At 38.9% G+C, this 72089-nt stretch overlaps 1 non-coding gene across 1 annotated transcript; it reads left to right on the forward strand.

Moving 5' to 3' along the window:
- Positions 1 to 24326: 24326 nt before the first annotated feature.
- TRNAE-UUC (transfer RNA glutamic acid (anticodon UUC)) lies at positions 24327 to 24398 on the forward strand. The gene has a single exon. It is a non-coding gene; the product is annotated as a tRNA-Glu (tRNA).
- The last annotated feature ends 47691 nt before the right edge of the window (positions 24399 to 72089 follow it).

Below are 72089 nucleotides of genomic sequence, written 5' to 3' on the forward strand. Positions count from 1 at the left end.
AATGTTACTGATTTTCCTTTCTTACATATATCTTGTTTATGTATAACTGTGTTGATAAGTTAATCATGTGTTGGAAATCATCAGAAGTAGAGCTATCAAATGGTAAAGATCTTTTACAGATATTTTCCATTCTCTATTTTCCTTAAGAAGAACATTTTGATATGCATGTAATATATGTAAATATTTCAGAATTAATGAGTCAAAGTTCAGATGGCTCTGCTGTGTGTTTTCATGCAATCTTTCAAAAATAATGATTGCGTTTATCCTGTACTTCAGGCTTGGTGTCTTTGGCTATACTTTTTATTTTCTTGTTTTGACTTTTAGGCGTCTGCCTTCAGAAAATATGACACAATGCAATACATCTGCAAGAAGCTATTTTCTCCAGAGATGCTTTGATGCCTGGGCATACCCTTTTCTCTTGCACATTTCTCTTTCCCTTCCTCTTTCCTTCTTTCTCGTGCTTCTAGCTGTTTAGTTCCTTTCACCCTGCTCCTGCAGGCCCTTCTTCTGGCAGTGACAGCATTAGCCAGTGAGGTTTCCTCATAGCTGCCCATTTTGATAGTGCCCAGTGAGTTTGGTAATCTCCATTTTTGTACAGATGTTTTCAGGTAGAGTTATATGAAGCCATACTTTACACTGCTGCCTAGAGAAGCTGTTGACTTTGCTTTGAAGATCTGTTACAGAGGAGCTCGTAGTGGAGTGCTTCATAATTATCAGTGTTTTCTGTTGCTATGGCTAGCCAGCTCTAGGACTTACTGAAGTGGCTGCTGGATCTGTAGCTCCTTGGGTCTGGGCATGAAGAAACAGAAAGGAGGGGTAACTTAAGAGGAATCTCCCCTGTGTGAGGGGAAACAGACTTGCCACCAAAAACAGGAGAAAGATTGGAAGATTGCTCAGGTTGAAATATGGAATCTCAGGAAAGTGAGTTTGGGCTGGTATCTCTCTGGTCATTTGAGATGTGTAGCTATCTTCTGTTGGAGACTATATGAAAACTGGTAGGACTTGTAGCTAGCAAGGTTGCTAGCCATAGAATTAAAATTAATTAAAATTAATAAAAACTCTGTGTGTGTGTGTAGATCTTAGGTGGAGAAATCCTCCCCTTTATCTGAGATAACAGGTAAGATGCAGGTCCTCTTTCCCTTCTTACCTCTCTGACTTGCTGCTGTTTTTCCTCAGTCCATGCTGGGCCAATTCTGGCACCATTCTTCCTATATCCTATGCAGCAGAAGAGCAAAAGGAGACCCGGTGAGGTCTTCATCTCCCACTAGCACATCTCTGCTTTCCCTTCCCCAGCCTCCCAACAAAGTGCTGTCTCTGTGCCTGAAACACCAGCAATGTCACAATCTGCTGTTTTAATTGAGCCAGAAATGACATGTAAGGAACTGCCAATGCCTGGTTCAGAACCATGGGGAAGCCCTGCAGGGTTTATTGCTTGCCTGTGGAGAGCAGAAGCTCTTGGTGCCAAAGGCTTGACAGGTTCCTCGCCTGTCTCTTGCAGTGCGCCCCCATCTGTTGCACGCAGCTATTAGAACTGGGCAGTCAAGCAGCAAGCGGTGAATTAAAGGATTTGGTTGCCAAAAAGGAAAAAGCTGAGTTTTCCTATTGCTTTGAAGCAATAAGGAAAGAAGATGCAGCAGGTGCTAAAGCTACTACTGCCTTGGGGCCTCTTGTCCTGTTTCTGTTAGTGCCGCTGCCATCTCTTGCTGTTGCCTTGTTCCTGCTGCTTATACTGCAGATCTTGTGCTCTGCTAGGAAATTATCTAGCATATTTCTAGGGGTGGAGAACTGACAACATTTTGGAGCTGACTGAAAGGCAGGAAGGGTAGTAACCCTGTCCTCTTGTCTCTTTGGTTTGCTTTCCTGCTCCCCCCCCCCCCCCCAAATCCCCATATGCCTCCTCTGGTTGTTCGTGTTGTCCCTAGACTGTCTCATACTGTCCTCAGCCAATTTTGTGTTCTCTTTAAGACTTCTCCCTCCAGACACAACAATGTGACTGAGAAAGGCTTCCTTATAATTATGCTTTCCATCTGAAGCACTTCTAAAGAACAGTATCAATCCTGATGTTAATTTAACCATTTAAATGTGGTATTTTTCACTCCTTTTGGTGTAAGTTTCTGAAATTTTCCCCTGACATTCTCCCTCTTTTTCTCTTCTTCCTCTCTGTTTAGGTCAGTGGTCAAATCTGTGAATTCCATCTTATCAGAGTATCTCCACTCAAGCTAATTTTTTTAAAAAAAAAATACTGTCCAATTTTTCTGGCTGGTGATAGCTATAATTATATTCTGTGGTCACAAATAGAAGCAAATGTAATCAGATTTGCAGTTTTGTGGTATAAGTTCATCACCATAGAAATGAATAAAAACTTCCTATGTATAGGATGTTGGGATATTGATTATTTTACTAAGTATTTAGATGTGGTAATTCTCCTGCTGTAATAACTGGTGTGCATATTCATCTTCCTGAGTCAGATGCTATGCATGTTGGTGGTGCATATTCTCCAGCACTCTTCTGAAATCTGTTTAACTGCTAGTTTAGACTTGGATTTTAAGCTTTGCATGAATTGATGCCTTCTAGCATCTTCTTTCATAGGAAATTAGCTCCCCATTAAGCTGACTTAAGTCCATAGAAGAAAAGTAAATACTAGGGAAGCTGGGGTATGGGGGTGGAAAATTACACACAGGAACTAACGTTTCCTTTGTATTGTACAAGTGTAGTTTTCCCCACGTGCAGTTAATCTGGCCTGGATACAGACTTGTTGACCCCAAAAGCATAATGCAGAATTGAATCAAAACCTTCCAAAAATCCAGGCTAGAGGTTCTGAAATCTTTGATCTGTGTTTGAATACCAAAACTCCAAGGATATTCTAATGAAATTTTCAGCATAGGATCAAACAATCAAAAATATTTGATTCAGTTTTTTAAAACCAAAGGTAACAATGTTATAATGACACTTAATTTTTTCTGTAACTCTATTTTAAACATGCCATTACAGAATTCTATTGTCAGCCTTTGCGTATTTTCTAATACTCTGCTAAATTAATTTGAGACTAAAATTTCTTTTAAAACAGTACGGAAGCTTTCCCAGTCTTACACTGATGAGAAGACTGACAATGTATTTCTGGGCATTCTGACTTAAAACCAAGGCAGCTTGAAAAGCAGTTATATACACAGACATACACATATATACATATACACACACATGCACACACACATGTGTATACATACACAATATGTGTTTTAGTGCAGATTTGTGTATGTTCTAGTGCTTAAAGTGTTCAGAGTCTTATGATTGGGTAAAATGAGCTGTGAAAAAAGTAAGAGCTTTATTTCTCTGTCTGGATGAAATTCTATGCTTTTTAGATTGTTTTTTATCAAGGTAATAGTCCTTTACATTGCTATTTGACTGCAAAGTGAGGAACCTACAACTCTTGTACTCCAAGGCCTTTTGGCTGATCTCCAGTGCTGCACCACTGCACTGCTCCAAGCAGGGGGATGCTGGGGATCGCCTCTTCTGCTTGACACTTTGGTTTCCTCCTGTTGCAGTCACTTTTTTTTTTAATGTATTCCTAGTGGGAATCTTTGGAGTTTTGCCAGGCTGGGGGTAGTGAAATTAATGGTTAATGATAAATGACGTGCCTGCAGCTTTTGTAAAAACCCTAGAGCATAATTGTCCAGATTGTTAATTCTAGGAGTACAGTGTCATCTCTTGACACGAGCATACCTTCCACTGAGGGTATCAATGAAAGTAAAATCCCTTTGGGCTCAACTGTAATCAATTACACCTGGGGGGGAAGAAGGGTGGGAATTGGCAGTACGGAAGTTTCTGTGGATGTGTATCTGAATCTGCCAAGGAATTACTTCCGTATGAATTGTTAGATGCTAAGGTGTAGAAAAGATGACAAGAATGGTTTGTACTTTGCCTTGCCCAAAGCTGTCCTGGCTGGTTTCTGCTTTAGCTGGCTTCATGTAGTGAGTTTGAGGCCTGCGAATAAAATCCGCTCTCTGGGAGCAGGGAACGTGGTCTGAAGTTTCGGTTAACAGCTCTGCTCTTCGGCTGATGAGTGTTTATACATCTACTGTCTCTAGTGCGTAAAGGAAAACATCCATCCTCAGCTTCCCGCCAACCTTTGCAATGTACAAGCAGTGTCACACTGTTAGCAGTTGGAGAGCTGTTGCTATGGAGACTGTCTAGAAAAAAGGTCACCTTGAGGAAATTCCTTCTGTGTGCAGAATACTGGCATGACAAAACTTCCTGTAGGAGGGGGTAAAGGACAGACACTATTATACAGAGCTATAATGATCCAGATGACTTTTTAGGGGTGTTTTTTGCAATTAGCACCATATACATCTCCATTTACAAGCTCACCACTTAGATGCTGTCTAGTAAAGATAAATGTACTGAATGGAAAAACAGGACCTACTAACATAAATTTTACTGTAAGTTCCTTTAACAGTGGTGTCTAATTTTGCTTTGTAAATCATAGGTAACTGTAGCGTCATTTAATATATATAAAGAAATTTTCATTGCAAAAATGCATGAAGGCTTCCTTTCTCTCTCTCTTTTGTAAAAGTGCTGTATAAAGCATTGAGACTACTTCATTCTGCAGAGGTCCCCAGGGGATGGCTCCCAGCTGCTACTGTGCTTTATATGTTTACCAAGATCCATGTTAATCCTGCCCTACCTGTTTTATTGAACAGAAGAATGTGGACTATCCTTTCTTCTCTTCTACTTTTTTGTTGGCCTGTGTCAACTGTGCCATGTGGACTTGTACTTTTGCTTAATTGGCCTAGTCATTCTCATCAAACCTGCTGCATTTGCTCTGCTACTGCTTCTGTGGAAATATGGCTTTATGTCCATGCTTTTTAATGACAAGGTTGTAGTTGTAGCCTTGGTCTCGCAAGCCCGGCGAGGTGACTTGGTCTCATTATGAGCAGCGGGGTTCCTCAGGCCTAGAAGTGACTTGCAATTTAGTACTCCATCCTATGTCACTCAGTGCTATCAGTAATATGGTAAGTGAAATCTGTGTGTGGCAAGTATGTGCTTAGGTCTATCAGATTTGCTGTCCCTAATCAGGGAAAGATCGTGCTCTGAGGATTGTTATGCCTGTGCTTGGAAGACGGAAATTAGCATGCATTATTCTCTAAAGATAGCAACAGCTGAGCACAGAAAGGATACTCTTTTACCAAAAATGTGCTGCTTAAGCATTGAAATAATCACAACTAATATCTGCACCAAACATTTAGGATTGTCTTTCTATTCTGATGTCATTATTTTGCCCTTTCTCAGGGTCTTCTCACATATTTGCCCAGAGTTGCATGAGAATGTCTTCTTTCATTGCTGTTCTTTACAGCAGAGATATTAAGTTGGAAGCTGACACCAAGTGTTGGGTCCCCAGATGGGAAGGGTGCTGTCTGGTGCTTTACTTGACCACTCTGCTGCAGTTCACATGTCAGAGTGTGTTTAGGCATCTTTCTTCAGCCCCCGCTCTGCTAGCTAAGAAGGATTATCTGCACATGCTTGTAGTTGCTTGTCAGTGTCTACAGTTGAAGATTATTACTCCCTCAGGCTTACTGACAGATACACTTACATTAATATTCTTCTATTTACTTTTGTCAGAATTAAACTGCTTTTTGGTCCATCTTTGACAGGGTAGGTAAGTGAAGTTGTGCTGGTGTGGAAGATGCGAGGAGTAACAGCGAGCAGGGACAATCTCTCCTGCCACCACACTATCACTAAGCAAGTAGCACAGGCTCTCAGAGCTTCATGGCCACCTCACTACACCAGGACATCTTGTTTAGATGCAGAGGGCCAAAAGCCAAGGCTGGAATAATGCAGTTCAAATCCATGAATTTACCTTGGGCGTGAGGCTGCTCTGGAGGCCTCGGACACATTGCCACTCTCCTAACCTGGATGCTCAGAGGATTAGGTATTTCTGTTGCAGCAGTGGCTTGTGGGCAGTGGTTGGCTATATCAAGGACCTTCCTGCCAACCAAGGAGATCTCAGCCAGCGTAGTTTCTGGCATAGCCCTAGAAGAGTAATTCCTTAGTTAGCTGTGATAAGTGAAGGATGGCCATCCTTCAGTAGTTGTACATTTTGTAAAGCAGGAGAGCCCAGCACAGCATAGATGTACCTGAGCTAGTTCCAGAGGGGCTGCCAGAGTGTGAGCAAGGCACTCTCAGCACTACTGTCAGAGGTTGAGGGCAGATGAATTCCTTTTGTTGGCAGTAAAGGTAATCGTGTCTCCACTGCACCTCCAAAAAGGAGATCTGCTTTGCTTTAATCCTGTTGCCATTGCTGTTTTTATCCTGTCAGATCATGGCAACAGGTACTTTTCTCTAGTCTCTGCCATCACATCCATGACTGTTACCTGTTGCAGTATGAGCAGTTTCCCCATGTTTTCTGGTATCAAATGTACTGGGTTCATAAAACCTGTCTTTATTACCTCTTGGAATGTATGTCAAGCACTAACTGCGAAGAAGTGATTTCCTGTTCTTATGAGGCTTGAATTTGGTTTTACTTAAGACTAATTAGAAATTGGAAAAGTGTTACTGACATTACTATCTGAGGTGAAAAGTAGGCTTTCAGAGTAGTTTGAAATTTTAAGGAAAAATGGAAATTTCTCTTTTCCTAGGGAGCACAGAGCTCTAGAATAAGCAACATGAAAATTACTTAACTGGAAAACAGGGTTTTTGTTCAAGAGTGTGCAATGGCCTGCAATAAAGAACGACAACACTGAGCCCGTGCTGATGTGCTGAGGATAGCATTTATCCGCACGGGGACAAAAAGTTTGGTAACGCCTAAGATGTACGTGAGACATGGCAGACCAAGAAAAGGACCTCAATCTATTACAAGTTCCAGGAAAAAATACCATATGCTATTCCCTCAACAGACAAACTTTTTGAACAGCTTCTTTGAATACTTTCATTCTAGTGTGAGAGTGGGGGGAAAAAAGTCTTCGAGGCTTGTCAACTGCAGACCTGTGACCAAGGGATATCCATGAAAGCTCACTCGATCAAAAAAGGGAGGGAAGGAATCAACAAAAGAATTGTCCCACTGCAAGGAAGACTAGATATGTTTTGTCATAAATATTCAGTATTTTGTGCTGATTAAACATGATTCTTCCTAATGTTTGTGTAGAAATAAGATGCATGAGTCAGCCCTCTAGTAAAGAAATTCAACTTCATAGGACAAATGAAATTAAATTTTGTGCAATTGTTTTATCAAATGTAAATGGTATAAGATGTGTTCATGAACAAAAAGGGCTTTAAACCATTTTCTTCAGTGTTGGTAAGATCATCATAAAGGAATATAACTCTTCGATCACTTGTATCAAAGTCATTTTTGATACAGGACACTAATTTAATATGCTGGTGTAGCAGATTTGAAGAGCACAATAGATTGCAAAGAACAGGTTGTTCATTTTGTTGGAAGTTCTGAAAAACAGGAGAAAACAGTTCAAAAATTAACCTTTTAAGTGCACAAAATTCTTTGTTTCAGGTCAATCAGTACTACTTTTGATCTGAATTTTCAGACTGATCTTTTTGTTTTTAAAATTACACAAATTGAATCATCTGTGGAGAAATACTGCAATTTCTGACTGCTTTAACATTTTTGTTTTCTATGTGAATGATTGAACAAAATGTTTTCAGTATTCAGCTTGCTTGTTAAAGTGTATTCTCTAATCACTTGCTTCTGTGAAGGGAAAGAACAAAGTCAAAGGGAAGGGGATATAGCAGTGATTAATAGCAAATGTTCACGGAGGATTAGGTTGTTCTGTGCTGGTTATATCAAAAAACAAGAAAAACAGGAAAAAATCCCACTGTTTGCATTCCCTATATGAAATCCATTAGTAATTGTCGTGTTAGAATACATGGAAAGGATCAAAGCAAGAGAAGATGGAAAGAGATGACTTGAAATAAGATGAAGGGTACTGAGAAGGCCAGAGGAGAATCCTCTTACTGGAGCTGTGGTCACATTAAGAGAAAGGATTTTGGTCAGGTGAAGAATGAAATGTTAGATTTGGAAATCAACCCAGTGTTTAGGATTTGGAAAGTTTTATCTGGCTCCAAAAACGATATGGGTATCATTATGATATGGATATCTCCTCTCTTCTGTCAGAGAGGAGAAATACAATGATAATTTCTGTGTGTGTGTATCAAATTGACTTGTTTAAATAGTTCATTTTTAGTTATGCTTTATTTATGATGCTTAATTTGCCTGACCTAAAAAACCGTTTACTTGCAGATGTGCTGCTTCTCAGGTAGACCGCCAGAGTTAACTGTTCTAGAACTAGGGGTGCCGCATATTTACTTAGGGCATACACAGAAGTAGAAAAGAACGCAATATAATGCCCGTAAGGTTTATTTCCCTAAATGCATATAGCATTTTGGAAATGAATTTTTATATAACTTGTAGCACACAGAATGCGTTCCTACATGGCACGATGAGAAGGATGTGATAAAAACTGCTTTCTGTGGCCTGCTTATTTTACTGAAGGCTGCACCACTGTGACTCATTAAGAGATGGTGATTCATTCTGTCCTACATGAACATTAATTAAATCTTCGGAGTGCTGCCTTCTGTTGCATGACTCAGCTTAAATGTGAACAGCTGTATGACTCTTTCATTGAACCCTACTATAGAAGCAAAAATAGCTGCACTAACCACAATTTAGCACCAGTCATATAAAATATGTTAAATTTGATTGAAGCTTATTTATGTCTTTAAGAGGTCTTAATTTCACTTCATTCATCAGTCTGGATAGGCTGAAATCTCAGTCATAGCTTTCATGACATCTCTCTGTATCACTTCAGCTTTTCAAAGACTTGTGGCAAGAGGGGAACGCCAGCATCAGAGTATCTGGTCATCAGATGAAGATGAATTGGTGAGTTTGTGAAGGTCCTCTCCTAAAAGTCTGCTCATACTGTACCAACAAGGCTGCATATACACTTTCATTATATATTTTTCTCTCTCTCTCCAAACTGATACAAATATGCATGCACACACATACATAGCTATACATTTAAAACATACTTAAATTTGTTTATGCCTAATAAAAATATTTTTTATAACAATTTCAGATAGGCAAATTAAAACTATTTCATGGTACATAAACTCAGTGTGAAATGGAAAATAATGAAAAATCCTCTGATAGGCTAACATTCTCTATAATACACCATTTCTTCAAAGGGTCTAGGCTTTCAGGAGGAGCTTGGCTTGGGGTGGGGAGAATCTCAGATTGGGATTTTAAGAACAATCATATTCAACTATTTTTAAGAAAGGGAATAAAAATTTTCCCACTGAGTTTCACCCACCATACCTTCTTTAAATGTACCACTGTTACTTATTGTTTTAAAACAATATGCAATTTCTCTGCTGAAGGCTGTTTTTTCTCAACCGTGTTCTGTGACATTTAATTTAAAAACAATTTGAGTGTAATTATTACAGATGTTTAAAGTATACCTTTTGTAAAATTGGCAACAGATACAAGAAAATGAAGTTAAGTGCTGCTATTGCATTTTTTGATTTGGTTGGAACTTTACTGTGTGCATTACTCCTGAGGGAATGCAATAAATGGAATGGAATTTTCATTTCATTTGTTATGATAGACAGCTAGTTCCTAAGATACTTCTTGGTCTACAATATACTTTGTTTTACCAGTTGAAGTTACTGCATTGCTTGAAATAGTGTTTTTCATTTGAACTGTACAACAGAAAAATGATACTTGAGGTGTCAAAAGCACTGCTGATGAAATGCTACTTCTCTTAAAACCCACTGTCAATAACAGACCTTCTTTTTCTCAATTTTAAACAAAGGCTCAAAAAAACTCCAAGCTTCAGAAACTGAGGAATTTTAACATTTGGCTTCTGAAGAGATGACCTCAACCAAAGGTACTTCATAGTAAGATTATCATATGTCCTCCTTTGTCAGCTATTAAGAAAACTACCAAAATGTACAGTTGCAGGCAGATTTCTAAAATTCTCTTTTCAAGTAAATGAATATCCTGTTTTATTTGGAAGAAATGCTGGTAGTTACAGTAACATCTTTATTCTTTTGAAGTGATGCACATCATCTGTAAAATGGATTCCCTTTCTAACTGCCTTTGTGTGTGATAATAGTGTAGCTGAAGAGATATTGTATAGATGCTGTACCATAACAAATGAACAAAGCAGACAATTGGAGACAATAGTATCATTCTGTATTAATGGAAAAATTCTTAAAAATTCAACAGGAAACCTTTATGACAAACCATAACCACCCCTCTAACTGAACAGAGGATATTTATCTTTTGTGGAGTGGTTTCCACAAAATCCAGAGATTTTGTCAAAGAAAGTTATTTTGCCTTGAATCTTGATTAATACGTTTATCTCAGTGGAACTGTATTGTCTTCAGTGGAGTTATCCATATTTATATTGTGCTGATATGCATTGCTTTTTTCAGAAATCTCTCTCATTTTTATAGAGGGCAGTTAGTTCCCTCCTTGTTAAATCGTGCAGGACTTCTCGCTGAGACTTCTGAAGATGGGAAGGACATAGTATTAGTAACTCTGTCTCACGCTCGCGGCATTAATACTATGCTATGGTGCTCTGGAGAATGAGAGACATATTCTGCATGCTTTTACTGCCTGAGAAGTAGATAGCCTCTTCTCTACCTGGCCAGTCACGACCTGCAAGATAGCTCATTGAGTAACAAAACAGCTAGTGGGCTTGGTTTAGACATACAGACTGTCCAGCTGATCAAGGTTTGAATACCTTGAAATGTAGCCATCTTCCAATCTGAATATAGACTCACTGGATACAGTGTGAAAACAATTTAGCTGATGCCTCCTTGGCTTACTGGCACATTAAATGCATAATCAATGCTTTTAATTTAGTTTTTAATATGAAAGAAAGAAAAACTAGACAAGTATGGAAACTGAATGAATCTCTCACCTTGAAGATTTCAACATTGTATTGAGTTGATAGGACAGCACAGATAAGTTCATTTTATTTCTGTGTACTTTTCTGATTTATGCTTGATTCTGATCAGTCTCTGCCATCTTCTGTGTGTATGAACGTCCCTGTGGGTGGTGGCCTTGAGAAAGGGAGTCTCTGTTGATGACCTGAAAGCAGGTGTCTGCAGGGAAAACTCCTTTGCCTTACTCTGAGAACTCAGCTTAAAACTCAGAACAGTGGTTTCTGGTTGCTCCAGACGGGTCCGTATAAGTACTGAAGGGTTTTTTCATAGTGCAAACAACAGGAAATGGAGCAGTTGTATGCTTGGTCTGACCTGAAATGGTGATGGAACAGCAAGATGACATGATGGCAGACTGGAAGGCAATAGTAGTAAGATGATAATATGATTATGCAGTAATGGGGCATTTCCTTGTGGAAGGCTGCCATTCCTTTTTCCCTCTTTGTTTATCATTAAGTATTGGCAAGGATCCTTCAGGTGCATTCCTCTGTCTGCTGAATATTAATAACCTTGGTATGAGGTACAGTTTATGGGTGGGAAGGGAAAGACATGCTAAAAAGACATTTTTTTTCAGGACACTTGCACTGGTAACTGAAGAAACCAAAGGAAGGACAAATGGCAAAAGTACTGTGCAGTAGGTATTGTGCTCACTGACTGTGGTGGATATACTGCTGTTGCTCCCAAATTAATCCCCAAATTAGTATGTTCCTCACTCTCTGAGAAACTTGAGATGGAGACTGTTGAGCTTGGAGGCATTGCTTAAAAGGAATAAAGGGATGCCTTGGGCAAGATGACCTTTTGGAGGGACTCCTCAAGCCTGAACCCAGACCCTTGCTACTGTAAACATCTAGGTAGGATATTCAAGCACAGTTTTAAAAGTAGATAGCTGAAACGGGAACAGAAAACCAACATTAGTTCTTCCCAGATGCATTTTTGCTGTCAAGACTAGTGAGAGGTTTACTTGCTGTGTCAGAGGTATATTTGTTAAAGTCTCTAACCTGAGCAGAAGATGTGCAGCTGAGTTCAGTGCTTTTCCATTACACCGTGTGTGAGACTCCTTATGCCTTCCTCCAGTGCTCTTTTGCAGGGATTGATCACAGCATAATACCACACTATAATTGCAAAGTTTTTGAAATCATTCAAAAATAAAAACTTCTGGTATAATGTGAGAACCTAGAAAAAAAATAAGAATAATAGGAGGTTTAGAAGCCATGACCTGACAGGAAAGGTAAAGATAGGTGAGGCTTGCCTAGCTTATTAGCTAGCAAACTCTTTAACTGTTTCTGATATAGACTGTCCAGTATATAAAAGGATATTAAGGCACAATGATCAATCCTCCTCTCTACTTATGAGTGTCTGGAACAGGAAGAAATTAATTTTTTTGACAGTAGAAAATCTGATTTGATTTAGTTCTAGTAGTGGGGAAAAAAATCTTTCTACCCCTTAGTCTAGTGAAACAATGAGAAAAGCTACTTAGAGTTTGCTTCACTAAAAGTTTTCGGGATCAGATCAGAGGGGTATTTCCTGTGTGTACTAGATACTCCCTCAGAGTAGGAGGGAGGGATTGGGTCACACTTGAGGGTTTTTGCATTTCACTGAGTCTTTGTCTGCAATCTTCTGTACTAGCTGAAGTGGTTAAATCACACTTATTTGAGAGCTGTTTTTTTTTTTTTTTTTTTTTTTTTTTCCCATAGCACTTTCTTGAAGACAGAAGAGGTCTGTGTAGAAAGTCTTTTAACTAAGATATATCATGAAATCTGTTCAAATCTGAATGACCAGAAAGTCAAGCTCAAATGTCTCCATCTGAACTGCTGTTTGGTTCGAGATAGACTACTAATAGATGAAACCCTATTCATGAAAGGCTGAAGGGCTGACCCTATGAAAAATGTTACCCTGACATTTTTCTTTCTCCCTAAATCAAAAACCCAGTCTGAACAGTATTCATTTTTTCCTCCTTTCACCAAAGTTTAGATGAAATCTGGATCATTATCTTTGCTAGGGCCTGTCTCTGTAACTAGCTAACTAGGTTGTCAGACTTGTTTTCTGGATGGCAAAAAAAGGCAGATTGTATGCTTAGACTTATCCATTAAAAGAAGGGTAGAAAGAAGGAGAAGGGGATGTTGTCTGGGCTCTCAAGAAGTAGAGAAAATAATGAAAAAAAAGTATCAGTTGCCTGTTAATTTTAAAAGGTGAGTACTTCACACATTCCCAGCAGCTAAAGCTTGATAATGAGCTGTGCTTAATGTGTGTTTGGCAAGGCTTGCTTGCAAAGATTTTCACTTTGTATCAGCTGCTCAGCACTTTAAATATTGCACAGAACTTTGGAGCACAGTCGCGCATCGAGGAGCATATGTCAATATGTGTATTGCTAACAGTGTTGGAGGAAGAGGTACAGGGAGGAATGGTGCAAATAAGGGCATAATAGGTTCGTATCAAGCCTTCAGATAATTCAGGAGAGTTTGGATTAAAACTAAACAGGGAAAATTGCCAGTTCTCTGAAAGCAAAATAACGTTTTGAAGAGACAGACTATCTGCTGCTGGGTTACAGCCTGGCATGAGTAAATTGCAAGCTGAGATAAATATGTCTAGAACAAACAAAGAGATGTACAGCATGCACAAGGTATGATTAACTGTCGGGCAGAACTTATGCCAGTTTTGGTAGCAAGCACCACACTGGTGAGACTCACATACTGCTTTTGCTGTCAGTCTGGTTATGGGGAGCAAAACATGAGTGAATGTTTGGTTAGTAATTTAGCTTCTGTATACATTAAAAATACAGTGATTCCCTAGAGAGATAGCAGTAAGGCTATACAGTTTGAGGAGTATGTCTGTGGTATCTAGCCTGTCTTTGGTATTGATACCAACAGCCAGAGAAAATAACTTACACCTTGATTCAAAATGCCTGTGTCCTGACAGGGCCATCTTAAGGATATAAACCTTTAGAGTTGCACAATATAATGCTTGCACTATTTAAATAAAACCAGACAATTTAGTGTTATGTACATATTTTAGCATAAGTATCTGGGAAATGTGTAAGTGATGATTTCCGAAACTTTGTAATCAAAGCAAATAGACTCACAAAAATAATCCTGCAGAAAAGACTCTTATGAGCATATGTACCGCAAAACATCATGGCTTATGATTCTTTTCATTGCAGCACAGGCTGTGGTAGAAGAAATATCTTGGGATCTAATCGCTCAAGAAAGAATGTTGAAAAAAAAAATGAATGGGGCAGATAAGGCAGAAACTGCTTTTTCAGGAAAGCTGAGCAGTTGTTTTAACCTAAAATACATTTTTGCCCAGAGAATGCAATTAGACTGAATGGCCAATTGAAATATTTTATTTAAACAAGCAGAGCAAAACCCAAATTCATGGCAGTAGAAAAAACCCAAACCCCTCAATGCTACTAAGATAGTAATATTGGGAGAAAATCTTGCATCTCTTTGAAGGGGGTAGTAAGATTTTTTTTTTTGAAAAAAAATCTGTTTATGTTTAACTACTTCAGATACCCAAATCTATGCATTGAACGGGAGCTTCAGTTGCTATGAGCATTCAGATGAAATAATATTCTTTGCTGGGAATACCAGCAGCTCTGATAATAGACAACAGGGGAAATCCAGCCATCAAGGTGAGGATCAAAGGCTTTGGATTCTAACTGGAAGTTCAAAGACTATGGAGCAGGAATTATATGACTTCAAGAAAATGGAGCAGAATAAAAAGAGGGGTGCAGATTGCCAAATTGTTACTGAAAGCATTACATGGAAGTTCAAACATTGGGCAAGTAAAGCTCTGTCTAGACAATTCGATTATTGCATAACCTTGTTTGCAGAGAATGAAAGGAATCTGAAATAATCTAGATCCATTGCCTTACATGGGGTATAAATTTGCTACTGTCAGTCAAAGGAAAGGTTTCCTAGGCTGCTTCCTCCTTGGACATGTCAGTCTCTAGACAGAACTTCATTTTGGAACTAACAGCTTGAGGGTGAATTTTGTACTAGGTGCAATAGTTAGAGTTGAAGTAAACAAAAATGATAAAGTGTGTAGGAAGATCCTTTTAAATTATTTTTCTGTTAATTTGTGGCAAAACAGTTTCCTCAGTCTTGTTATCCCCATGCCTACAAAATAGCTTGCATATTGTTTTTGGTGCAATCTCTTTTCTTTCATTGTCCCTCTGTATTTTTAAACATACTGCCTGGGGTAGACATGAACTGAAATTTCTCTTATACTAGAAGAATGGTATCTTGGCAACAATGCAGGAAAAAAGCACCTGGTTTCTGGCTTAATGGATTTTCAAGGGTTTGGAGTCACTCCAGTAATGGTAGGGTTAACCATTAATGCAGGAGCAATAATTTCATTTTATGCAGGTGTGGATGAGGTGCATATATCTGCCTCAGAAGCTGATATAAGGGGCTGTCAATGTCAGCAGTAATTTGACAGCAGTAATTTTAAATTATTCAAGATGTCAGTGAGTGTCTTATGTTTGTCTTATGTTTTAAATGTCCAGTGTTTTACAGATCTCCTTCACATGCAGCTCATGAGCTGAGACTGGAATAGCAGGAGAAGTGAAATCCAAATATAGCTTCCTATTTGCCTTACCAGTGTGTTTGCATTTAGTGCTGTAATGATAATCAGGACTACACACAGTTTCTTTTTTTTTTTTGGTCATATGGCTGTCCTGAGTTATGTTAGCAATCAAGGTAAGTGCTATTGTAATGTATTAATTTTCTAATCATGAAATAAGAATTGCCATATGTTGTGTTTCCTTTAAATATCAAGCATTCATAAATGTGATGCATATTTTCTGAGTATTTGATTGCCCACAAAGTCCACTGCGTACTTATAAGTATGAAATTCAAGTCTTTTTCTGTCACTATAATTGTAACTAGGTGTCAGGGCTGGGCCTGTGTGCACACCTCCATTTAAGTTATTAATGCTGTCAGTTGTCCAGGCACTTACCAGCTTGTCATTGGCATAGATGAGATAATAGACTGCTTGGAGACAGTGGACTGATTTGAAACTAGGTGATCAGCTGAACTCCTAACCACCTTCACAACAAAGTGTATGGATGGTATTTGGTCCAGCATCTGAAGTATTTAGTGCAGGCCCTTACCAGGTGAGTATTTTGGACCATCCTGAAGGTTTTCTCCAGGCTGCTCTGCCTATGCTTAGATCAATTCTTTTAGTTACATCTGGTGATTAACATGCTGACTGGAGAAGCTGGATGTCCCATGGACACTCAGGTGGTTTCTGGTACAAAATTAATCAAATTGTACATGGATGCTTGTAAATACTGTGTAGAAATTGTTCCTGCAGATGCAGAAATAGTTGTGTAGGATAGTATTTTGTGTACAGGTAAGATAGGTGATGTTTTGTATGTGGTTTGAGGTAATCAGTAGTGATGAATTATGCATGTGTTGGAGTTTTCCCCTAGGACTATGGGCCAACTGGGAAGGAGGACTCTGCAGAACGGCAGTTTGTGGAGTCCATCCTGATCCAGCTGAAAATACCACTGCAAGAACATGTGCAATGGAGACTCCCACTGACCATCCTGTTTGAGAGATTTAATTTCCCATGTGAGAGAATTGCTCTGTCAAGATTCCAAGAACCCAAAGAATCTTTCTTTTTTTAAACAAACACTGGGAGTGTCTGTGCAACAGTTTCTTTGTATCAGTCTCATTAAACTTCTCAAATTCAGATCAAAACCACAATTAACCTAGTTTGTTTTTTTCCTTGTATTGAAGGGAATTATCGCTATAGGTTGAAGAGTGGTTGTTTTTAAATTTCTTACAGGAGACAATAACCTGCTTCCCTTTAGCTTCATAGTAGTAAATCATTTTAAACTCCAGGTGTAATTTTGTGGTGGTGGGTAAATAAATGAGCAACACTACATATTTAAAAACAGACTCATATTTGAGAGAAGTACTCATCTAATATGTTCACTTATACAAATGCCTATTTAAATATTCATATCTATGGTAGCCTGAGGAAAAGCATGAAGGACATGAAGCCGCTTTGTGAATTGTGTTACTGTGTTTGCCTTTGAGAAGACAGACATGACTATGGTTACAGATAAAAGTGGAATTCCTGCATCTCCAATGAATTTTGCAGCTGGACTCTATGGTGTGAATTTTACTGTTTTTTATGAAAGGCCTGGTCTGTTTAATTTATTGCAACAGTATTATTTTCAGTTAATACTGAATTCAGTTAATAAATACACCCCTTCTGGTATCCTCCATATCTTCCTTGTAACCTGAAGTTTTTAACAAAAGACAGATGCATCATTTTAACTAAAGGTCTGGCATTTAAATGAGTGCAGTTCAGTGTATATTCTTATGTTAGTTTAAATCTGGTTTATATCTGTCCCAGATAACACCTTTTAAAATCAGAACTACTAAACATTAATTATTTCAAAAAGTTCTAAACATGACAGAATTAGTCATTATAATGGAGCTTGGCAAAGTGATTACAAGCAATAGTGTAGGAAGTTAGGCATCCAAGTTTTAGATAACCAAAGCCTGGAGCATATGTAATCCCACAGTACTATCCTTCCCATGAGATTTGCTGTTCTTGCATGAAAAAAAGGGACCTTTATTTTCTGCTTTTGCTTACCTGAGGTGAACTCATGAACTCATGGCTATAGGAGGACAGATTTTCAAAGAAGTGTTGGACTGTGTTTTAATTTTTGAAGCTATAAGCTCCCTAGGAAAGCTACAGCATCTTCAGCCACAGTAAGGACTTTTGTAGGAGCAGGCAAGGGCAGGACCAGGCTGGTCTCTGTAAAAGCCTGTTTCTTAGTCTTTCCTTCAAATAGTTATTGAAGCACTTTCAGTAGCATTCAGATAATAATACTTGTCTCCAAATGGATATGGATATATTGTTTCATTTCTATATTTGTTGTATAGATATGTTAACAAGACACTCATGCTTTCATCCAGAATAATTTTTGACAGAGAAATATTATCTTCACAGAAATAAACATTTTCATGAGAAATTCTGTATTTGGATATCTACCAACACTGATAAAACTACAAGACAAAAATCCTATTTTATTTGTCAAGAATGTCATCTTCCATAAGGAAACTATAGACACATGTTCTTGACATTCTTTCATCATGAATTGGGGATCAAAAACCTTTTGGAAGTGTTAATTTTTTCATTAGAAGGAATTTCCATTTTCTGTCTTTCTCTACTGAACATTCATTGGTAGTATAAACTGCACCATTCAGTCTTCAGACTAGCTAGCCATTGACTTGAGGATGAGCCAAAAATGATCAAATCTATAAAACCAATTTCCCGCAGGGCATTCATTAGCTGCAACTTTTCGGATACAGAAATTTTTATTGAGCACTTATCTTTTTTGAATAATTCCTTAAAGATTTGGTTTCTGTGGTATAACCTTATCAGCGTGCAATGAAGTTGTCCAACCATGTATGAAATACAAGGACAAAGAAAAAGAAATGCTGTAATTCTTCTTGAGTATAGTTGTGCCACTTCTAAAATCTTTTTCATCCCTGTAATGGGGAATTTTAAACCTCTCCCTTTCAGCCATCTACAAAGAGCTTATGAATAGAATAGAAGAATAGAAAAGAATATAGAAAAGAAGAATAAGGGTATTGCTTAGACCAAATGTCTAGCTAACCTACTATCCTGTTTCCAATAGAGACTAATGCTTGGAAAAAACTGACCAGTATGTAACAAGAATACATTTGTATATTCTCACAGTCCCATGATGGCTGAGATTTCAGATTTATTTCTCTTCAAGTTTTCTATCAACTCTGCTCTGATATCTGGAAAAGAAACCCACCCCCAAAACAGCTAATGCTGTTTGGCATAGTCCGTTATGGCTTTAAGTTCAATATTTCTTTATCTTATTTCACTTGAAGTGATATTTTTTTTTCTTTTGAAACTGTCTGTTTTAAAGTGCATCTGTTTTCTTTACTCTCTAGCAATTTGTTTCATAAATACTGTACTGTCCCTGGAGATGTATGTGTTTTATGCAAAATGTTGTGTGACCTGGCTTACACTTAATACAGTCGTCTTTACTATGTGATCTCAAGGGACTATTTTCCTTCCAGAGATGCTCAGTAGGAATAGGCATTCAATGGGTATAAGTGTGTGTGTGTGCATGTGTGTCAGACTTTCCAGACTGCCTTGATATTTGAGACAGCTCATGTAGGAAATGAAATGGAGGCCTGCAGAGAATTGCTAAAACGAGACAGCTGTTTATTATGGTATCTCTTGGTGGGAATAAGGGATCAGCGCGAGTGATCAGCACAGCAGTCTGATGAAGTCTGAGGAAGAATTTTAGTTGATTAGTGACAGTTCACATTTTGAAATGTGGGATCCAGTGCAGACGTGCCCTCAAATGTAACAGTGGCTTCTAATGGATTCACTGTGTTCTCTCTACGGTACTGTCCTAGATACTGAGGTGCTTTTTTATGTCTCTAATCTGGCTCTATGTTGTTCTTCTAGCATTACTGCCTGCCGCCCTGGGCAAAACAATCCTCTAGACTTTCTTTGTTATGCTATGCCAGTTTATTTATCCCACTTATCTTTTTTTAAATGCTCGTTAATGTGTTGCAGAGTGCTTGGAAGTTGACAGAAACGCTGAACAAAGTGCGATGAACAGAAAGCTGAGAGGCAAGCAACAGCACTTTTGAAGGTGTGTAAATGCTGAGTACTATGTTGTTCTCATTGCTTCATGTGATAGGAGCCCTACTTTAAGTGTGAAATAGTGTAGTTTAGTAATGGCGCTATTAGTTTAGCAGTTGTATTCTGAATTACCTCTGCACATTTTTTGTGTAGTGCAACAAAACTACTTGGGAGAGGTGGAAGCCCACACCCTTTGAGCTCCCTCAGGGAAGGACTCAACAATGCTGATCTGTCCTTCTGGGACATTGTCTGACGTATAAAGCTGTCACTGTCATCAGGACAGCAGGAATTGCACAGATGTGCTTTTCCAAGGGAGGACTTGCATATTTCTTCCTTTATGATAACGCTCTGTGGCACATTGGGTTTTGATGGCAGCTGGAAACACCATAACACGTGCTTTGTGGTTTGGCTTGATGTACTGTCTAGTGAAATGTGGATTTCCTCCTAAGGCTGTAGACATGCCATCTTCCAGTCATGTTGGCTGAAGAGGCTGTTGTTGCCAGATGTGAGTTATGATTGTTTTCTATATGCTACCTGTCCTTCCCATTTGCCAACTTGATGGCTGTGCTTAGCCCTTGATAACCCTATCGCAATCCAAACAAGCCAAATTAGCAGAAATTTCAACAGTTTCAGTAAACTTGTCTGAAACAAGGTAAGAAACATGTTAGCCAGGTAATCTCCATGTCTGGAAAACCCCCAGTGTAGATAAGCACTGGTCCCAAGACAGCCAGGGCAGTGCTCTTGTGTGCTTCTTGCTCAAAGAGGGGACAGTAGCAGCCTCTCTGTCTAGAGGAGCAGCTCTGGGTTGCTGCAATGCTGGGCACAGGCATAGTGATGCAAGGTCTCCAGCACCTCAAAGGAGGCATCACTGATCTTCAGTGGACATCCTTCTGCAAGCCTCACACTGACTTCAGGTCTAATTTAGCACCTCTTTATTCCTTTTCCCTTTGCATACTTATTCTGCTCTATTTCTTCTATTTCTTCTCTGCTCCTGAATGCATTTTCTGTTGAAAATAAGCAAGCTTTATAAGAAAGAAGGTTCATCTTAATCTTTCACATTGTGAGAGGAGTTTTTGATCTTTTGAATGAGGGAAACTGCTGCTTTTTCCTCCCTTATTTATTTCTTTGATGTCCACATCAAAAGTTTTGAAAGCAATATTACAGCTGTTGAAGTGCATCAACATGACAGTGTTTTTTCCATTTATTTGATGCAACGGTTACTTTTTTCATTACTTTTTATGAAGGATTTTGGTAACTAACAATTATAAACTCAGTTTCATTATTTTAAATAGAGCAGATAAATGGATATTATTTTTCACAAAGATGCGTGTAGTAAATGACTGCTGGATGGAGTTTAGAAGAGGTTTTGGTTGAGATTATTTCATAGTAATTAGGCTACTTGAGAAAATAATTTACTCAATCTTACTGATGGGAAATTGGTAGAATTCCATTCTACTAATCTATTACGTAATACTCAGACATATTGATTGTGAGATTCTGCTTTGAGTGTTTTTTTGTAAGCATTTATGATTAAAATGTGCAGTAATGAGCTTAATGACAGCCATCGAAAGAGATGTTCCTAGCGACAGTGGGGCAGAAAAGTAAGCAGAGTGGGTTAACATTCAGGGTTTTTTGACTCCTATAAAATTAGCAGAACCTGGCTCATGCAACTAGCAGTAATAAAAAGGATATATAAAAAATAAGGGAAAAAAGATTCACTGTGAAATGTGAATCTCTCCTTCCTTAAGTTTTGCTGAATTTTAATGCTTTTAGATAGGCCCTAAGGAGATCCTTCTCCTATTTCGATATTTCTTCATCCTTTTAAAACATACTGCAACAACACCTTTGTGAAGTGCTAAATCATGTCTCTTCACAGAGTAGATGCTCAGTAAACAGAAGCCATAAAGAATTCTGCAAAATATCTGGTGAGGACAGTTGTTGACATGGAGGGAAAATGTTATGAGGAGAAAATAGCAGAGAGACTATTTGAATAAACAAGTAATGATGGTGGCTACTGGTGGATTTAACCAAGTAAGCTAACCGAGGATGTAGTCTCTTTAGTATTGTTATTGTCCTGTAGAGTATATAAATTCCTATACCATATGTTGCAGACATGGCTCTGGAGGTCTTGTATCCAGATGTATTGATCCTGCCTCCTAACGGTGAGCCCTCTGACGATTCAATCAATATAAAATTGAACTATTTATATCGGCTATGCAGGGACCAAATATTTAGCTTTCAAAACTAGAAATAGATTTTCCTCAACTTACATACAGAGCTTGGAATTCATGACTTCAGAGGTCTGTACTTCAATAAGTATAGAAAGATTGCCATAGATTAGCAGGAATATATTATTGAAAATGATTTATCCTGGGAATGAAGAACAGAAAACTGAGACCAAATTGCATATTTACACTGAAGCAAAGAGTTCTCTGATCTGTTAGCTTTCTTTCATGGATAAGAGGCAGAAGTCTCAGATTTTACTTCCCATATTTGGACTCTGGTACAGGTTAAGCCATGAAGTTCTCAATATGCAGTATAGGAAGGGGGATCTTAACATTTGTAGCACTTGTGTAGCATCTGAAAATTAGGATGCTTTTCTTTTTTCCTCTCAAACTTAGAATAGTATGTCATATCACATCCTCTTCCATTCCAACATGGCCAGAAGATCTATAGACATGGTCTTAATTATGTGCAGCTATCTAAGAAAAATCCAGGCAACCTCAGTCTAGTTGTATCCACTAATATTGGTGAATTATATGGAAGATCTCAAGACAATCTTTCTGCTTCCTTTGGTGAGGCCATTGTCCATCAGGGTAGAACCAAGGCTGTGCAATGGTATATTATGTATTGTGTTTGCAAGGTGATTTAAATGTAGAAGTGTAGATAGATTTTGAAATCTGAGGAAAATGGGTATTAATGGTTGTATCCAAAATAAAGGATTGGTTTTATTCCTGTCAGATTGCTGTGTCCTGAGGGACTGTATGACTTCAGCATTCTTTTTTTCCTTAAAATAAATGTAAAAACGTGTGGAATTTACTAAATGTTGGAGAGATTTGGGAAAAAAAAACAGTGGATAATTCATAAACTTGTTTATGAAACAAGGAATTGCCAAGAGAGAAGTTGAAGTTACGTGCGAGATGGTAGCAGATATAACAAATTACAGTTTGTTCATGGGGGATGTTGATGACTGCACAGATCACCTATTCTGTCACTAGCTCTGTTTTCTCTGTGTCATGTTTGCTTATGGCAAAGCCATGCGCTATAAAGTATGGCAACCAAAGTGGATTTCCTACATAAACCTTGTGCTGAAAATCACATATTTTCCCATTTCCATTAGATAGAAACTGGTATTTAATAGCCTGGTAATTGTCATGGCAAGTGAAAGTTTGAAATGTTTCCTAACCCTGTAAAGCTGAGACATTGTTTTTTGTGAGGCTCAGTTTTCAGCCTTACTGTCCTAGGTAGAGTCAGAAAAAAGAAGTTATTGCTGGATAAACTGATAAAATAATAAGGGCCTTGAATACTCTGCCCTGAGGGCTTAACTGCTTCCCTCCCCACCCAGCTGTGTTTAGTTCTCATATCTGAAGCCTCAAATATGCTTAAATCATAGGTTTGGGGCTGATTTTCCCTGTCCTGATGGTTGCTTTAACCAGAGCTCAGGTAGTGATCTTCCCTGCCTGTGTGTAGCCCTCTCCGAGCCACTTTTGGTGGGTCTATGTTTGTGGGACAGAGCTCAAGCGCGACGTTGAGGCCTCCTAGGAGTAGCATGAGGAACAAAGGGACACAAAATATGCTGGCTGTGTTCCTCTTCTCCACTGTGTTACCTGAGCTGTACAGCTGGCCAAGATATTGTCCAAGAGACTTGCTTGAGAGATGGAAAGAAACTCATGGAGTGAAACAGTGCATGCAACCAGATGGCATTAAGCAGTTGAGTCTTCACCCCAAGTAGCTGTTCCTTTGAGGGATGCCATTCCTCAAGTCTGTAGGTTTATGAACTCAGCAAATTTGCAGTCTTGCCTTCTTTTGACAGAACTGCCAGCTCATTCACCCCTGCCCCTGCCAGCTGCAGCTATACAGAATGACTTCTCACCACCACACCACTGTGGTGGGAGCCCTCTCACCTGTGTGAGCAGCAAGCCTGGGGAGCAGAGACCTGCCAGTTAAACTATTTAAACTAACTTAGCTCATCCTCGTGGAAGCAGGCCAGGAAGCTCTCTTGTGATCTGACTGCACAGGCTGGGTAACCTCCCTGGGGAAAGGAGCAAGGGAGGATGGCAGGGACTGGGCACCAGGGAGCCCCGACCTCGGGGGGCAATTATGAGCAAGCATGGAGGAAGGGTTCCAAATTTACCCACTGTGTGCAGGGGGCATGGTGGGAATTGGATACATGTGTTCTCTGAGCAGATTTGGAGGTTTAAAGCTCTAATAGCTGAATAATGGAGCCAAGCTTATGCTGAAAGTGACCTTTCTGATCAGGGAGAGCACTCAAATGAAATGAATGGGTAAATGCTACCCGGAAGAGATGCTGTGCTATACTTAGGCCAACTCTTGCATTCTTGGGGCATGTATGCTAGTTGCATTGCAAGGTACATATTACTTGGAAACTTGGAAACTTACTCTCCCCACCTTCTAACCTGAAAAAGATGTTTGATTCATGAAATGGGAAGGCAGTGTAAAAAATGACATGTATAGCTGTATGCAGTTTATTAATTCAGGGCTCCCATATGGTCTAGTGGTCAGGATTCCTGGTTTTCACCCAGGCGGCCCGGGTTCGACTCCCGGTGTGGGAATCCAGGTACCTCAGTACCAATTTTCAATTACTTGTTTGATAGACCAGGATCAGTCCTGGACTTTCCTCCATCTCCTAGCAAATTTACTGCTGGAAAATCAAGATATTTATGCTGCTGGAGTTGAAAAGCTTTAATTAAAGTTGAGTTTCAATAAGTCAGGGAGAACCAAAGAGTACTTCACTCCCTAAGGAGAGTGGAGTGAAGGATGTGCCAGGCAAGAACGGGTCACAGAGACCCTCATGGGGCAGCACACCAAGGGAGCCTGTGGTCCTGGGTAGTGGTGGTGGCTTTGGTGTGTGCCCGGAAAACACAGTTAACAGTTGCCTTTTCCTTGCTGTGTTCAAGTGGCTTGACAGCTATCCAGGCTCACCCCTAGATAAAAGTGAATATATCTCATATTGTGCAGCTTTTTGGGGTTAGGTTTAACTCAGTTGGTTAGAGCATGGTGCTAATAATGCCAAGATTGTGGGGTTGATCCCCGTGTGACGCACTTGTTTGGGGATTGGACTAGATGATCTCCAGAGGTCCCTTCCAACATTACCAATTCTATAATTCTGTGAATGCATACTGCATTTGAAGATGCATGTTTATGGCATAGTCAAAGTGAAGGTCCACAAACTCGTGCTATTTTTTTGTAACAATTTATTGGGTAGGTTTTACACATGTTTTTAAATGATGCTGTTATGTGAATAAGATCCCTTTACTGTAGTGAAAAGAAACAACAATCTTTTTTTCCTTTTCTTATTTTCTACCTGTTAGTGACCTTCTCTGTGAGTGCGCATACTTGTTTATAAAGCTTCCTTTAGCTCTAGTCCCTCATATCTTTCCTCTTCAAGGGTGGCAGCATTGGCTATGTTACTGGTTGTACCAATGCATTTTCTTGACCTTGGAGCAAAATTGCCAAGCTGCTGTGGAAGTGATGGAAAGGCTCCTCTCTAATGCCTTAATGGGATCTGAAAAGTAGATGCATGATTTTTAAACTGTAACATAACAATTATGGAAATTTCTCCCCAATCTTGCTGAATAATGTTAAATTTACATAAAAACACATAAGAATGTGATTCTGGCTTAACTATAGAATCAGACTATATTTCTTTCAATCTGAGAACTTGGGAATGTCTAGGAACTGGGGAATATAAATTAGGAAAAACTTGTTTTCCCCTCAAAATCACAGATATTTTCGTATTCTCATCTTTCTGAGTATATTTTAAAATTATCAGTTTTCTTTTAGTTGATTATTTATAAAGTTGTATTCGGATGCTACAAGAAAAAAAATCAGGACTTATGAGCCTGTAAGTGAACACTGTTTGCCTGTGATTAAACTGAATTTGGCTGGTGAATAATCAGCATGCTTTGCGGAATGGTTGGAGTCGCTGCATCCTTGCTTTGAGAAAACCATAGGTGCCGGCGAAGGGCAGGGCACCAGCAGGTCCTCAAACTCAGGTGCCTGCATCCCTTTTGCAGCCCCGCTGTGGTGCGGGTTAGGATGAAGACCCCGCTTGCAGGAGCCCCCGAGCTGTCCCACTGGCCCTGCGAGTGCCACTGGAGGGCAGCATTTTCCCATGCAACTCTGCACAGGCGGAGGAAAAAATCATTAGGGAAAAATCGGTTAGAAAAATGAACCAGGAAGAAAAAAGAAACCATGGTGGTGGTTGCCACTTTGAAGACCAGCGTGCATCTTTACTTCAGTGTGACTTATGCAAATCCTCTCTGCGGCATTTGCCTCTCCTTCTTAAGTCTCTTTCAGGTAGGTTATGTAAATTGAAATGAGGAAATCAAAGGCAGAGATCTGAATTGAATTTTTTCAGTGCTTTTCGGGGATCTGTTCCAAAGTTGGAAGCTGACCTGTGTCTTTGAGAAGATGAGGGGTGTTTATTGTTTTGCTGAAGTTCTGTTTCTTTACCATTATAACCAAAACTTTTTTTGGCTGTTCTGGCAGCTGTCTCAGAAAGCACCTACTGACTATTGACTTTCTTGCCTTGTAGTTTGCCCACACTATGCATGCGCTTTAAAACAAGCACTTTAATTCATTTTCATCAGCTCCTGGAAATACCTTTCTAATGACATGATGCCTTCTTTTCTGCTCTTGGCAAGCACAGCTCACGCCCCTCAGCCTTCCTTTCCTCTGCCCTTTGGGAACCAACACCTCCAACATGTCCTGCTTCCAGCATTCCCTCAGGTGCAGGGCAGGGTGTTACCTAAGCTGCCTTAGGCCCCTGACTTAGGATACGCCGGATGTGGTCTGTGAAACTAATTTCTCTGTGTTCAGTTCCTGGTTTGCATTTCAAGACTAACAGAGCTGGTCAGTCTCAGTATGTAAGGCAAGGAAATAGCATTGAAACTGGCCTTCTCCTGCCTTTCCTAGAATTTTCCTACCAGAAGATAGAGTGTGGGTTTGAAGACAGCGTACAAAATAGAGAGCTCTAACCACTAGACTTGACAAAAGATCAGCAAAATAGATCCTCGTAAACTCTGATGTGTTATGGAGATAACTCTGTGTAATTGGCTGTCACTTATGATTAAAACTGATTAGCGAAGCTGTGCATATATACATATACCTTAAAAAAAAAAAAAGGGAGGGGGGGATCATGTTCACTGATCCAGACTGGCAAAATAAGTAGTTTCAGAAGGAGTTAGCAAAATCTCATACTTCAGAGGTGTTTTTCCTTCTATCTGCATCTTCTTGTGCTTAGGAAGATGTAATTTGGTCTAGTCCAACAACCAAAGAACAGCAACACTTAGCCAGATCAGCTCTGCTGGCAAGGATACCAAATGGAAATAGCCGTAGCTATTATGGATAAATATTTCAGGGATAACTATTTCAGAATATGTGGTGGCCTTTAGCTTAGACCAAAGTTAGCTCATTCGTGGATGCTTAAACAAAACTCTCTTGCTTGCCTTTGGAGAGCTGTAGCTTATGGTCTATTTCAGTATGACAGAGAAAAACTTTTGTACTGAATTAAATACCTGTCGTTGTGCTATCTCGTTTTGCATTCCCTCCACCACCTTCCAATGCTTGAAAATATACAACATTAAACAATGTGATTTCATTTGAGAAAGTTTAGTGGCTTAGAGGGATGACACTATTTTGTTCTTCATGGGGAATTAGGAGGTCGCAGAGGTGATAAGCATTGCTCTGTGTAACAACTTTGGTTTAATTTTATTAATTCTCCTCTGTTCTTGTAAATTAGCTTTGCCTAACCAGTGTCTGATACCATGAGTGTACACAGCTGATACTCATTCCTTCATCTCAAAACCACTGTATGACTTCATAAAGAATATCTTACTACGCAATTAAATTCTGCCAATATTGCTGGTTTCCAGATTATTCTGTCTTGTGTCGAGAGCATTATTAGTTTTACTGTTAAGCATTAAAGACTGCAAACCTACAGGTCTCAAGCTCCTTTTATTTTCTGCTTTGTCTTCTGACATGTATTTAGTGGTCTTACTTCTTCTGCTCTGCCTCATGTTCCCTCCAAAGACACCTATGTTGAACTGACCAGTAGTTATTCTGCTCCTGACCGTATGTGGCAACCTATTAAATTACAAATAGTGGGGGGGAGAAAGCTGCAAATACCTGCAACAATGTGTTTCTTACTTGGTCATTAGGATGAAAAGAGAAATGAGTAACACAATGGTGCTGTTCCTTGCTTGAAAAGGAAGGAGACTGGCGGTGCATTTTAGACGTTTTAAAGGTAAAGAGCAACTCGGAGCTGTTTTTAATAGAAATGCCACTTGAGAAAAGAGGAGCCTTTGAATGATGCCTCTGTTCTGTTTTTCAGCAGCAATATAAAGAACTGGGTGACACTGTCAGTGGCCATAAATTCTTCAAACATCGCTGGTCAAATAAGTGTCTCTTGTAAGGGTGCTCCTATGCCATGATAGGCATGGGCTGTTGCGGGGCTTGACTTGCCTTCTTAGAAGTCAAGCAGCTAATTTCTGAAGAAAGCAAACGGATGCTGACAAATCATGGGCATTAAGGCAGCCCATGTCCTTGGCTGTTGTACCCTCCAAGCACGGTGGGCTGGTACAGGGAGAATTAATGATGTTCTGTCTGGGCCATTTATAGAAGTGTGGTTTGTGGTGAAAATAAAAGACTAAAGTAGCTATAAGAAATGTAAAACTGTGGAGTTAAAAACATCTGCTGCTGTCTAAGTAGTGAAAAACCAGTCTGTGAGAAAAGAAAGAAGGAAAAGATATTGAACATTTTATTTTAAAGATTACTGTTGAGGTTCAGTGATCAAAATTAAATTGTATATTACATATATTTAAAGGAAAATAATTTGTGCCCTATATAAGTACATCAGTCATTATTCCTGTCACCTACAATATGTTGCAAAGCAGGTAAATGTGTTCACAGGCGCGTAAAGATTCCTTCCCCTTTCCTCCTCCTCCTCCTTTTGTGTCAGTGAGGTATATGCAGCTGCATAGCTTGCAATGCCATGCAGGCAAATTTTAAACACAAAAAGCAAGCTGTGTCCAAAAATAAGTCTGTAGACTTGACAGCAACATAGCTGCAGGTCTCTCAGACAGCTAATGCCTTTCCCTGGAAGGACAGTCAGAACATACAGTCAATACTGTCTAGACATTTTACATTAAGCAGGAGTGTGATACGATTAACTTTTTTGAAGTGAACTCTTTCCCTGTTAAAAGTGACCTGCTTTCCACCCAATGATTTAGACATAAAACTGGTTTATATGACTACTCTTTACTGGAGAGAATTAGAATTCAGCTTGGCATGATATTTGTAGCTTGTAACTAATGAAATCACTTTTGATTCATAGTGGTGGAGGAGTCTGGAGCAGGAGAAAATCGAGTGCATCCCTGGTGCAAAGGGAAGGTCTAGGGAGTCTCAGAGGACCCTGGCCAATAAGTCTTAGGCAGGGTCAGATTTACGGCACTGGGCACTGTGTAACTGTGACCTTGGTTTGTTAGCAAGGTTGTCATGCACGTGGCGATATCCCCTGTCCTGGCAGTGTGGGGGTGAGGCAGCTCCCTTGTTTCATCCGAACAGTGTACGAGCTCGAGTTGCTCGCCCCGGTGCTGGGCAGAGGCTGCCCGCAGAGGTGAGGTGTGAGGTTTCGGTGTGCGTGCTGGGAGGGCCGGACTGCTCCTGTGCTTGCCTGCCGCATCCCGCTCGGGCCTCTGCTAGAGCCCTTGTACTGCTAAAGTGTTTGCATGTGATTTTATCTATACCCTCTCCTTCCCGCACCCCCCCCCCCTTGGTTGTGTGCAAGATGGAAGCAGAAGTGGCAAGTATATTTAAACGGTAGAAAAATATTAACAGGAAGCGTAACTGATATAGCCATGATCTTACTGCTCATTTATCTCTGCTTTTTACATCTCCCTATGTAATTGTCTGAACCTAAGCATATATTGCTTGTAAAGATTTTTCTAGAGTAAAGATGCTGTTTACAGGTCTTGAATGCATCTCCATCCCTGCCTTAGCAGATAGTAACGCTAGCAAACATCCTAACGTACAGACATTGTGACCAGGAGTTGCATCGTTGTCAGCAGAATAAAGACAAGAAATACAAAGCCTGAACAGGAAGGCAATGCCACAGAATTTACAACTTGCTTCCTCTCCTCTCCGTTGTTTGAAAACAAAAAAGCAAACAAACAAAAAACCAAAACAAGACCAAAACCAAACAACAGGAAAACCCCATGATTTTTACAGGGCCTGACTCGTGACTTTGACCGACCAAAATCAATGACGCCGAAGCGAGGAGGAGCTTTTCTCCTAGCATCCACGTCCTTGGAGTCCAGGTGTCCTTGTTTGCCAGAGATGCCGCTCTCCCCTTGCGGCCACCTTGTGCTCAATCCCAGAGCCTGGCGGTGCCTGGAAGCGTTCACGGTGCTGCAGGGAGGTGATGCCTTCTGTTCCTGCTCTTTTTGCTAGATGGTGCTCTTTGCATCCAGCACATGCTTTCCAGCATTTTTAAAGGCACAAATTCAGTCAGAGTCTAAGGACCGAAGTGACAGCTGACCTCTGCAGTTGTGTGCAAAGGCAAAGAGGTCTTTGCAGTCCCTTTACAGCACAACTGTAAGCTGTGCCTGAGAATAAATCAATAAATACACAGATGTAGTAATAGGCACAAATTCTGTGACTTACTTTCAGCCTCTGTTTGTGGCTACGACAAAGCCTTGTAACGGTTGTTTTTCCTAACTCTCTCAGGTCTCTCTCCTTCACTCCCCTTGCAAAAAGGGAAGGAAGGGGATTGGAGCTTGCTAAAAAAAGGTTTGGTAGAGGGGAATGTGCCTGTGGCCAGGGTTTGGGGAGAGACTACAAACGTAGGCTGCTCCTTGTACCGCACTCACTTGTGCAGAGATGCAGCAGCCAGCCACCATGAGGCTCTTCAGCAGCTGTCTTAGAGGTAAAGGTATCTGATGAAGTATCTTTTTTGCCTTGGTTGGACTTGTAGCCTGCAATAGCTGTCGATGACTAGTGAGAGATAAATTACACATTTTTCCTGTGCAGTCCTTTATAACAATTATGTCTTAACAGTGGGAAGAAAGGGGATAGTTAAAAGTAGGTTTAATCCCAAGGGGATGGTTTATTCCTTTAACTACTGCACTTGCCAGTAGCTCTGTCTTCTTCCCTCATTCTTCTTCCTTCCTGTCCTCCTCCTCCTCCTTTCCCTTGACAAAGTTACCTTTTCTGTCAGGGCCTATTTGTGGCAAGGATTAATGGGTTATTGGATTGGCACGTCTTACAGCGGTATGGCACATATTCTTATGAATTTTATTGGAATGCACCACAGTATATCTTTTCATTAAACTGCACATATCATTATTATTTGCTGTTTCTTCCTAGAACTCTATATATGCAGTTTTATCATTCTCAAATGAAAATTAAAAAAAAAATAATGGTATAATGTCTAAATAAATGTAGAAGGTCAGAGGACTCTGTACACTGACTACAACAACAAAATTACTGTCCCATTTATGTGTGGATGGGGGAAGGGAGCAGTTTCTTCACTGTATTTTAATTAACTATGTTTCACTGTGTAATAGTAAAGATAATAACCATAACATTAATGCAACTACTACACTTTCAAATACTTGTCACAGTCTAATATTCTCCAACAATATAGCTTCACAATGGAGATATGCACAACAAAAGAGCAGCTTGTTTTATTAATTTACCAGGGCTCTGTGTTTTTTGGAAGACCAGTATGTATTTCTGGGAGACTGATTAAAATAGAAAGAAGTATACATGGTAGAGAATAATATTTTTACTGGTGTGGAATTCATTTAACAAAAGTGTTCCTTCAGGAAAACAGAATCAAGATGCTAATGTTATACCTCATTTATTGCCAGCATATTCAGTGACATTTCATAATGTACATCTGTCAGCCAGCGATATAAATGAACGAGGTGAACCATGCAATTTACCCTCAGGAAGTTCCATTAGAGCCCCCAAAGTATAATATTTATGGGGTCAGAATCAATTAATCAGATAGCTGTATTTGCTTTTCAGCTCAGCGTGCTCTTCTGCACCAAGCTGTTGTGTTGAGAAAGTCTTTTGTATTTGGTAAGAGAAGTCAGTTTGTATGTACCGCATGAAGTCTGTTTTGTAAATCAATTGCTGTCCTAACACAGCTTATACTCAGTAGTAATAAGCTATAAGTTAAGGGAATGTAAAATATACCTCTATCAAAACATGTATCAGAATAAAAGTCTTCCGTATCCCCTAGTCATTGCTGCAGTCTAGTACCATGCCAATCTCTTTGAAAATGAGAAAACAACCTGGGTGAAAATGGTGCAGCTCAACCAAAAATAATTCCAGTAAATAGAAAATCTTGTGGGGAAGGCAAAGACTGTGATTCATTTGAAAAAGTTGAGAACTACTGATCTAACCAAAGGACTACCTCAACCTTATGAAGAAAAGCCACAGCACATCTTGAAATACATTACCAAAATGCTTTTCCTTTGCAACCATGTTCTGAAAAGTCATTACTTCTCTCTTCCCCCCCCCCCCCCCACACACACTGTTTGATTGATTGGTTGTTTGGATGTGTGAGAATGTGTGTGGTATTATTTTGGTTTTAAATTGCAGTTGTTTCATGGGCTATTTTCAGTTGTCTTACAAACTGCTCCTGACACTCTGAGCACAGATGAAGAAGCAGATTCCTGATTCTGCTGCTTAGCTAAGTTTTAGGGCTTGGTTCCTGGGAAGCGCAGTGCAGTTTAGTCGGAGTGCCTTTTTTTTTTTTTTTTTTTAAACAGTGCATTCATTACTGTGCTACCTGTCAGAATTCAAGCTGGTCAGTGTGTGATGTGTGGATTCTCAGTTCCTAAGAATTGGAAAATGTTTATTCTGAAGAGATTTTCAAAAATTTAAATATATTTTAGATCTGGGAGGGTTTCACTAGGCATACAAAATGAATATTGATCATTGCATTCTTTTTTTCTTTTTCCTTTTAGACAACAGACATAAATGATAAATTTTGGTTCTGAAGCCAGTGTCAATATGTTTGCAGTTGTCATAACTGATGCCAAGATGTGAGATAGCATTTCTTAGATTTTCTGAAAAAGAGCTTATTTAAAATGGTTCAAAAATTACCTGTTACCTGTAAGATTGCATTTCTCTTCTAAGAATATTTATTGAGAATGGAAGAAGCAGCAGGATGGGCATATCTGAAATCACTGATAAAATAATTTCTAGCAAAGGATTAACTAGAGAAGTGTCCCTGAACAATGTTTTGCTTTTGCGGTCTTTTACTAAAATCTTTAATTTCTATTTTGTATGTAGAACTTGCTGTTTTATTGCCAGGAGATGAATATATGATACATCTTCAGCCTTTTTTTACACTTGAAGAATGAGGATGCTTAGAAAGAGTTTGAATTTTTTTCAAGAGAAACTGTTGCCAGAAGGAGCTGAAACATCTCAAAATCAATATATTCCAGGATGGGAGATCTGGGCAAGGGAGGAAGGAGGACAGCTGAAACTCCCATGTACCACATAGCTGTGTGATTAAAAGTGCTCACTTCGGAAATGAAAAGCAATGCTCAAGGCACATCGGCAAACAGCAATAAGCCCAGTTTGGAAGAGGAACTTGAGTCTGAATCTCTTATATATCGCAGATCCACTGATCTCACCTGATGCTTGCTGGCCAAATTAAAAAAAAAAAAAAAAAAGTAAAGAAATTATGTGCAAGTCTTAACAGCTTTAGTAGATGAGTGTGACAAAGATCAGCTATACAAGAGATCGATGGTCTAATTTACCATGAATACAGAAAAGCAAGTTCAAGGGCTTGTTTACAGAAGTTAGTGACAGTGACTTGAATGTTGCTTCTTACATTCCTAAGTGAGCATCCCAACCACCCCTCAGGGGGTTTCTCCTTTCTTTCTGTGGCTGCTTTTTGCTGCTGTGCATTAGCATGAAACAAATGACAAAGCCCTGAAGCAGAAATCTGTCAGTCCATGTGGCAGCAAAAAGTAGAACTAGGTGTTGAGGCATCCTGCACTGCAGCAGAGGCAACTCTTTGTCAAACAGCTGACTTAATAGTAAATACATTGTTTTTTATTGAAGCACGTGTGCAGAGTCTGATTTGTGTATATTTATTCTCAGTATGTAGTTATATGGTGATATTATGAATATCAAGGTGATTCTGTTCACTTATTTTGTCTTTGTCTTTGAACTAGTTAGTAATATTGATGGAGTATTGCTGGCCAGGTGGGATGCATGATATTCTTCTGCTTTGTGATTGAGCTACTGAAGCCTTGTAAACAGAGGGCAAACATTTTTGGAACAGGAGTGAATACCCTTGTTTGCATGTGAATGAGTACTTGTATGGGCCCTTATTCCCAGCATTTATGCAAATACAAACTCATACATGTGAATGGATGTGGAAAAGGAACAAAAAAAAAAAAAAAAAAAAAAAAAAAGAATCAAAATGAGGGCATGGATTCAGGAAAATGTTTATTTTCCACTATTTGTCCTACTCTGTTCATCTCACTGTGGGACAAGGGTTTCAAAAATCATCCACACCAAATGGGAGAGTGTTGTTTGGTATAAGGCATTCTGGCGTGACCAGCAAGCAGAAAGAAAGAAGGAAAAGAGACAGCGCAGCTGGATGGAGCGCGTGCCATGTAATTGGTTCACAGTCAATAGTCCAAGTTTTCCTGCATCATCCACTATTGTGGGGCAAATCAGGGGACCAAGCCATTGATGATTTTAGAACAAGATGAGGAAATAATAGTATTATTGACAGCAGTGTTGTTATAGGCTATGTTATACTAGCAAATAAGAGTTTGTCTTCAGGTCTTGAAAGTGGCACAGTGTATTTCTTATTTGTAAGGTGAACTCTTTTTCTATACAATCTCTGTCACATACTGGCCCTCACAGTGTGCTGGGGATGCTGCTAGCTGGCTAGGACTCAGGTTCCTAGGTTGTGCCAGGGAGCATTGCACTTGGTAATACATTTTTGTTACTAGCTGTTCTTCCAAAGTCAAGCAAAAGCAACGGAATTACATGTTAATAAAGAAGAATAAACTCCACAGGTGACTGCATCAGGTAGTGCTCTGTGGCAAGACCTGATCTTTTATATATATATTCTGTATGTATATATTCTGATCAATATTTCATTCTCAACAAGGAGAGCAGTGCTAGAAAAGTTTGTGAAGGTAAGAGAATTAAAAAGAAAGCAAAAAGTTATTTCAAATGAACATATTTTTGGCCATCTGGGATAAGGGATGGTATCACAGAAAAAGAGGATCTGAAGATTGAAAATCAAATAATACATGACAGCAAGCTGAAAGAGGAGTAAGGGAGTTAAGAACAATCAAGCAAAACCAGGGAAACTAGTTACTACATGCAGAAGAGGATGCCGAACAAAAAAAAGATATTGCTCAAACATTCTTTTGAATGAGTGTGGCAAAAAGAAACTTTCTATGTCTAAGTAGTGTACAGAACTAGAGACACCTACAGGAAGAATACTTTAATGAATATGTATTATCCTAAAGTAAACTCTAGGACAGAAGTGCCTGTTGTGATAATTTTGTAAGAAAGATAATTCATCTGAGTGTTCAGAAATTGAAGGCATTGATGCTGTGAGAAAGGCTAATAATTCAACCCTTGTACTACTGAGAATGACCTAGGGGCTCTAGAAAAAACAGGAGAACAACATATGTTACATGCAACACAATATATGCAGGAGAAAAGGGTTCCTGTGGGTTTGATATTCCTTATATGGTTCAGTAGCGAAGTGGAAAAACAGAAGACTATTGTTCTGTTTCAGTGACTCTAGAAGAGGCACATGAGACTGTAGAAAAATGGCAATTAAAGATTGGGGAAACTGGGTCTAAATATGATGAAGAGTGTGCTGAGAACCAGAGGAACTTCATTAGAGAAGAGTACTGCACTAACAGATAAGTGGCTTTTGGATAAGAGCCAACTCATACCTTGCATCCAGTAAAATAAATGGCTGCAAAAGACTATGGATAAACACCTCTAGTTATCTAAGATAATCTAGAAAATAAAATACAGGGAAGCCCTCTGGAAATCATGTAGAAAGTCCATATCTTGTTTTAGCAAAGTGTATGCATCTTAGTGAATTCTGTCAAAAATCTACTGTAATGATATTAGCATACAATATTGTTAAGCTGAAATAAGTGCATTTCCCTTATGTGGATTTATCTATATTAGGAGTAAATATAGCATTGTCTATATAGGGAGGTGAGCTCAGAGTAGTCTGTGGTGTGACTTTAATCTATGTTCCTGAATAATTTGCTAGAAGGATAGCCTTATTTCAGATGAGCTTAATTCTCTGTGAAATAAGTCTGTGGATGAAAAGCCTATCATTGAATCAGTATTTATTTTTTTATAAAATTAGACTAAGTGTTAGAATATGAGTTGTCAGGGTCCACAGCAAGGCCAGAAAGAGTGAACTGATTTATTTCCCTTCTTTTAGTTGGAGATAATGTAGAAGGATCTCCTCAGTACACAAATGAAGGATTTTATAAAGACAGCTTAGAGTTCTTCAAAAATTGCCATAATTTGATAGCTAGCTGAATGCATTTATGTCCTGTAAATAAAATTTTGTTAAGCAATTAACCACATTTTATGAGTGCTATTATCACCAATCAGTTTTCCTAGAAATGATTTTTTTTTTTTTTTTAAATAAACATTCTCATTTATCAGAAAGTCCTCTGAGGTCGAATGAGTCACTATATTTAATCTAATGTAATTAGGAGAGCAGAATCTGGCCCTACCTCTGTGGGGCCTGATCTCTTGACATGTATATAATCTGAATCCCTTCCAATTTGCACTGTTGTATAATAGACCAAAATTTGTCCCACCGGGTATTTTGAAGAGGGGAGGTCATAGAATGGTAAGATTGGAAGGGACCTCTGCAGATCATCCAGTCCAACCCTCAGCATAACCCCCATATGGGGACTGAAACCACGACCTTGGCATTAGCAGCACCACACTCTAACCAACTGAGCTAAACCTGCCCCCTAGTCATAAAGAGACTTCTTTTTTGAATCTGTGTATCTAAATGTGGGATAGACTTGCTGAGTTGAGCCTATATATCAGAGCCATAGATGAGCAATCCAGAAGGTTGGTCCACTTCTCTCTCTTCCTCCTCACTGGTATTTTAAAAGTTTATATGAGTGCAGTGATGCCTTAAAGAGAGGAGCACTTAGTTGTCTTCAACAAAAGAGGAGGAAAAGAAAAAACTTCACTTTTTTTTTTTTTTAGCATGTTTGGGTTCTGCTGAAATTGTAAATATGCTGCGTTTATACAACATTTCTGATAGAATACCACAGCTACTAAGTATCTACTTATTGCCACTGGAGCTATTTTTATGTAAAATGCCTGGAAAATTTTGCAGAGTAAGACAATATCACTGTTTCAGTGATTATTTTTTAACTGGTTCATTTTTGGTTCCTGGTGTAACTTTTCTCCCATTTAAGTGTATTTTTAGTTATTTCCTAAAGAAAATATATTTATATGTTATTTGTATATATAAATATATATTATATTATTTTTATTATATTATATTATTTATATATTTATATATATATAAATATTTAAAATATCCTCTACTGGTGTCTTCCCCTTAACTTGTCTTATAGTTTTATATACTCTTTATATGTATCTGTTCTTTTCACAAATAGAAATATCCCACCTTTGTTTTGCAGTAAGAGTAGAGCTTTTAAGGGGATAAACCTTGAGTTCTTCACATACAAGGTGTGGACTTTGCCAAGGTTAATCTCAAAAGCTTTATTTAATGTCTTTACAGATAGCTGTTCAGGCTTTAGGCTGAGACGTGATGGCTATAGTCCTAGTCTCCTACTCGTGAACTGAGCCTGATTTTTCCCTCCTTTTACTCCTGCTGGTGTGCGTCTTACCACAGTGATGGCACGCACTGCCTTGTGTGCCTTACCATCGTGATGGTAGTAAGGTGCAGAACATAGGGCTTTTCTTCAAAAGCGTTGAAACCAGTAGAATTTGGCCTGAGGTGATTTGCTTTTTGCGCAGCCTTCGAGTGTGCTGCCTGCCTCGATGGGTCTCTGCAGCCTGGGATGCTACAGCATTGCATGATGAAACGTGACATCGGACAGGGGAGGGAGCAGGTCATTTTGTGGGTGATTCAGAGGTACTGCGGCCTCAAGCCAGGGCCGGTAACAATTTTATGGTCTTGGTTTTTAGCCCAGAGCAATACTTTGCATAATTCCTGTGTAAAGTCACACTAGGAGAGGAACAGCATAGAAGCCAAGAGGTGATGGGGCTACTCAGTGTTTCCTGCAAGGAGTTTAATCCAAGAAGTCTATGTGCTGCAGCCTGTAGAGAAGAGGAACTTGGCAGATGGCGCACTTGTCAGCAACCCATCCTCCCTTCTCGGCTGGCAGGCGCTCTCTGCGGCTCCCTGCTTCCTGATGACAGGCTCCTTGGATTTGATCTAGCCCATTTTGGGGAGTAGGATGTGTGGTGGGTATGTGTGTGTGTGTGAGTTGGGCCTTAGTGAGTTTTACGCAGTAGCATAGGGGTACTGGTGAACAGTGCCTTTGCCTCTTGAATAGCAGCTTCCTGCTGAAGCCAAATTCTGGGACTTTGGTTCATAATGTATCGTTTTTGTGGCCTAGGTATGATCCTCTGCAAGTATCAGTATTACCCATCTAGTCAGAGCACAGTTTCAGAGACTTGGTTTATGGAAAGCCTCTTTTCCCTCTGAGATTGTCTCCATGATTTTAAGAGGAAAGTTATCTTTAATTTCTATCTGAGGGATTTTATTTATTTATGTATTTATCTATTTATTTATTTTGGGAGAGAGGAGGGGTAAAACTTCTTTTCACTACCTGTCCAGGCTTTATTCTTGCTGCTGTGACAAAGCGGGGAAAAAAAAAACTGGTGGGAAGGTTGAAGCATGATGCCTGGTTCACAGGACTGTACGGCAAATAGACAACTATTTTCTCATGCAAGGACTGTTTCTACACATGATTAAATCACCCTTAGCCCTGCTGAGGCTTATAGTATAGGGGCATGCTGTTGCTACTACATAAACGATTTCAAAAGTTTTGGTCGAGAGGCTGTGGCACCTTCTAGACACTTGCCAGGTGTTAGGTTCAGCTGAGCAACCGTTTTCCCCCATCCCAGGACAGCTGAGCGTGGCTACCCTTGCTGAGCTGTCAGCAGACCCTCAAAGCTGAGTATGAACTGTCCACTCTTATGCTTGCTGCTGTCCTGTTTTATTTCAGTTAGGGATATTGGGTAGATTCTCTTTTTTTTTATAAGACGTGGAGAAGGAAGGACCTGTGAGCATGCTGAATGGTGATCTGACCTTGCTGTGGTGGCTCAAGGGATCTTAACATTTAAAACAAATGACGTAAATGATACGAGTGGTCTCCAGCCACTGCAGATTTCTAGGAATAATGGCCTGTTTGTGCAGCAGCTAGAACAAGGGTCCTGACTTGTGAGTTTGCTGTAACATGAACAAGAAACGTAAATCGTAGACAAGTCAGACGGGAAGTGTTTGAGGTGCTTGTCCAGGCCATCCCTCGCTAACCAGTTCGTGGAGCTCTTAAGTGATGCAGGTTCCGCATGTCAGAAAAGAGTTTATAATGAGGTCCTAGCAGGTCTGCGTTCCTTGCTCTTTTCCCTCCTTTGGCATACTTACTAATTTCTCCATGTCAATATTTCAGCCGATGATACTTTCCTCAGTCTTTTGTAGGGGCATCTGATCTGGCATACAATTAGAGTAGAATGAAACCTAGAAAATTTTGAGTAATATAAAGTGTGTTCTGGCTGCCAAAGCTTTTCTGGCAAGTCATATTGTTTGCAGTGAATTTTTCTAACTTTCAGTGATGGGAGTATTCACTAAATTAATTCATTTCACAGGATTAGTCTTTCACTGCATATATTTTCCTCTGCATTGTTTCCCTTGAATCTTATAATTCTATCTCTCTTCTGTGCTTGCAACACATTAATGATTTTCTTTCGCTTTCATCACACTGCAATAGCTTTGGTTTGTTTTTATCATCTGCTCCTAATCCTTTCAGTTGTCTTAAATCAGAAATGGAAGCTTCAGTGGCAAGGTAATACAGTAAGTAATAATAGTGTGTAATGATGCCTTCATTCCCCTTTTCTTCTACCTCCCTCTACAGTACTCTAATGAATATTAATGTGTGACATTCATATGAGAGCAAATATAAATAAAGAGCACATGTATACAAAAAATGGAAACAGCTTTCTCTATGTTTTGCTGAGCTTTCTTAATGCTGAAATGATAAATGCTAGATGCTAAATGATTAGTGCTGGGCTCTGCATGCATGCTCAAGGAGCCAGATAGAAGAGCCTATGGATTTAAAGGCTGCAAGATAATTCTTGTGGCCTCTATAGTCTGACCTCCTATATAGCTGAGGCTATATTGACATTTTGGTCCTAGCCCGGAGAAGGTGGTAGCTGGGAGCACATGTTATATTTTTCAGAGTCATCTCTTCTTGATTCCCTTCCCGGAGAGGCCAGCTGTGCTAGCCACCAGCCGGGCCATTTCTAAGGGCCCTCGGGAACAAGCACTCTTAAAAGAAGAGAGGTAAACATGAGTTAAGGTCAGTTCTGTTGTACTGCCAGAGTAATGGGCAGATCTGTCTGTCAAGGAAAGAGCAACAGTACCCTTTACCACCAGGATGTGGGAGGAAATATAGATCCTGGAGAGGCACTTCTGCTGTGATTCCAGCCTGCTCCTGGGAAAGGGACAGATCCTTGTCTTCTCCTTCGTTTTTGGCTATGTTGTCCTCAGTCTAAATTCTTCTTTCAGTCATTTTTTCATGAATTCTCTGATGAGTCCTGTAGGTAGGTTGCCTTTCTTTGAGAGAAAGGAATTGGCTTTCTTCCACCACTCCTTATAGTTCTCTGTCACTTCTCTGTGATAGAAAAGATTGCTGCCATTTTCAGGCTATTGGGAGATGTTAGAGCAATTAACTAGGAACACTGAACACTATTTATCACAATAATGTGGTTTTGTACTAGATAGAGACAACATTGCTTGCAGGAGCTCGTCTTGTTTGTGGATGTGACAGAACTGCCTCGGTCTTGCTGCTGCTTTTTCCTGGGCAAAGCCCTAACTGATATTATAGAAAGAGGCATTAAGATATGGGGAGAATAAACTATTTTTCTGAAAGGGATGGCCCCTTGCAAGCATGTTATAAACCAGGGGCATTGCTTTGCTGAGCAGCAAGATCTGCCTCTGCCCTTTTGTCTTCCCCTTTCTGCAATAAGGGGAGGCAGACCTCAGCTGCTTATTTTTGCTGTCACAAAGTTTTAATCTGACCTGTGTTGCTCAGAAGCAGCGAACTGACTCTGGCAATTGTCATATTTTACACCTATATCCTAGTTCCTGGCTGTGAATGAGCCACAACACTTTTGAGAGGTGGGAAATAAAGGCAAATTCTTCTGCTAGCCCTGAAAACTTCCTATTAGTACAAAAACATGTTGGACAGAAGAAAAACAGAAAAGTGCTGCTGCTGGTTGAGGTGCCTGCTCCAAAACCCTTCGAGAGGTAGAAGTCATGCTACCACCCAAGGTGATCTTTTCAGCCTTGGCAAGAGCTTTCACCTGTAGCAAGAAGGAAGGAGGAAAGAGAGAGACTTTCTTCTACAGACAATCTCAGCAGTATTATTTAGAAATGGCCCAATTACTGCCACTATTCTTATCTTACATCTAGAAACGTAGATCGTGGGATTTGGACTGGATCATTTGCATCCTGAATCTACACAGGTGAGAATGTACATGATTTAGCTACCTAGTGTCTTTCTCAGGTGTCTAAAATTATGGGCATGTGGAATGTTTTCAGTTTTGGGGCTTCAGGAGAGAGTGGAGTTAAATTTGTAAATAATAAGATGTTACAGTTGTAACTTAACAATACCCTGACAGTATTTCTCAGAAATTTGTGGCAGGCATGGAATTTACTTTCTTCTATTACCTTTGTTTGCTGCAGTATTCTGTCCCTGGATGGGTTGTGCTCTTTTGCTTGGTCAGGTATCTATGTTTAAACTTTTAGACAAATGTTGTTTGTTCTACCTGGAGAGCATGTTTGGTTGTTATTGTCAAGTGGTTAGCATGAACCATAGTCAGGATTTCTGGATGGATTTTAACAGCATTTGATTAAGGGAGCAATTTCTCACCTAAGATAAAATGTATCCATTGCTATATTGTATTGTCAAAGAGTAAATCAAGATCTCTTATGTTATCTCCATGTTCATATTTTGATTCTCTTTTAAAAATGGTCTCTTTCCCATAGACAACTTAATGATCTTAAAAGCATATCTCTACAAAGAAAACTCATTGCTTAAGAAGTAACATTGGGGGAGCTAAAGCAAAACAAAGGTCACCAGTCTTTTAAGACAGGTGAAGTGTAAAAGAGATGTCTCCTTTGCTACTATATAGATAAAATAGTGTGATTTTTTCAACATTAAATAGTGGATGACGCAATCTGTCTGTCATATGGTAATTAAGGCTTGTGTATACTCAGTGAGTTGGTTTAAACTGGTTTCTAGATAACACGTGGACCTGGAGTACGGGGAAAACTCACTGGAGTATCAGGTTTGCTCATTTTAGTGCAGTCCAAGTAGGTCTAAACCTGAGCAGGCAGCAAGGACAATTATTTTCTTTTTATGAAGCTGTTCTCTGAAACACATTACAACAACAGCAAAATTAAAAAGCACGTTGTGCTCATTGCTTTTATGTTGTGGTTGTTGCAGCTGTGGTTCAAGACTTCAATTTGCAGGGCTGCAGACCTGTAAGTTTCAGAAACACTGAGTTAAATTAAAAACCAAACGTGTAGGCTCGGAAAAAAATCCTAAGTGGGAAAATTTCAGAAGAGCAAATGAACACATCTGATCGATCATCCCGTACTACTGAGGGGTTATGACTTCGTACATTCGGAAGTCTGTGCTCCCTCGGTCAAAGATGGAGCCTGCGCATGCCGTCCGAGCGAGCGTTCAGGACTAACTGTAGTGCGTTTACAAGTCGTGTCAGCGCGTCAGAGAGTGTTCAGGAGAGTGGGATGGATCTGGGCTATTGTACATGCAGATGGGAGAGCGAACAGACAAGCAGAGGTATTGAGCACTGCCTGCAGGCAGTGGTCTACAGCGCTGTAGCGCTGTGCTTTGAAAGTCTGATGCTGCATTGTTTGTAAATGAAGCCTTTTGTTCGCAGAGATTTACAGACGTGTTTGGGCAAATAAAACATCTAATTTGAGTGATCTAATTGCTGACTCTAAAATGCTGTTTGCACATTACACTGTTTAATTACTTCAGTCTAGTGCTTGTTTAGCAATGTCTCAATCTGTTATATCTGCCAGAATTAAGGAGGAAAAATGAATTTATTTGAGTATCATTCACTGTGCAACAATTGTAGGAAGCCATAAATGGAGAAGCTGTGTTTGTCTATTTTAATATTTTTTGTGACAGTGCCACAACAGCATAAAATAAGGAAAAAATAGAGGAGCTTCTCTCTGAAGTTTTATGGTTCTTGGTGGCAGTGATATATACTCTGAGAGAGCAGTTCATAAAATAAATGCTAACAAAATACAAGCTAGCGTAGTCTCTTCATTGCTCCAACACAACTCTTAACGTGAAAGGGAATTATATGTGAGCATAAAGGGAAGAATATATGCAATTAGCCACATTGTGCGCTCCATTCTACTTCATTCAAATTGAAAGTGATAGCAAAACTTATTAGGTTTATTTATAGCCCCATGTAACTCATAACTCTCAGCAATCCTGCTGCTGTCATGTACATTTTGTACTAGGAATAAAAGATAAGGTTTACTATCTTTCCAGAACTTCACACTCCCTGGTATATGTGTGTGTGTGTGTTTGTAATTTGTTGTTCTCTGTGTAATGTCTGTATCAAAAGAGAACTGCAATAGCGTCTCTATAAAGCTGTGCTTCTCAACCTTTTTAAATCAAAGGACCACCTGATCTTGTGGGGAAAAGTATAGGCCATTGCCACAATATTTTTCCTTTGCTGAACTCTTAATTGGTTATGCAACTTGGATGGTCAGTTGTTCCTTTGATCTTTTCAAGTATCAATTGTTTGCATGTGTGGGAACATATTTTCTGCAAAGGTTTCATGAGGTGTTACACAATTACTAGAAATTACTAGAGGTAACAAGTTAAGGAACACCAACTACTTATTTATTTATTTTAAGAGACTACTTCCCTGAAGACCAGTATCTCGTATAGGCTATGCAGTTAGTAAATGGAACAGGCTTGAAATCATAGAAACGTCTCTTTAATGACTTCTCCCATTTAATAAGGTCACTACCCTGATAGTCATGGAGAGAGCCAAAAAGCAGCACTTCTTTCTTTACACTGAGCCTACACCTTGAGATGTCTCTGGCATTTCTGTTTTCTGTCACATTCTTCGTACACTGTCTTCTGCTGCTTGGGAACTTTGGATATGAGATTACAAACACTGCAGAGACAATGTGATACATATTTTTTGAGTGCCAGGTGGTGTGTGGTTTGTTCTCAGAGAGCTGCATGCATAAGGGAAGCGTCTGACCTTTCTCTAGTTTCTCAAGTCTTGACTCCTTTCCTCCCTGCCTTCCAAAACTTCAGTGGTTCACAGCTGAAATTGTAGACTTCACTACAACTCACGCTCTGTGTTTGTTTCTGAGGGATCTTCCTTGTGTTGCAGACAAGAACTAGCAGAAATATACGCACTGATACACATTCCCTAAAGCTTCCCTAAAATGTTTTTGCCGATGGCAAGGACCTTGTTTGATGTTTTAGCACAATGGGGTTGAATGCAGGAGCTGCAGGCATCCAGCTGCCTGCACTTGCTGCAGGAGGGGAAGACTAAAACTTGGTCTCAGCTCCTAACCTGTGAAACACTGGGCCTCCTGTCTTTGTTGGGATCTACTGTTAAACCACTTTTTGTTCCAGTCACTTTGGCTGTGGCTGGGGTAGCAAACATAGAAGCACTCCTGAGCTTTTCAAGTGATGTGCTGCTCTGTAGCTGTTTCTCAAGTCCACGGCAGGCGACAGGGCTCATTGCGCTCTAGGAGTGATGCGCTCTTGTTTTCTGCACAAGGAAATTTTGGAGCATGACCTAGATGAAAAGTGTGGGATTTTGACCCCCAACTGGAAGATGGTGGAAAGGGACTCCAGAGCATGGTGCTGCATGCTTCTGCACCTCAGATTATTTCCAGCTCTTAATAGGTGTTATTTCTTCAAACAGTCTAACAGCTGCTTGTAAAAAAGCTGGACTTGCAAATGAAGAGTTGATGCTGATTCACAGGTGAGCCTCCTGTGAATGTGACAAACTTCACTGACATGCTAGAATAAATCCAAAGTACCTGTGTTCCTTGGATATGTTATTCAATTGAATTTTACCCTGAGTGTTGCTGCTCCTCCTCAAATCCTTCCTGCACACATCTAAATTCTTTCTGCCTCCCTGTCCTTTCTGTCTCCCTCCTGCATAAATCATCTCTTGACCTATTTTGGGAGGTAATATTTTTAAGCTGGCTGGCTCAGCTTGGTGGGAAAAGAGTAAAGCTTGAGTGGGCACCGTTACTAGCTGTTGTAGTGGCCTCTCTGCAATACATATGCCAGCTAAATCCATGCAGATGCTATTAGTGTGCCCATGCCTCTTTCCTAACCTGCCCTTCAACTCAGGATAGATAAGCTCTCCAAAAACGTACTAGAACGGTTCAACTAAGAAATCAGGGAAGGATCATGGACTCTACCCTTAGAAGTTTGGCAATGCCTTGTGAGTACCTGCAAGGTGGTGTATGTTTGTATGTGTCTGCTTTGTGGTATAACTCATCTTGTTGGACCTGACCAAAGTGGAGTAGTCCAATGGTAGGTAACAAAATAGATAACTCTGAACAGAAAACAAAACAACACTGAACAACCTTTGGGGTGACTAGCATCAATATCATCTGTCATGTTCAGAAATTATAGGTACACTCATCCATCTAGATCCTGAATGAAATGAAAGCTGATGAGGACTTACACTGTAATCGCTAGTCAGTTTAACTTAGAAAGACTTCTTATTACGTACAGTAGTTGCGACAAATAAAACTCATAGTCTTTTGCTCTAAAGTCTCTGTTTGCTGAGATATAGGAGCAAATCAACAAATACAGGTAGCTGAGGCCACCAGGGACCTACTATATGAACTCTCAGGAAAGTTTAAATCTCTGTGTAGTAAGTGTACACAGGCCAACTTGCCATGCGATGGAAAGTGACTTTAAAATTCTGGAGCAAAAAAAAATTCCTTCAAGAATTATTTATTTATTTTTTCTCTGATAAAACAGAATCAATATAATGCATATTTTTTTCTTCTGAGAAGATATTTTTGATGACTGTGGATGACCTTAGATCTAAAGGTAAAATGTGTCTTATCTCCTCATTTCACCTCTAAATGATTTTTAAAACCCGAAAAGGTTTTAAATTAGCAGCAGAGCTGAGCAAGTTCAAATCCCAAATGATACTAAGATTTTCTGGACCTGGAAATACTGAAGAATAAACGTGTGCCTAGTAATAGTAGAAATATCTTGGTGCTGATCATAGTGGAGGCTTAAAGCTTATTTGCAATTTTGAGCCTGGTACAAATGTAAACTTTCTTCAGATGTTGATTTTGATTATTTTGCCTGTACATAATAAAAGTATTAGGAATGTCCCAGTTGGTTAAATGTAGTACAGAAATGCACTATTCTTTAAACAATAATTAGTTTAAAAGATTCTTCTATTTATGATATGCTTTATTTTTCTGTTGAGCATAAATCTTATAATTCTCTTCTAGCTTTGTCACCTGGGGTTTTTCTAATGTGCCCAGATATTTTCTAGTCTTTCTTTAACTTAGGTTAATATGGTGGTCTCATATCTATTATTTGCTCTTCTCTATTGCTTTAGTATTGTACACAAAAAGCAGGTGTTAGAAGGTCTTTTTCTCTGATTATGTCTTTTAAGAAGTATCAGTAATGATGAGCAATACAGTTTAGATGAAATAGAACCTGTTGCATCTTTATGATCCATTGCAATGAATCTTTTCCCAAAATACATTTGAAGCTGTAAAAGTTGGTAGCCTTTCCTTTTTGTATTATTTTGTTCTCCTTCCATTCTTTTAGGTGCAAAGAAGCTAAATTCTGCACAAAAGCTAGATTTGGAGAGTTGAGGTAGTTTCTAAAATTCCTTAGACATTTAGCCAAGGTCATCAAGAGAATGAAGAGAGTACTAGAGAAAATAATATTAACGAACATTCAGTTGATGTGTCAGAAAATTCAATTTTGAAAAGGTATTCACAACTGATTTGTGATCAAAGATGTCAAAATATTTGCCTGAAGAGGTAACTTTATTGCAGATACTGAAAACATTTGAAAAAAATGAAAATGTAGTAGAAAATGAAATTTGTATTATTTTGTTCAAAGACAGTCACACTGGAAACTCCTAATGTTTCTTTCATTTCCTATAAATAATTTTTCTTTCTGATTAAACTCTAAATTATTCATACTAAACAAACAGAGTGTGGAAGGGGGAACAGAGAGTGATTGATAAAGGACAATTCATAGATGGAATATATGTATCCAGCTCATTCATTAAAGTTTCAACCCACTGATATATTCTGTGAGAATTTTGATCAGTTTGGTGGGATCATGTGGTAAGACAGGCTAAATTCCATAAACACATTGCAAAATAGGAATGGTTTACTTGTTTTTCCTTATTAGTGAAAATTATATTTTTAAGTAGATAGAGAATTTGACATGTGGGATCATGACTTAGGTTTGTTAGATTGTTTTTTTTTTTGTTTTTTTTTTGGTTTTTTTTTGGTTTTCATAGCCTTTCTAGTATTTGTTTTTTTGGATTTAATTTAACTAGTATTTTTCTGCTTCTTAGTATAAAAGCAGCAAGGCACACAGACTGGAATGAAGAAATGTACCTTTTCCAAGGTACTAACTGAAATTTTGTAGCTGATATATTCAATTACAGTAATTTCCATTAAAATAAAAATCATTTTTCATAAACACTTTATGAAATGGATAAGGCCAATACTGCTCAAGAACTGGCACTGATTCATTGCGGAAGTTAAGCGTATATCTAGTTCTTCACTGATTTAAATTCACCTGATGTAAGGTATAATGGATTGAATCTCACACTGTTGAAACCAATTACTTTATTCTTTTTAGCTTCGTTAGAAGTAGGTCTTGGGGTTTTTTTTGGCCAAATTATTAAATATGGATATCAGTCACACAAAATGGAGGTTTTGCTGAGGGAAATACTAATATTTGGAATATTCCATGAAATATTTCATTAAATGTGTCCAAAACTGAAATGTGCAAGAAGGATTTTGCTTTTGACAAGCTGAAGTTGCATTCACTGCCTGTACTGTAAAATCTGGGAGGAAGAAAACTAGCAGCTCTCACCTATTGGAGCTGATCAGTGCTGCTCCTTAATCTCCTAGGGCTTTACTGATGTGAGAAATTTACTGGAAACTGGAGACTACATTGGAAATATATTGTTGATGAGGCAGAATGTCAGCAGACAATCAGCAGTCACCAGATTTGCCTAATTCTGGTGTTTTCTTACTGAAAGCATTGTATCTGACAATACATGAAATGCTGCTTGAAACAAAAGATCACAGCCAGAAGGAACTGAGAAAACATTGGATATTTATTTTGTGTTTGTTTTCCAGGTTTTAATTTACTGCTCCTCTCTGGTATTCCTGCATAAATGTGCAAGTTAGATCCTTTGGCATTGCATCTAATAAATCTAAAGCAAACTTATAGTTAAGCTTTTTAGAAATATTCCTATTTTAGGTACAGAAGATATGTAAGAAGAGACTGGGAATATTGGAGGAGCCAAAAAGAGAGTCATCTAGTTTCAATTTTGAAAATAGTGGCTTAAAAGAAAATGGCTCAGTTCTTAAAAATGCCCAGAACTATTGAAATTCTTGTGCTGAAACATTGTTGATTGTTAGAATGGAATGACGAATCCTAGGATCTTAGGAGTGAATTAGACCAGGCCTTCTTCACTCTGTAAAAAAATGGATTTCAGAAGAAGGAAAGAACCAGTTATATGATAAATTAGAAGGGACTAATTTTAGACCTATAAATAAAATGAATTTTCCAGTCTTCCAACTAAAAACAGAAAAAAAAAAGACCAGCAGAGGTTAATCAAAATGGAAAATCTGGTGTATGGGAAGGGGTTAAAATGCTTTTAAACAGACCAAATAGAAGTTGGTTGGTCCGGATAATTTTGTGTCTTTTCTTTCCTGTTATCAACATTTTTTCATTTTCTCAATAAATAGCGCATATTTTAAAGCAAACTTTTAAAATACTAGAATGAGAAGAGTTTTTTTTGTTTGTTTCACAGTAAAAATACAAACATGGGCTAAAAATGCTTGCAAATGTGGACTAAAAATACTTGCAGATATGGATTTATTACTGAATTTATTATTTGAAAAAACAAATACAAATTATGTGTTCCTTCCTTTGGTGACTGTTGAGCCACCAGACTGATTTCTGGTTTGGTTCTCTCCCATCTTTTATAGACTGTGCTTTGTGTAATAAAGACAGAGCCCACAGCTGCTTTCAGTGACTGCAAACATGTGACAGGGGAACGTGCGCTGGTGTCCTGCACATAATGCTTGAAGCTGGTCTTTGTGAACGGGGTGTGTGTCAGATTCTCTCACTATATCACTGGTCCTCACCAAGCCTCAGGATGAACCTTAAGAGCAGCTCTCGGTATTCCTGCCTCTTGTAACTGGGGTGTCATTGTACCCACCTTTTTCCTTCTCCAGGCAAAATTCCTAAAAGAGTTGGTTATGATCATGCCCGCAGTCATTTCACTGAACTAAAAATTAATTCAAATATGCCTTGAATAGAAAACATCCAAAATGTCTCGATTGTGGTAACGATGCTGGTGGATAACTATGGAGAAAAACCAGAAGGAATGTGAGGTAGACAAGAGATGTCCAGAGTTCCTGCAGACACCTTTACAAAGTATTTGGAGATAATGAAGGAAATATAAGACAAAGGATCCCTTTTTTGTGGCTTATTACCTCTCAGAATAATAGTGAAGTAATTTTTTAGAATAATGTTTAAACTATTCATTCAATACTGTAAAAATGTTTTCTGTAATAGCTTTATATTTTAAATTTATTTATTTCAGAAGGTAGAAGCACTTTACAATTTCTGTATACTGTGGGCAAATTTTGTTGTTGCTTTTTTTTTTTAACACATTGTAATGAGTACATACAAAAGTATCATGTTTTTTCCCAGACTTTGATGAAACCATGAATTTCTTCTATATCAGTATAATAACACTTGGAATCTGTTCATTAGATATTCCTTGACTCATAGGATAAGCCTTCCTTTTAGCTGATATATTAACAATTCAACTGCTATTTTTAACATTTTATTTTTTTTTAATCTATTTTAGAGATATGTCCAGAGGCAAAATCCTTACTCAGATCTCTAGTGTACAGCATTACAATTTTTTTTGCATATTTCTTACAGCTAAAAATAAAAAAAGCATACATTTAAATTATAAATGTGCTTACAGTATAGGCTGTGTGAAAATGAAGCCATACACTTCATTTTTTTCACTTTCTTAGCCTCATTTTAATAAATTACTACAACTACTTTCCTTTTCCTTAGATTTTTCTCTTTTTTGAGGAAAAACCAAGCAGAAATTCTGCTTTATTCATGTCTTCAAAGTTACTGGAAATCTTTCTTCTCTGAGTGGGAGGTAATCACTTTAGAGATTGTTTAAAATTTATGAAAAATTGATGCAGGTAGGTAGGAGCATGAAGTTATGAAAAATAAAATGCTTGCTAGAAAGTATCTAACGTCTTGCAACGTGACCTAATTCCAACTTTTTTTGCATCCGGAGCATAGCTTTGGAAGGACAGAATTGAATCCTGCTGCCTGAGTGAGAAGTGGCCATCATCCCTTGAATGAACAGGACAAGCATGGGGCTGGGACATCTGCAACACAGACATTCAGGTGGGGTTTTGCTGCTCATTCGGTCTCTGGAGGGGCCTGATGCTTCCTAAACTGTACATGTGGTTACTTTTAGTGTTGCTCATATTTTAGCTATTGTGTTTTTGCTGCTCTCTCATAATTACTCTTGCTCCTTTAGCTGTCACCTTGACTTTCAGTTAGTAAAGTGAGAGAACAATATGATTTTGACTATGAGCCAAGGTCTCCTGTGCTTCCTAGTGGTTGGAATTGGTTTCAGCACAGTTTGGTTTGTATCTGCAGCTGGGTATCTGTGCTGCAGATCTGGGGGAGGCATTCAGCCTTCCTTGCTGACTTTAGCCATCCTGATGTTAGCTGACTCAGGTGCTTCTATATCAAGTGCAGCGACACCAGCGCTTCTATCCTGTGTTACAATAAGAGGAATTAATCACTGTTCGACGTGCCAGCCTGATATACAGCCAGCCTTGATGTGTAGGACTTAACTTCTGAATGAACTAAGTTCTGTGGGATGATTCCTGCCTTTGTATATTCTTCTGAAGACCATATCTGCAGAAATACATAGCAAATGTGGCTTGGCAGTGAGGTCTGGTTTTCTTTTATTCTTTGTGGAACTGTTTGTATTTGAAGAGAGAAGATACTGCACCAAAAAGTACAAGTAAATATTGGCATATGTTTGCCATCAGGTGACTTAAATGTGTGCCCCCTCATCTCTCATGGCTTGGTACATAAACAGAAAGAGCAGAGTAATAGGTCTGAAAGTTAACTATTAACTAAGTACAAATGCTTGCAGATGAGCGATGGTTGGTGTTTCACTGGTTTGGTGGCCTTATTGTGGTGCTGGTAAAGCAGGTGTTTTGAGCCAATCATCAATATCTGATACAGCCTTTAAATAAACTCATCTATCACTAATATTAATGTTTGGGCAGCAGTTCCCCAGCTGTGCTTAGACTGTGACAGTGAGTATGTCAGGAGGTGGCTGGTGCCACCTTGCACAGGCAAGGCCAGGGTAAAGTTTCACCAGTGTTGTTAATATCCTACCACAAGCGAGCAGATGTCTTTTGACAGCCTGGGGGGTGGTGGTAGCAAATGTGCTGTGTTAGCTAGTATAAAGTCAGGCCATGCAAAATCTCTGTGGGCTCCAAAGCAGAACGAGTGTTTGAGAAGGATTCCAGGTGGTCTTTTGGTGATGTAGGATGAGAGAGATGAGCATATGACCAGATATAAAGGGTTTAGTAGATCAAATGCTTTGCCTCTGTCAAACAAAACCTCAAAACGGGCTTTAATTAACAAACTACTTAATGAAAAAGCACAGAGAACAGAAACATTAGCACTGAACCTCTGCCTCCTCAGGAGAGGTTTTGAATCTGTATGTGTTCGTTCTTTATCTCCGCAGAGCAGACATGGTTCTTTCATAGAAAAGCTCTGGAGATGAGCACTGACTACATTAAAATGTCATCTCACAAGCAGGATGTTTTAAAATAGGATTTTAACAGAGCATTGCCCAGACAGGCCATGAATAGTAAGCAGAAATATAATGTGAAAGGAGACTATCTTACTTAAATGAAATGAATTTCATTAGCCTACCTTTAAACATACTAGTTACAGATAAACTCAAGTTGCACATAGAATTAATAAGTTTGTTTTCCTAGTGAGTCTTCATGCTTTCTCTGCTATGGGATCACATTTAATACAAAGTTTTCAGAGTCACTCTAGGTTTAGATGAATGTGCATGAAATAAACATGTATTTTTTGAGTGTTGGGCTGATAGATACTCCTTTAATTCAAAGTGTACTATGACTCATTGGCATTAAAAACAAAATATAAAATCAAATCATCATGGAATATGGTAAAGTGATGTCAAGGTAAGTACACCTGCATCTTCAGTCAATCTTGAATTCATTTAAACAGTTTTGTATCTCAGTGATCCTGTTCTTGGCAGCACTAGTATATTTTTGTTTTGTTTTTTTTTGCTTTTTATCTTATTTATTGTGATTTAATTATCTGTGACTTTCTTTGAAATTGATCGACAGTCCTTGTTCCTCTGCATAGGTATATTTTAAAAAATAGTCACTGGAATCATCAGTTTTACTGGTAATATGATAAAGATTGTAAATGTTAGGCATATTAACAGATATAAATAGGATTTACAAATGTTCATGTTTAGTGGAAAATAGAAGTTAGATCTTCTCACTCACAATTAGTGAAATGTATTTTGAAATTGGGGATAATAAAGTATGTGTTCATTTATATTTTTATTGAATCCAGAACTCGGCTCTCAGGGTCCTATTTGTATCCTATTACGGTGGCAGGTTACTTTCTTTCTGTGGACACACTGTTGACTGTTCTTTTCAAGACTTCACCTCCTGGTCCCTTACTTTTAAAGACCTTTCACTTCTCTGCCTCTCTTTGCTCGTTTGCCCTTGTCTGTATTGCGGCTCCTCCACACTTCAGATTTTCAGGGATGCCAATTCTGAGCTTACTTTTCTGGAATAAATATTTCTGTGCTTTCTCTGAGAATATGCTTTCCATAATTTGGCTTAATTATCAGTGCCAAATCAGATTTTATAATGAAGTGACCATAGCTTATGTAACGACCATGAATCATCTGAATTATAGTGCTTTTCAACGTTAGTTTGTGACAAATGTGAGGTGTCTTGATTTGTTTTGAAGTCGTCACATTACAGGCTAAGCTAACTTGCATTAATGTGCTACGTATCAAGTTACCATGGCTTAGCTGACACCTACAAATTTGCTGTGCTGTGGTAGCTTCATTATGTAGTGGTTTAAGATTGTTAACCTCTCTTTACTTAAATGTTTGACAATCCAATTCTTCCTGCTGCCTGAAGAAAACATCCAGCTATGATGGTTGTATTGAAATGACAGTAGTTCGAAGTGGCTAATTCCCTTTCTTTTAGAATAAGTGGAAGAACAAGTTTCAGATGACAGCACTATCAAGCTATACACAGATCTAGCAAAATTAGCTGTAAATTCCTAGAGATTTCTCATCTTCTCATCTCATTTTTTTTTAAAATGTTGCCTCCTGTTTTATCTGTTGCCACAGTTTAAACGTGTATGGAGCAAGGTCTGTGTTTTGATGTGTTTTTTAACAGGAGAAACATGTCTGTGGACATCTCTCTCTCTCTCTGATACAGAGCCTTTGGGATAACCATTGGTAAAATGCTCCATAGAGACTGCATTTGTCCTATGCTATACATATGGCTAGTACGGGAAAGAAGAGAACCAGGGGAAGGAGGAGAATCATTACTTTAGACTGCATTACTATGTACACTGTGCTATACAAATATGAAATGTACTTAGCTATCCTCAGCAAGAGATCCACTGTGTCAAAGCTGTTAAATGGAAGCCTGCAATTGCACTTCAAACTTACCTGTCAGTAGCTTTCCTATATAGTGCTTTGTCTATTTGCCTTGCAGGTGGGTTTTCTCTTTTGAGCTTCTGGATTTTTCAGACTGGAATATCTGATTTATTACCTTTTTTCACATATGCATTTACCAGAAAAGTATGCCAAATCTGGGACTGTTAAAGCCACATCACAATCAGCAAAAATGGTGTTTCCAGAGTTCAAATCCAAATTTGTTTTAAATTGAAAAACATCCCAAGAATGAAACTTGCTAGAGTTTAAAACACATACAGATATATTCATATTAATTTGAATGGCAGCCCCTCTCTCAATCCTTGGGCTGAAAGTCTTAAATTAACAAGGCAGCTAGGGAATTATTTTTAGTTTAAGAAAAAGTATCAGCTACAGTTACAGAGGCTACTGAGAATTTTTAAATCTCAAGGAAGAAGCTCAGTAGAAGTATCATTAAGGAAGAAAATGAGAGGAAAAGACGATACTCGACAGTCAGTCTATGCATTCTGCGGGCTGCATAAAGCCTGCAGAATCCCCCTGTCCTGCCATTTGGTCATACCCATATGGATGAGATCCTCAGGTGGGTACCAAACTGACACTAACAGAGTTTTCATTTTCTGATTTCACCAGTTGTATGACAGCTGAGAATCTGGCCCATGTTACCTTTCTATGAACGTACATGTGGATGACTCCGTTGACCTCAGTGGACTTCAGGAAAGATCAGAAAGGTACGTGGTGAAGTAGGATGGAAAGTAGAGGTCCTAATTTTTATTCTGTGCTGGTACAAACAGCTCCACTTGGTTCACCAAGTTTACCTAATCCAGTGCTATTGAGTTAGGTAAATAAACTCTTCCCTGAAACTGCAAGTGAGTGAGAACCAGAAGTAAATATTTAGCAACAATCCAGATAATGGGTAATTGGAAAGTATAACAGAGGCTGTTAAAGGGTGAATTCTAATTGCAGGATCCCATGAAAATAATAACCTTTTATGAGAAATGCTCGCAGAAACCACAGTGAGCTAACAGTTGCTTGTATGCCTGCTTGGTTGCTGAGATCTCTTATTACAAGTGTTAAATGCTGTCTGTAACTATGGTGCTGTTTGCATAATTGAAACACCAGAGGGGACAAATTTGGTTTTAAGGAATTGGCAATGTTACATTGTTCAAAAACTCCTGAAATTGGTTTAAAAATGGGACTTGACAAATAATCTTGATTTCCTTACATTTGCTTTTGAGCTGTTAGATTTGGGCCATATATTGCTTTCTCAGTCATATAATCCCAGGACTTTCGTTCTTGCAGTTTGAAAACTACCTGTTATTATCTGTCTCACGATGAAACTGTGAGAGCTAGCAATAACCTGAAAGAGACACCGAGTCTTAAAAAGATAGAATCAAATCTTATAATTCTTTCTTGAGAAAAACTGTCTTTCAAATCAATGGAGCTTCAACAGAGCAGATGATTAAAAAATTTTTTTTTGATAGCTGAAAACTAAAATTTATCCTTGAAAAACATGGATGCAAGAGGAAATTTTGGTTAGCTTTCAGCTGCAGCCTCTCTCCTATCTAATCCAGTAACTGCTAATTCATTAAGATAACCTCTGAGAAGGTTAGTCGGTAGGAGGCTGTACAGTGGCCAGAAGTGGCAGAGTGGGTTTCGTGTTGCTGCCAGTTGACAAAGGCTGAGTGATTGCAGCTGGGGCTGGTTTCCAGGGCAGCCTTGGTGCTGGGGCTGCCATCCTGGCACTGAGCAGATTGGGCTTGTCTTTTGTGTTTGCAGAGGCTGTGTGCTGCCAGTGTCACTCCAGGATGAAAAGACTAATATTTGGACCTCCGCAGAACATAGTAGAATAAATGAGTGGGAGGCATGAAGTCTCTCCCTGCACCTGCTCCCTGCTCTCATACCCTGGCTCCACTGAGGATTGGTATCTCCTCTTGTCCTGCTGTTCCCTCCCACCTCTGCTTTTTCTTTTCTATTCTATTAAAAAAAAAAAAAAAAGGTTTAATCCTTCCAACACCTGTCCCAGCTTTTGGGAACTTGTGATAAAGGGAAATGAAAAGACCCCTTTCAAGCTGTATCAAAACCCAATGAACACACAAAACAGGCTATGGGTAATTAATTAAATAGAAAATGTTGCATGAGTACTAGGCAGGTGTTTGAGAACTGTGTGTGTGTGTCTGTGGGCACACCATGTCCCTAGAGAAATGTGTGGAAAATGCAAGGAGGTGTATTTGCAATGATAAAATGACCTGTTTGCAAGTCCTGGGCCAGATCATGAGCTCCCTGGACACTTAGATTGATTTCTGCTAACATAATTCATATTTGATCTCACTTCCTCAGACTTTATCCTTTCACCTATGTGTGTTTCTCTTTTCTACCTGCTTAGCACGGTGCCTGTGTCCACAATATCTGAGTCCCTCTCATATTCGGTCAGAGGAATTTATGGCCACTGCGTTGTTAAACTGTATTTCCACCGCCATAATGTGAGAGAAACAGGCTGAGTAAGGCTGCTGAAGTGGCTGGCCCAAAGTCCCAGAGAGGCTCTGTGGCAGAGCGCAAGGCTAGCACCCAGCTTGTCACTAACTTCGTTCCCATTCCCATTTGTACTGTACCGTGTAGCGGAGGACTCTGCTGATGCTGGGCTTCTTGAGTAATGCCTTTTCCAGTGCAGTAGTGTTCCTTGCCTTTAATGAAAGTTGGTCACTTAAGATAACCATTGCTTCATCTGCTTTGGGCTCTTTCTGTTCCTCACTGAGAGGTATAGATCAGAGACACTGGTAGATCATAAAGGAATAAAGTTTTAAAATAAAGACAGAGAAAGACGAAGAGTATAGTGGCAGTAGTTTCTTTGACAGTGATGGTTAGAAAGCAGGCACAAGCAGTCCTCCAGTGAGGAGGACTGAGATTTGGAAAGGTATTTGAGGAAATGGCCATGGTTATTAAAGTCAAGAGTCAGCAATAAAATGAGAATTTCAGAAGATATGTTCCAAGAAACCTTGTGCAGCTGATGTGGGCAGTAGACTGTGATGAAGAACAAGTGGATGTTGAGAGGGGAAAAAATGGACGAGAAGCTGACAAATTGTGGAAACAAACATGGCAAATGCAGGCTTTGGAGACCCAACTAGATGGATGGTTAAAAGCTATACAAGCTCAAATGTGAAGGCTGGGTCAGGGTCCCTTCATAAACATTAACAATCCTTCTAAAAATCTATGTTCTCTAGGACAGAATGGACTTTCATTTTTGTCTGGAATGAAGAAGCAGATGAGTAACTCTGTTCCTTCTATTGTTCTTTGCTTTAGAGCTAATAGTAGCAAAGCTCAAGAAGAAAAAATTTTAATCAAGTGACCAGTCTGTTAATTTTAATGTAAGTTTAAGCCCTGTGGGAGTAGTCCTGGCTACATGCAGTTGTGAAAATTCGGTGCACAAAGAAGAACCTTACACTGAGAGGTGGATGCTTGACAAACATAACTTTTTCTGTTTCTACAGTACTGCGTAAATTATGTATAACAGCACAACATTATTCCTGGCAAAATATTCCTGTCAAGACATTGCTCCTTGTAAATCATCGGAGAAGGTGAGAAACAGATGCTTGTGTTGCTAAGACAGACTGTGCAGGTCCCACTTAAGAAAAAGTTGCGCTGAAACATCTTGATGTGTTTGGGAAGTTTCAGGTTGCATTGTACCTTTTGCAATAAAGGCATAGTATTTCGGATGTAGTGCACCCTTGCATAAAATCATTAGCTTCCTCAGTGCTTCCTAAGAGGACTTGGGTGCTAGGGCTGATGTACTGCAGCTGTGTGTTCAAAGTGGCTCTGGCAGAGGTTCTTGGCCCTGTTCAGATTCCTTCCATTTAGTGTTGCCCTTTTCGTCCTCTGGAGGAGGAATATGTGTAGAAACAAGCCCTCTTCCCCTTCAGTCCATCCTTTCCCTAGTCATCAGCACTGTAAAATCCATAAACAAAATGTTGCCTGCTGATTTCAAATCTGTAATGTGCAGCACACCAGCAGGCACTGCTGCTGCAAGATGTTTTAGCTCCAGCTGATAACTCTGCTCCATTGATTTTTACATGTGATTTGGGGAAGAGACACTGGCTGCGCTGCATGCGTGGGCTAGCTCCCAGTCAGGAGCAGGGAGAGTGCTGCTCTACAACAGCAATGGCTCTTGTGCCTATGCTTTGATGCCTTAAATAAAATAATAAAACAATCATTTCTACAAAAACAAAGCAAACCCTGTACAGTCCTCTACCTGAGTTTTCAGTTACCTAATGGGGTAGAGTGTGTTGTGCTGCCTGAATTTTCCTCTGCATTGTGTGGGCAAGTACCTGGAGCTGTTGTAGACATTATCTACTCTGGGTGCCTGTGACACAAGATAAAATCAAGCACATCCCTTTCACTGCAAAAGAGCTCCTCCACCTCCCAGTGTGCTGCAACCCTGAGCCCAAGTACCTGAACCACTGTCACAAGGTTGGCCATCCAAGAACAATCAGTTTTTAAATGTTCCTGAACTTTGGGTGACCTGAAATATAGCTGCACGTATTACAAGCTGGGACATCTGGTGGACAATAAAACTTTTTATTTGTTTTTACATGAAGCAGCTGTACTTGAGCAGATGACCAGGGGCTGTGCAATCAAAGTGTGAATAGCTGAATTAGCAAATTATATTAGGCATCTTAGGCAGTTATTTAAATGCTGCATGCTCCTTTTTAATTTTGCTTTATTAACATCTACCAAAAACACAGCAGTGTTGGCATTATGGTTATTAGTGACTTATTTGCTTCATTAAAATTTACAGCACGTTTTACATTCACCATCTGGGACAGCTTCTCCCATGTTTATGGTTAAAATGTAACTTAAAGCCAGGCATAATAGTCTAAAATAAAATATTTTATAGATAAAAACTATTTCTTTGGATGCCAGTGTTACCTATTTTCTCTGGTGTCTTTGTGCACAAACAGAATGCTAATTTGCCCAGCCACTGTGGTACAACTTAGTGCTAGGATACAGAAAAATATTTTTGCTTTCAATAAACGACATTGTTGTATGTAAGGAAAAGGTCAATCGTGTTATTAGTTAGAAAGTCACAGCTTATGGAATATGGCTGGGGAGGGAATTATGCTACTCAGAGGAACTTCAGGCTAAAGGACCGTCTGGGTCATTGAGTCTAAACCCTTGTTATTGCAAGTAACTACCCTGGATAATCTCTTGCTGAAGGGATGGAGCAAGAACAAGCAGTGCAAGAGAAATGAGAATGTACTGACAGGCAGGACACGATAGCATAGCTCTGTGCCAAAGTTAGTGCACCTGTACATTTTCTAGACAGGAGTTGCCTTGCTGCTAACCACTTCAAAGCATGGGCAGAATAAGTTCACGTATGTCTTCATGTATATCTTCACCTAACTGTGTACACATAGCTTTTAACTCTTCCTCTCTTTTCCTCCTTTCCTTTACTATTGAATAATGAGGACAGGAAACACCCTTTTTGTTTATCCAAACTCGGAATTTGGAAAAGTTATTGTGTATTGAGAGGGAGAACAGAAGTATGATGTACTAGACTTTTTTTTTTTTTTTTCCTTTTCCAAAGGAAACGTTCATTCTCAACAAAACCACATTTTGAAAACAAAATTAGTGTGCTTATCAACTGTAGGGGCAGCCAGGGCTTCTCAGGTCACTGCCTGAAAATAGATTTCTTATTTGCGGCATTCATGAATGTTTATATATCCTGAGATCTTATTGGATTATATGTGCACTTGTGACTTCTCCCTCATCTTGTTCAGTGTTTAGGTATGTCTCTCGAATAATGGATGAGCAACGATAACCAGGACGTTATTTGACGCCCATCCTGAGTGAGGTAGGCCCTAGTATATTTGTGACTTCATACTGACAACTCATCTTGACAAATATTTGCAGATCTTCTAGAGTTGAATGTGATCCTAGAAACACAAGTATGCTGGTAGATGTTTGTGCCTTTGATGTTACAACCGGTCCCTTGGCTTCAGTCCATTCCACCTTCTCTCAATGCTCCTTCTTTAAAGCTGTTTTTGTTGCTAATGGATGGGTAAAAAAGAGGCAATTGGGTTTGCTGGTCCTGAATAATGCAGAATGGGTATATGAAGATAAATCAGAACTTGTTTTTATACTATGTAAAATACTCCAGAGAAATAGAGACAAATTAAGACCATTAAATAATTATTAAAATATCTTATTTTTGTTTCTTGACCCTTGAGTTCTAATTGCAAATGGAATGCAAAGGTTTGTTATTGTTAAGTTAAGGTCAAAGCCTAGTGTTGTCCAACTAATTTCTTTTAACTGTGAAGATCAATACTTAGATGCAAAAAGTTATAGGCAGAACTGAATATAAACAAAGTACAGGTTTATGAGAGAGGTAACAAAGATATTCTTGCAGTATGGAAAAATACTTCTAATATGCTGTCCTATCTTCTGCATTCCTTAAAGCAGTATTATTAAACACATCAGTATTAAAGACCCTTCTTCCCTTGGCCTGGGCAATGGTTCTAATTCAGCCTTGGACTTTATAATTTGAGTCTCTGCTTTCTGTGAGCTAGATCTTGATTAAATTGTCCAACACATTATTGCACATAGAGGATGAATAATTCCAGTATAATCTGTGTTTTGAAGCAGTTACTGAAAGTTGAAAATGTGGAAGGCAGATGCAAGAAAGGGGAAAAAAAGATCATCTAAAACAAAAGGAAGCAAAGATAGAATTGTAATTATAAGTAAAACTTTTGCAGTCTTCTATGCTGCAAATCAGTGTAAGGCAAAGGGGAGCAGCTAAATATAATGACATGGTAGGAAGACAGCTTTTGAAGAATGTGCCTGGTTTACACCCATTCTTTTGATTCACATTCACAGAGCAAAATAAAAAAGGCAATTCCCATCTAGACGAACCTTAATATGGGTTCAAAAAAACAAGCAAACATAAAGATTGAGGCTCTCTGCTAACAGAAACTGTCATGCCATCACTGAAATTTGGCAATTAAACTTTCCAGTAGAAGGAACCTGGACAAGAATGCAATAGATGGACCATAGGGATGCTTATGCTTACAAGCAGAATGGTCTTACCTTGATTTCTTTGTGCCTGACAATCTCGCAGTAGAGATCAGCATCAGTATCCAGTAGTTTACTTTATTAGCACAAAGTTTCAAGGTGTAAAACTTGAAAGTGACATCTTTTAACCTGTGGCAAAGAATTTCAAATGACTGATGAAATTCCCATCTCCTGAGACAATCTGGATTAAAGATTATAGTTTCTGAGGCAGTAAAATGGTTCACATATGAGTAATCTCATCTCTTTTCGGTAAAGCTTTTAAGAAAATGTTTAATTTCTTTCTAGATCCCATTGATTTCCTGTTTGAATAACTGTGCAAATGTTAGTCTTTCATTCAGTCAGACTCATGTTTTTTGTTCCTATGGAGAGAATTCGTCCTATAGAGAATTTTTCTTTTTCATACTTGTAATACTGTAAATGCTGTGCTTGTTTGCAACTTCTGACTTTGTAAATACCTGAATGCAACAGAAATCTAACAAATACTTGAATATGACCTATATATCTGAATATATGGTTTTCACAAGCTTTGGCATGTCATCTTCATTCCCTCAGTGTCACTTTCTTGATTTTCCTTGTACATTTATTCTTTGTTCTTTCTGAAATAATATGGAAAGTCAGTCTTTCCACTCAGTGTAAACTCATTTTTTAGTGAAAACTTCTCATTTTTTAGGATATAGAGGTGAAATTGTACTTGGCCATACATAAATATAAAACTGAGGGGACAGGCATTTTATAATTCTTTAAAGCCTGCTTCATTATTGTAGAAAGCACTGACTGATATAAGTTGCTCCTCTCAAGCAGTATAATGTTTATCTATTCAACTCTGAAACGCTCAAATTCCACCTTCGTTTAGCCCGGCAAAGGAGCTGTGAATCTCAGGTTTCTTTCTGTGCCTGTCAGGTTGTGACCCTTGGACAAATCATTTAGTTTCTCAACCTCTCTCATCTTCCTCTCCCTCGTGTGTTTTATTTCTGCAGATTGGGAACAGGCTGGTGAAGAGATGCTGTGCATCCATTTCAGAACTGTGTATGCACACAAAGGCGAAGTTTGCCTTTTAGTTTCAAAGCAGATTACTTGGTATACTTTCTCCTCATTTATGTTTGCAAAAAAAAATAAAAATTCACCTCTCATTCCTGCCATGACCTATTGACACCCTCCTTCAGCTGTCTATTATATTCCTGCTAAAAGCTTCAGTGCTTTCCTGTAATATACAACTTTTAAGAACTCTCTTCAGCTAATATGTTAATTTTTTTCTTTTCTGAATGTTCTAGATCTGTTCGGGCATTAAACAAGACAGGAATTGTGAACTTCTGCTGAATTCCCAGTGCTGAAGAGCCCTGTAAGAAGCTCTTTTTTAATATATACATATGAAAAAGAAAAAAGATCCCATCTTTTTCTTTTGGAAAGCATACTTCTTTTATGCAGTTAAAAAGAAAATATAATGTGATTATTTTAAGTGATACTCAGAATTCAGATTCAAAAGCGCCAAGGCATAGAGGCCTTTGTGACTGTATGAAAGAAAGTCTAGCTTTTCAGAAGTTCACAGGACTGAAATGCTAGAAAATAGTGGCCTGATTAAGATCAAAGGTGAAACTTTGGTTCAAGTTAAGTTAATGGAATTTTGAAACAAAAATGCAACAGTTAAAAAATGTTGTCATTATTAGCCAGGCTTTTTTTTTTGAAGCTGTAGTAGACATAGCATGGATCGTATGATATGGTGCATGGAGAAAGATATATTTGAGATTTTTCTCTGCCATCTCCTCATCATACAATCCATGCGTCTATTTCTGCTGACTAGTGTTTTCTCAATGCCTTTATAAAAAAAAGTGAATATTTTAAATAAAGAGTTAGGTTATGTAGATATCTATCTTCATGTCATGTTTTTTGAAGAATTATACTCCCTCTACTCCCTACACTCTCTAAAGGAGCAAGAGAAGAAAGGCTATTTTAGCTAACTTATCGTGCATGACAAACGGTTCCATAACTAGCAGTGACCTGAAGACCAATGCTACTTTGCTGCTTTTGACTTTTCCTCAACAGATACCTCTTTTTTTTTTTTTTTTTTTTTTTTTCCTCCCACATTTTAGCCTTTGCTGTAGGGTATTTGAGATTGGACAGGGAAAAATAAATTGTGAGGTTCTTTGCCATTACTGTAAAATGAAGTCTTGGAGAGCTTTATGGGGTCTACTGGCAACTGTTAATGAGGCTTTATTAACCTCGGACAATAGAACTTGAAATATTATGGTATAAATAAATGTAGTCCCAGGACCAAACTGCCTAATAAATGGCATGATGGAGGGACTATATGCCTAGGGGATCATGACACAGAGCCTTTCACCTCTAGGTCTCTGTTTCAAATTCACCATGGGTTGGCAGTGACTGAAGGCCATTATTATCTGATGGCTCTTAAATAGCCTATATGAAATAAATTGGGGTCTTGGTTCACTTCCTTAGGGAAAGCGGTCTGTGTTCCAGCTGACAGTAATTGTCATCTAAGTTCAAGGCTCAGCACAGAAACGATGCTTTGAACGGACGTGGCAACCGAGCGGCCCTTTCGCCTCCTGCACCGGTCCCGTGCTCAGGCCTCCAGAGCATTGCCATGCTGTGGTGCGAGTTAATACTGTGGGCACTTCTAGAGGCTTTGGATAAGCAAAAAGCTTTGTTTCAGACCATTACCTGTAATATTCTCTAAGGACTTCTTTCCTTACGCTGCTCAGATAAATTAATACTATATTTAATAGTACTCTTGGTACAAATAAATGAAATAACTTGTGGAAATAGGTGTAGCTATGGTGAATATAATGAAGAATGAAGCCCTTTGAAATTACTGAATTCAGTTACAAGGAATAATGATTTATTATAAAGTCTTACTTGGTAGTGAGGAAGAAGATTGGCGGTTTTTAAGTCTATTTCTAATGTCTAAGTGGATTCTCATTGTATAGTCTAATTAAATGACATGTTATTAGTTTTTAATAACCTGGGAAAAAGAAACCACAATTGTATAAGCCACTGACTAGTGATTTCTTTAACACCCCTCCAAGAGAATTAAATGGATAAACTTGGAACTAGTTTAATTTGAAAAAGTAAACAAACAGCTACGTAGACAAATGAATAGGCTGACTGCTGAGGAAAATGGAAATGAAAATATTAAAAAGGAAAAGGATCATGTTGTGCCAAATGTGATTTCTTCCTTTTCAGATATGCTCACCTTTGTATTTTTTTTTTTTTTTGCTTTCAATGGCAAAGGTAAGACTGCAAAGCAGTGGGATAACTTTTTTCTCTCGAAGCAAAATAAACAGAAGCAGATTGAGAAATTAAATTTCAGACTTCACTGAGAATGCAAAATTTAAAAGGTTCAATTTTCCTTTGGAGCCTCCATTTTTATTTTTTTATAGGGAATAACATTTCAATAAAAATACCAAGTAACAGATAATTTGTACCATAAAAAAGAGTAAAACAGATATGCAGAATTGTTTATGAATTGATATACACTCAGGGAACTGGAAGTATAAATAGCTACACTAAATGTCATGGTATCAAGCCTTATTTTTGGGACTGGACTGTAAATTACTTTCTTGACTATAAGATTTCATTATTGTATGGAGACGTGGAGCAATATGATGATGATTTTCCCTGTACTGTCATTCACCTGCAAGTCTTGAGTTATAATGTGCAAAGTAAGCCTCAAACATACCAAGTCCTGACTAACTTTAAGCTCAGTTAGTTTCTGCAGTGTGAGTATGGTCAAAGTAGGATGGTGGAAAATTCCTAAATTAAAAAAAAAAACAAACAAAAAACCCTCAAAACTTTTGTCCCTTATTGCTTGGATAGGACTTAAAGTGTGTTTTCTTGTTTACTTTGTTTTTTTTTAATGCCTTTTGAAAACAAGACTGTAGACCTGAACAGGAGACATCAATTTTATTAGAGAAGTTTGGACTGGGAAATGACAGTCTCACTAATATTATGCTGCTGTATGACAGCCTTTACGTCTGTTTCTGCTGTGAATATAATTAATACTCTGCACCTAGTCTTAATAGTGGCAGTAACTCTAGCAGAGAGACATTATTGCTTCTTGGCCCAAGGAGAACACTCATGCATTTCTCGGCTCAGTGTCATCCGTCAAGGAGATTGGCCTTATCTGCATGAAGGAGCATTATGCAGTCAGTTAAAGCAGTCGTTTCTGTCTTGCGCGAAAGTGATCATGTTTTGGAAATATATTAGATGCATGGACTCTTTTCAGTGCCCTATTGCTCTATCTCTCCCCCCATGTATTAGCCAGTGTACCATTATGGCATTCCCAGTTTCTATGGAGGCCATGGGGAATCTCTTATTATGTCTCATAGGCTACATTTGGGACACAAAAGACAGAATATTTGCTTCCTGATGTGGAGCAGCAGCTGCAAAGCACCTGCCAAGCCACAGTAAATGACAATGTGGCAAGATCCAGAATAGTAATAAAAGAACAGTCACGGCGAGCCAAATCAGTCTCCTCAATGGTAAATTAACCATAAGGTTCTGAGTCTAATTCTCTGATTTGTCACTCAGTAGAGGCCCAGAGGATGTGCGGCTGTAACCTGCCCAAATTTTCACCAGTACAGTGGCTATAATTGACACACAGTATGGAGTGATAAGGGAGTCCTAGACCGAGGGAGGGACTGCTCACCAGGCTGCCATAGTCGTGTAAGCTGTCCTGTCACTTCGAGGCAATGAGGCAGCAAGTCTCTGGCCTTGGAAAGTTCTGGGGTGACAAAGAAGGAGCCACCACTGCAGGTGTGAAGAGGCCTGGCAGAATGCTATGCACTGGAAATTTCTTTGGCAGCATGTGAATTTATATGAGACAACTGAAATGAAATCCTACCATACAAAGAGTCAGTCGTCGTGACGTGTGCGAGAGAATAGAAATTACTTCAGCTTTGAAGACTGTAGGTAGAATGAAAAGAGCTGGACTTGAAGAAGAAATAGGTGGGTACTTGGACAGCATATATCTGCTGATAATGGAGAAATCTATGGACTATGTGCTTGGAAGAGAAACTAAGAGTGTCTTCAATTAGCTTGATTTCCATTTCTCCCTCTACTCCTTCCACTATTTAAATTCTCAGAGTGAGAACAAGATTACTTTACAGCCAGGGATTTTTCTGCCTAAAAAATAGATTTATTTGCTGAAAAATGCATTCTCCACAACTATCTTCACAGGTTGGGCTTGAATGATAGTGACAGAAGACATGTACATGCATACACAAGGTAAAAGCTGTGGCAGTGTTTCAGACCCACTTTATTAAAGAGAGCTTTGCTGGCTCAGACTTTCAGAGCTGTTTGCAGGGAATCACACTCCTAAATGCAAGTTCATAAATTGTGCATGAAATTACAGCATTTGTATGCAAAGTTGTGAGAACATCATGGACATATGGCTGAATTAACTGCCAAGATACCCTAGTGATAAGCACAATATATGTGCCTAGAGAGAAGTTGATTGAAGTTGATAGGCAAACTAGGATACCACTTCTCTCTTAACCTCAAACAGGACAACCTTAAAGTACTTCTTAGTGTATTTCTTCTACAGTTTTACACCAAAAACTAGTCCTGAAAATACAGAGGATTTTTGGTAAAAATATATGGACTACATACAAAAGAAATTGTCTAGTTTCTCATGTTGCATAAGTGAAACATAACTTTTCTCTTACAAATTTATTTCTCTGTAGCTCTTGAAATACCTGGGAATTAGGAATGGCGTTGAACTTTCTCATATGGTAAGACAATGTTTTATTTTTGTGCTTGTTTTTCAGGCAGTGTCTAATGGAGTTACGTCAAAATACAACCTCTTGCTGTGAATCAGACCAGCATCGATCAACTCCTAGCACACACATGCTACTTTAATGCCCCATTGCTGCAAACTATTGCAGTCTTATTCAAAATAATTAGCTTTCTCTTGAAGAAACATAGTGTAGCACCAACATGTATTGCTGTTACTCTCAGTTAATTGGAACTTATACAATCTGAATTTTATTTTTGGGCTGTGGTGAATTCTTCTTCCTCAAACCCACAGCATGATGAAGAAGCCCCAGCTGGTGTTTCCAAGGCTAAAAAAAAAAAAAAAAAAAAAAAAAAAAAAGGTAGTTTCTCTGTCTCTCTTTGCGCTAGGGGTAAGTTGTGTTCTGATTTCTGCAGGTCCATACTCCAAAAACAAACATGCCTAGTATTACACAAGGCAAAGACATGACCGTTACCTTGAGCAAACAAATTTGAGGCAGACTTTTTACTCACCAGGCTCTAGATACTGTGTTTGACTGAGGTGGAGAGGTATTTGTTTCTTTATCAGCGTATATTTCCTTAACCACATACATGTATACCATGTTGAAAAGGTGTCTCCATGTTCTGATTTTTAAATGTGTATGTCAACTCTTTGCACTTCTAATTCCTCTTCAAAGTTGCTCACGTTGATTCATGCTCGTGTTTAGTAGTGGGAGTTTCTGTACATATTCTGTATTGCCTATTCTTTAAATGAATTATTTTAACAGTGCTGGGACTAAACTAACGTAGAAAATTGCTTCTGAGATGAAAGGGAAAGAACAGTCTATAAATTAGTCTTCTGTGATCTCTGATCTAAACAGAGTCTTACTAAGTGACTTTAAGAAACAACTGGGCAAGTCAGAGACCTTGGCAGATAAACTTTCAGAGACAGTCCAGCTGTAATGACTCTTTTACTCCATTAATAATTTTTCTAGAGTATTTATTCAAGTGTTGTTTTCTGATAGAGTCATGCATTTGCTTTCAATTTTCTGTCAATCTGCTTTGAGCCAGCCTAATGGCCTCCCATTAGGCTGGCTCAAAGCAGATTGACAGAAAATGGCTAAATTATTAGCTTTCATGTCTAGCAACATTTGGTTGAAAGTGTATTGTCAAACTGCTTTTGGTGCTTTAGTATAACCCAGGAAGGAGCATTTGAAGCGCAAGACATCAGAGATTTTGTCAGGACTGTTCACTTTGAATGCTGTTGCCACCACATTTTTATACTGGCTACCATCAGTGCCTTATCCAACCACTTGCATGTTAGGATTATGACTGCATTGATAGTCATCTGAAATAGTCTCCACTGCTAACAGGCCCGTCTTTGTCTTTGGATGGAAACATCTAAATTGTAAATCGCCATGAACTTAAGTTGGAAAGGCATAATGGTAGTTTCCACTTCATAGATTCATGGATTCCTCATAGGTATGATGTTATTTTTAGTACAGACTGAGAACCCTAAAGTCTGATGTATTTGCAGATGTTTAACATATGTGCATTGAATTTCTAGCTTTTTCTTCAGCTTGTGCATTTGCAGGAAAAGCATATTTGCGCCAGAATTCACTGAATCAAATACACCGAGTCTACTTAATTACTTATTAAATAGAATACATGCTGCCTTTTGTAAGCTGGCTTCTCTGCTCCATTTTTATTTAAATCAAACATCAATTTAGATTAACAAAATTAGCAAGCACATTGTATTTGCTACAGAATCACAGGCCATTGTGAAACCTATTCACGTTTCAAATATATGTAATGTTCATACACTGCTGTACTTTATTCACTGTTAAGATTACTTACCGCTCGTATGTTGGCCATATGAACACTATAAAATTGAACTTCTTTTGAAGTGACTGGCCATAAAGCATTCTTTTAGACCTTTTATCTCCTTGGTATTGGTAGTAAATTAAGCAGATATCCATGTGGGCATTCTTTGTGCTGATGGAGCATTTTGTTGTAATTAAAAAGACGAAGTAGTTATTAGTTAATTAAGAGTTTTAAACCAGCTTGTTGTCTCAGTGCTCTGCTCTTTGCCTTGGAAGAAGAACAGCTTTTCTGTGTTAAATAAGAATGGAAATATTGTATCAGTTCCCTGCCCATGAGACAAAACTATAGTGTCAGGGAGCACAGCATCAACTTAGCAAACAGAGAACTGTTAGAAAACCCGCAGATTAAATGCAGATAGAAATGTCTAAATACAGACAAAAAGTAGCCAGCAATATGGAAGGTTCTACTGAGCCCTGTGGAATCTCTGTGTTGCTGCCATCGTATTGAAGAACGCATCTCGAGATGTTGTTATAATTTGGAGGACCATCTTTCTTCATCAACTGCTTCACCAAAATCATGGGTGTACAGCTCCCTCTGCAGCCCAGCATCTTCTTTTCCAAAAGCACTGGGGTCATAAGAAAAGGTGTGTGTGGCTTTTGATGTCTTTGTCATCGGAAACAATGCTTTCTGTCTGAGTCCCACTCACCAGCAGGGACTAGTTCTTGTCTGTAATGAACTTGGGGATTGACACCACTGTTTTCAGTGCATTAGCGATTCAGCCCTCTCAGCGAAGGTTTCTTTCTTTTTATTTTTCTTCTTCTTCTTCTTTTTTTTTTTTTTCTATTTCAGTGAGTGTCTCAAGCCACAGCTGGCGCTCTGCCTGCTGCTTATTGGAGCTCTTCCCAGACTACCTCATGTTTTCTATAGAGGATTATATTTGTTAATTTGAAAAATACATGTAAAGATAACTTATGTTTCTCCCCAGTCTTCTATTACCACATTGTACCCTCTGGCCATCTACTGGTTTTCTAGCGTTTCTGTGCTAGGTAAAATTGTTGTAAGTAAAGTAGCACAGAGAGAATCCTCCTGGTTTTGCTTTCCGCTGAAATGACAGGGTGTTTGTTTTACCTCTGTGTACTTTCTGGCTGCATTCCATTCCTTTAGTTTATGCCAGCTTTCTCCCTCTGCTTTTGAAGCTCATTTGTTTTAATTTATATCTCTTTCCAGGAGAAGCGGGTCTCAGAAGGTGAAGGTCAATGACAGGCATGTAAAGTTTGGGCATTCAGTCTCCATAATGGCTGTCAACAGAGGATTCATGGAGCGGCTTGTGGATGGAAAATTGAGAATGGTACCTTGTCTGGCTGCTCTGATTTGTTTCATCAAGCAACCCACCATGTTCCTGAACTTGCATGTATGGCAAAATTGTCTAGGATGTTAATTCTTGGATTGTAAAGGTTTCCCTCTGCAGGTCTAATCTTAAAATGCATTAGATAAACCATATTAAAGCTCTGTAAATTCACATACTTAAAATACAAGTGACTTAATTTTTCTTAATTCATTTCTGCAGCAATTTAAACTAAACCAAATTCAGGTCACATTTATTCTGGGCTTTTAATGTGGTTCAACTAATTCACTTGAAAGGATAATTCAGATGAATTTTCCTGAGTGTTCCGTGCAGACGAGTGTGACACACAGCACCAAGCTGTCAAGTTATCTTCCCTCAGGGGATTGAAACATACAGTTATGATAATGAACAACAAGTGACTGTGCGCAGGAAAAAGATCAATTAATCAACAGCAGTGTGAGCGGAGCATTGGGTATGAATCAGAATCAGATGAGGTAGGGGAAGAGCTGTGAGGTACGAACAGCCATACTGCTGGGCAGATTTCCCACGCTATGGCCTTTCTCACCACTTGGGTAGTCCTTCAAGGACTTTGAGGACTGATAAGCTATTTGCTTGCTGGAAGGTGTCAGCTGGGAGAAAGAGCTAGGAAAGTAAGGGTTTGGAGGCAGCTGTTGAGATCTTTGTTGTCATCAGGGGAAGTAAAGAAAATTCTGATGCTGATCTGGAGTCTAGGAATGGTTTTGGCCCTTCCTGGAGAAAGCAAGTAGTCTGCAGAGTTTTTAATAGAGTATTTCAGACATACCTGCTCCCCTTGATCTCACCGAGTTGTGAAGAAATCCTCAGGAGTGCAGTCGTTCCGACATGCAATCTTGTGCTTCAGACAAAGATACTGAAAAATCCAATTTGGGGGACTGTATTTCATATATTCTGATGTTACTTCTGTGAAGAAATTGAAAATAATGCATTTTTTGCATTGAAGTTTTGCTTCTTACCACTTCCCTAAAATACTCGTTTACTTACTACCATACTTCTCCCTCTGTAGAACTGGTTGACTGTGCTCTGGACCGGTGCCTGGTTAAGCACAACTGGGCACTCTTAAAAGTGGCAGCTGCCATTTTGCGAGAAGCCACTGATTCAGCATATTAGAGAAAGATGATATTCACTCTGTTTACTTTTATCATTTTTCTGCCAAGTTTTCCCCTCATCTGACGTCTGAGATACCCTAGCAGGAGAAGAGGGAGGTTTACTGTTGTTTGGTATCAGAGAAACAGCAGGAGATATAATCGCAGTTAATCTTAGAGAGATGAATGATCAAGAGATCTTGCCTTGTGTGCTTTGTTTATACTAAGTGAACCCTTGCACAGCAATCTGTGTAATGGATGAAAGATTGGATTTTTTTTTTCCCCCTCTCTGTGTCTAATGTATGAATTATGTGTTTCTTTTAGAGCTTACGCTATTCTAGCAAAGGATTAGAAGGTTTGCCAAACCCTTTATGGCAGCATCTTCTGAAGCTGTGTGCATATCTGACTGTGGGATCTGTTGTTATGTGTCAACAGAGGGCCATTTCTTGCAGAAGTCCAACCACCTGTCCTGTTTGCTGTATTGAAATGATTTTCAGTTTACACAGGTTTTCTGAGTGGGTGTAAAAGTCTACTTCCCAATAACTCATGGCAATAAGTAAAGTATGTAGAAAAGCAAAAGTTAAGCCTGCTCTCAAAAAACACATAGCTGTGAGTATGTCTCAGTAGCTAGATTAAAAGTAGAGTATGCTTCCCCTGGAGCCATATGCGCATAGCAATGTAAGAAGACAAGACAAGACCAAGCTACATGCATGTGTAATGCTAAAAATATCAGGTTAGAATCCTCAGGCTTTAGGTCAGTTGTTCTATGGCATTTAAAAGGAAATCCCTTTTTTTTCCCC

Source organism: Rhea pennata, chromosome 2, assembly GCF_028389875.1.
Source record: "Rhea pennata isolate bPtePen1 chromosome 2, bPtePen1.pri, whole genome shotgun sequence".
Taxonomy (NCBI): Eukaryota; Metazoa; Chordata; class Aves; order Rheiformes; family Rheidae; genus Rhea; species Rhea pennata.